The 72089-nt window shown below is 37.3% G+C and overlaps 1 protein-coding gene and 1 long non-coding RNA gene across 2 annotated transcripts; both read right to left on the bottom strand.

The window, feature by feature from the left end:
- Positions 1–42827: 42827 nt before the first annotated feature.
- LOC127074405 (uncharacterized) lies at positions 42828–49133 on the bottom strand. Its single transcript, XR_007785996.1, has 2 exons — positions 43777–49133; positions 42828–43683 (listed from the first exon to the last, which is right to left on the bottom strand). It is a non-coding gene; the product is annotated as an uncharacterized LOC127074405 (long non-coding RNA).
- A 502-nt stretch (positions 49134–49635) lies between these two features.
- LOC127074404 (putative oxidoreductase C1F5.03c) lies at positions 49636–51534 on the bottom strand. The gene is made up of 2 exons (XM_051015720.1): positions 50365–51534; positions 49636–50154 (listed from the first exon to the last, which is right to left on the bottom strand). The coding sequence occupies exons 1-2, from the start codon at positions 51239–51241 to the stop codon at positions 49784–49786; spliced, it is 1248 nt and encodes a 415-aa protein (XP_050871677.1). The 5' UTR covers positions 51242–51534; the 3' UTR covers positions 49636–49783.
- Between the last annotated feature and the right edge of the window lie 20555 nt (positions 51535–72089).

Genomic DNA, 72089 nt, shown 5'->3' with positions numbered 1-72089 from the left:
ATGCCCGAGGCACAATGGCTAATTTGTTAGGGGTTTGTCATTTTCATAAGCATATTCATATTCAATAGATCAATGGACTTTTTGCATTCAAATATTGCGCTCTTTATCTTTCCTGTCATTTTTCAAACAAGCTATGTTTCTTGCACACACTCACGTAACAATTTGCCGATCCATATCCACTCTGGATCCTGTTGGTAATGACTCTGCTACTGTTCATTATGACTTTGAAAATCCGATCTACCAAGCCGAGGATGGAAGCGAGGAAGATTGTGAAGTCCCTGGAGAACTTGCCCGACTACTGCAAGAAGAAAAGACTATACAGCCGCATGAGGAATCAATTGAAATTGTAAATCTGGGTACTGAAATAAACAAGAAAGAAGTCAGAGGTTTCTTGGGGCACTCGAATTACATTGCCCGATTCATTCCACACTTGACTGCTACCTGCAAACCCATCTTCAAATTACTGAGACAAAATCAAGAGATGGTATGGAATGATGAATGCCAAGAAGCTTATGACAAAATCAGGAAATATCGCCAAGAACCTCCAGTTCCGATGCCACCAGTTGAAGGAAGACCTTTAATTACGTATTTGACCGTGTTAGAAAATTCAATGAGGTGTGTTGGGGCAACATGACGAGTCTGGTCGAAAAGAGCATGCCATATACTGCCTTAGCAAAAGGTACCGACTGTGAAACAAGATACTCACAGCCCGAGAAAGCTTGCTGTGCTTTGGCCTGGGCTGCTCGCCGACTAAGACAGTATATGTTGAATCATACCACCTTATTGACTTCTAAGATGGATTCTATCAAATACCTATTTGAGAAACCTGCTGTCTCCTGAAAGAGTTATCACTGACAATGGTACTAATTTGAACAACAAGATGATTACTGAACTCTGCACGCAGTTCAAAATAAAACACCATAACTCTTCTCCGTACCGGCCAAAGATGAACGGCGCCGTGGGGACTGCTAACAATATCAAGAAGGTCATGCAAGAAATGACAGTAACATACAAAGACTGGCATGAGATGTTACCCTTTACTCTTTACGGTTATCGCACTTCAGTGCGCACTACGACAGGGGCAACTCCGTTCTCTTTAGTCTATGGAATGGAAGCCATCTTACTAGTGGAAGTTCAGATTCCCTCTCTAAGAATCATGAAAGAGGCGGGCTTAGATGAAGATGAATGGATTCAGACTCGACTCGATCAGATAAATCTGATTGATGAGAAGAGACTTGCGGCTGTTTGTCATGGGCAGATATATCAGAAATGCATGACCCAGGCATTTAACAAAAGAGTTAAGAGACAGGTGTACCAACTTGGCGACTTGGTGATCAAGCGTATCATTCTACCACAAGGTGATCCCAGAGGCAAATGGACTCCCACATACGAAGGGCCATTTGTGGTTAAGAAGGTATTCTCTGGTGAAGCCATGATACTCGCTACTATGGATGGTGAAGACTTCCCACATCCCGTGAACGCGGACATAGTTAAAAAATACTACGCATAAAAGAGACCCGCTAGATCGACGTATCTAGGCAAAAGTAAGGGCATCCCGGCGAACCAAAAGGGTTCGGGCAAAAATTAGGGATATAAAAAAAATGTACACCCGGCAAGTCGAAAACCTGAAAAGGCGGCTTGGGCAAAAAAGGGTATCCTGGTGGACTGAAAACCTGAAAAGGCGGTCCAGGCAAAAATTAGGGATTAAAGCGTATGACTATGTCCCGTTCTCAGTCAACTTTCATCCAAGTTCGAGGGACTGACCAAGCCAATCACTTCTATCCGACAGCAAGGGATGAGATGCTCGAAGACATAATGACAGTAGTAGGCTTAAAATCAATAGGACTTCTTCCACATAGCTTTCTCTTTGTTTTCGACAATTTCCTCTTACTAGGATTTCTGTCTCCTTGTACACAAATTGCCTGTTTATAGGCCTCCTTTCAAAATCAATACAACCCTCTTTCAAAAAAAAGATGCTTTTGTTTTTACTTTTCTGTTTTGGTTGCGTAAATGTCCATTGATTTAATTTGAATTAATATGTGCATTTGAATATGACTGATGTTTACCAAAAATACATGCATAGAATAGCAATAGCAATTACTACCCGACTTCAGGATCAAGGAAAAGGTCTAATCATGCTTCCAATGAATCCGCTACCAATTCTCTTCCCCAGCAAGCCTTTTTTTTTCCTCAGAAAATGGCAGTATCCCCAGGCACAGCCAGTTACTCCCCAACAGAGGTCGGCGTCACCAGACAGATTGATCATCTCATCCATCCCCAGCCAAGATCTGTGGAATATTTCTACCATCAGACGGAATCAAGAACCCCCTGCCGAGAAAGGGTCATCGACACAAATGTCTCAAATCAGTAGATGGGGATTTATTTTCCCCAGTAGAGTCCCCAAGCAGAACTTCTCATATGCATAACTCATTCATTACATCCTTTCACAGCATACACATGCATACAACATTCACATTTATTTTAGCATAACACGAAACATCTCATGCATCATGACATAGCATGAAGCTAACTTTTTCTTTGCAGGTTAATTATCCTCCTGATATAGTCAAAGTAGAAGGTTCATTCAGACAGACACCTTTATCAATCACATTCAAGATTCAGATACATATTTCAAATACAGTTCATGGGAACATTCATTCTGACAACACTTCGATATCCTCCTAACGATGGCATCTTAAGCCCATCCCAGACATTTATTGCAAGTACAACATATACAGGTTATCAGATACAGCCTAACGTACGGTTCATTCTGATTCAGCCCAACATATGACTTCTTCAGCAACTCCAATGCGGTCTAACGTACGACCCATTTGGACCTTCAAATCCTCAGATGCTGCCTAGCGTACGGTACATTCAGGGGTGTAGTCTAGCGTACGACTACTTTCTTTTTCAGATGCAGCCTAACGGACGGCTCATTCTACAACTCGGATACGATCTAACGTACGATCCATTCTGAACTTCAACAACCCCAACGCGGTCTAACGTACGACCCGTTTGGATCTTACAACCCTCAGATGCTACCTAACGTACGGTACATTTCTGAAGTGTAGTCTGGCGTACGACTACCGCTTTCATCATCAGATGCGGCCTAACAGACGACTCATTCTGCGACGGTCTAACGTACGACCCGTTCGGATGTCCATCCCCTCAGATGCTACCTAACATACGGTACATTTCTGAAGTGTAGTCTAACGTACGACTACCCCTTTCGTCATCAGATTCAGCCTAACGTACGGCTCATTCTGCAACTCAGATACGATCTAGCGTATGGTCCATTCTGATCCTTTATCCCCAACAGCATATGACACACTCCGACTCCCCAGCGAAGTCGGCAGCCTAATGGATGACTCATTATACGGTCTAACGTACGACCCAGTGTGGCACCCATGTCTTCAAATTGGCCTAATATACGGCGCGATCTGAAGCTTTCGTCATCAAACCTCCCGGATGGCATCTTTAAGCCCATCTCCATCAAGACCAACTGTCGATTCTCAAGTGCAAATTTTTGGGGCATTCTAGTGTTCAATAATCTTCCACCTCCAGACCACGAATGGCATACACGCCATCCTAACTCTCTCGGTTCAAGAATATTGAACAGGGGCAGCTGTCATACCCCAAAAATTACCCATCATTTTTCCTAAAAAAAAAAAAAAAAAAAAAAAAAAAAAACGAAAAAAAAAAAAAAAAAACGAAAAAAAAAAAAAAAAAAAAAAAATTAATTAATTAATTAAATAATTAAAATAAATAAATAAATAAAATATAACAAATTATTTTGGACTTGGGTCTCCCTCATTCCAAGCCCATTACCCACGAAATTAGTCTATAAATACTGAAGTTTCAGTAGGGGAGTGACACTTGGAGTGGGACTTGGAGTTTACACTGGGAGATTCACTGGAGAAAGAAGGAGAGAAGCAAAACACTCTGAGGTTTCCTTGGAACAAAACCTTGAGGAAAAAGAAAGAGAGAGAACAGAGAAGGACGGATAGAAACTTTGGCATAGGAACCCTGCCTACCCGGAGAATTCAGAGTAAAGAAACCCTGAAGGCAGCCCATCTGCACCGAAGCCATCGCCGTCCAATTCCCGCTGCCTAACTTATTCCGATACTACAAGTGGTCAATCCCTTCAACCTTGAATTGGCAAACAGGTTTGCGTATCTCTATTGTTTATACTCTCAATTGGCCATATCTACATATATAATGTATCATGATTAAATGTTGATATATAATTTGCTTTCGTATGGGAATCTAAATACGCCTGAATACCCTGAATGTTTGACCATGTTATTCTTGTGATAAAATGCCATAAAATTCAAAGTTCCTAACATGGGGCTGTTTTCAAATTCAAAATCCCTGGCCTTCGCTAGGCGAGGCAGAGGCGAACGAGACAGTAGCTGACTTTTCTATTCTTTTTTTTTTTTTTATGTTTTATCATAGCCATGCATTATTCATCCTATCCTATTTATTGTTGTGATATTTCTCCGGTGTAATCTTCGATTGCACCCTGATTTGGTGTTCTGACATGTTTCTTTTTTTTGAGTTTCGTAAAGGTTCACATATCCCAGGAAAAGGTTATTGGCTAGGTATTCCACTTTATTTGTGGGATACCCTTGTGGAGTTTCACCCTAAATTAATTTTTAATGTATTAATTTCTAATGTATTAATTTTTTAATATATTATTTTTAATAATTTTAATGTGGAGTTTCATCCTAATTATATAATTAATTGTAAAAACTTTGCCTTTGAATAAGTGATCTTGGACCTCTCTTTGTTGCCTTACGATTACGATATTACGGTCATGTCCCGCGAACGTGGGGATACCCTTAGCAAAGACCCTTCGGTTAAATCATCATAAAATAAATTATAGTCCCTCGGATGTTGCCTTCAATATACAACTTTGTCCCTCGATGACCCTCCGATGTTGCCTACGGTTAAAAGATGATAGTCCCTTCGAATGCTAAGGTATCCTCGTAACTGTTGCCTTCAATGACCAATCGATGACCCTACGATGACCCTTTTACATCCAAAGGATAAAACTACTTATTTCTCAATAATAAGGACAGTTTTACCCTCATAAGGATAGGAAATACTCATAAAGACCTTGGGTCGGTATAACTCTTAACTGCTGGCTCACAACCTAAAACATTTTTTCACACCTCACACCTTTCAAAATACCTTCAGAAAATCACCACTTGGTATACATTCATACTAGAATCATTACCGAGTTATATTTTTCTAAACAATTTTCAAAACTAAACGAGATAATCACTTTGTATACATTCATACAAGAATCATTACAAAGTTAAATTCTCTTTTCAAAACAATTTTTCTAAACAATTCACAAACACTTTTTTTTAGACAAAAATAATATAAGTGATCGAGCAATTAAGAGCCCATGGATAACCATGGATACAAAGGGTGCTAACACCTTCCCTTTGTATAATGTACCTCCCGAACCCAAAATCTAAATTAAGGTTTTTCCTGTTCTTTTCCACCTTTCCTTATTGGATAAAAGAAAAGTCGGTGGCGACTCTTGCTAACCGCGACATTGCGATTAAAACCACAAAAAAGTCCAGTTCACCGTATGACAATTCTCATAGCGGGTCAATCCAGTATAAATATTACTCTTAATATTCATACCTATGTTTAAGACTTGATAACTCTTTATCCATGATCCATGAGATGTGATCATCGGTCTATAAACATAATAGTCTTCATGCTTTAATGTTATCCCACTTCACAATAAAGCTTGACTACGGATACTTTAAGAATAATGTCCTTATGTTTAATGTGATCTCATGATTAAGTAATACTTGATACATTAAACTGACTATCTATTCTAGGGACTTTATTAGACAAACATAATAAAGAAAAAGCCTTTTATTATTAATAAATAATTCGATACAAGTACCAAAAGTATTGGCCTCTAGGGCTTACACCAACATAGCCAAGTTAAGAGAGACAAGCCAAATGGAGATCCTAGGAGCTTGAATCCAAATTTTGATTGATTGCTTGATTGTTTTCTAAGTCCAAAGGAAAGAAGCATCTTGAATCATTTCTATGATTCCAAGAAAAGGAACTCCAAGGGTTTATCTTCCCTCTCTTATCTTTTCATTGCTTTAGGACTAGCCCTTCTCTTCTTCTCCTCACTCTAACCAAGCCAAAATCTTTTCTTCAAACTTTGACTTTGTTTCAAACTAGAAACCTAGGCCTTATGCCTTTGACTTTTCAAACTCCTTTCATTAATACTCATTGTGAATAAATCTTAATCCAACTTAGACTTCATTTTGTAAATAAATCTAACTTGTAAATATAACTCGTTTCAAATTGTGTTTGTGGTTCCAATGGCCACCTTTGTTAAAACTTTTTCATAAACATTAGTCATAGGTTTGAGTTATCATAGTGGTTGATGTAAATCTCACCTCATCCTTAGTGATTGGATTATAAGTCTTCCATACTTATTATAGGGTTAACCCCTCACTAGTATGTTGGAGCCTTCCTCACATGGTGGATTGTTGGTATAGGTTGAGTTTTCTCCCTTTGATAACAAAAGACCTTAAGGCTTTTGATTAAAATCAATTCACCAATCTTTGAGATTTTTTACCCCGAACTACGAGGTTTTGATCCTCCTTTGTAATGGTACATAGGCAATGGGTTCATCCATTCAAACATGAAAAATTGTAAATGTAATCTATTCTTTTCTCATCCCTCCAATCTCTTGCACATATTTTCACAAATACCAACCTACAACACATATTTGCAAAAAGGGTTCCCTTAGAGTACTAAGGATGTTTTGGGTGCGTAAAACCTTCCCATTTCATAACCAACCCCTTTACCCGGATCTCTGATATTTTTATTAGTTTTTGATTTGATAAAACTTCTTACTTGGCTTTTGTTCGCTCTTTAGCCTTTCCTTTGGACAAATAAAAGTGCGGTGGCGACTCGAATTGTATGTTCACTTTTGGTTTAGTCAATAAACCTAAAAGTAACGAAAACCCCGCTACAGAAAAGTGGCGACTCTGTTGGGGAAGCTAATAAATTCCTAGTGGGTTTAGCCTACTTTTTGCTTATGTGTGTTGTATGTTTATATTTATTGGTGACATATTTTTGTGCAAATTTGGGATGACTGTATTGATTGTAATGTATGAATTGCTTGATATATCAATTGTTTGTATGCTTGGTGGTCTCTTGTGAGATGAGTTCTATACCCGAACTCGAGTGCACTTATGATAGGAGAATGTCATAGTCTTGTTGACTTGTGTGGAGTTATTCCTTAATAAGTTGACTTGCAAGTTCATTCACTTGGTGGAGGTCTTATTGGGATCAACAATGTCACACGAGTAGTCGTGGTTAGGCATTACTCTTTCCAATATAAACCTTAGAAGCCAGACCTTAGATACCTAGCCCATCTTGGCCTATTTTAGGATGTAGTGCGAAGGTCGTTCAAGTGTAAGATTTGATACGATTGTTACACGATACTACACTCATAAGAGTCTCTCTTGAGAATATTTTTGGAATACGAGTAGTCGTTTTATCCGATAATATCCGAAAGATGGGATGATGACTATGAGGACCTTTTTAGAACATGATTGTCAGGTTTAACCATAGTACACTCCCATTGAGTGGTTATTAACCTAAACTCCATGCTCGTGACTTTCAACAAACCCTTGATTCACGGTTGATCCGTTCTCTTACATCCTCAATATCAATGGAACTTGGGTGTTTATAAGGTGTAAACAATAATCCACCAAAATGGATGATTGATATTGATGATGACGTGAGCCATCCCGTGACCTTTGTATGATGTGACTTGCTTGATCCTTGAGTGTGATTGTTGCATCCATGCATTCATGCATTCATTTGCATCCATGCCATCAACAATAAACAATTTCAAGGAACTTAAGAGGTCTATTTGCAAATTTTCAGACATGGATAAGCCAAGAAGGAATACGAAGAAGTACAGTTTCAGACAACCCGACTTGAAAGAGTTAAGGAGTTTGACATCTTATGTATTAGATCCCTTGGAGTTCAAAGCTCGCCATGGAAAGCTCCTGTCTATTCTTTCTACCAAAGTGGATGAAGGTCTGATGAGTGTGTTGGTGCAGTTCTACGATCCTCTGTATTGGTGCTTCACTTTTCCGGATTTCCAGCTTTTGCCTACACTTGAGGAGTATGCATATCATGTGGGAATACCTATCCTTGATCAGTTGTCGTTCAGTGGTTTGGAGAAGGTTCCGTCTTCTCAAGAGATTGCTGATATGCTTCATGTGGATGTATCTGACATTGTTGCTAATATGACTACCAAAGGTGGAATTCAAGGTCTCCCATCTGATTTTCTCATTGCCAAAGCTACTTTGTTTAGGAAGGCCATGAGTGAGGACGCTTTTGAATCCATATTTGTACTACTCATCTATGGGCTAGTGTTATTTCCCAACATCGACAATTTTGTGGATATGAAAGCTATTAGGATTTTCTCTTCTCTTAATCCCGTTCTGACTCTGTTGGGTGACACTTATTTGTCTTTGCATATGAGGAATGCAAAGGGTGGTGGGTCCATTGTATGTTGTCTGCCTCTGTTGTACAAGTGGTTTATTTCTCACTTGCCTCAGACTCTTTCCTTCAGGGAGAACAAGGGATGTTTACGGTAGTCCACGAGACTTATGTCTCTCACTAATGATGATATCTCTTGGTACAACCATGTTTATGATGGAGTTCAGATTATTGACTCTTGTGGTGAATTCTCCAATGTACCTCTTCTTGGTACGTGTGGTGGAATTAGCTACAACCCTGCTTTGGCTCGCCGTCAGCTTGGGTTCCCCTTAAAGGATAAATCTAACAACATTTTGTTGGAAGGCTTGTTCTTTCAAGAGGGTAAAGATCCCCAGAATTTGAAGGATAGAATGGTCCGCGCCTGGCGCAAAGTTCATAAGAAAGGGAGGAATGAGTTTGGTCCGAAGAATTGCATTGCTTTGGAACCTTACACCGCTTGGGTGAGGAAGAGAGCTCTTGAGTACCGTATGCCATATGACTATCCGAGACCTACCCCTATGGTTATGGTTGGGCCTTCAACCCTCCCTAACCAAGGAGTAGAGGAGTTGAGAGATGAAGACCGGTCGCGTGCTTGGGTTCGTGAGCGTGAGGAACTTCTTCAGCAACTCAAAGATAAGGATGCAGTGATAGAATTTATGGAGCATCAAGTTATTGATGAGCTTGTTGATGTAGTTACTTCTCTTCTTCCTCACTCGTCTAGGTTTTGGAAGAGGAAGTATGATCAGCTCGCCAAGGAGAAGGCCGACATGGAAGCAACTTACGAGAGAGAGGTGAAGAGGCTTCGTGCGACTTATCTTATGATCTCAAGAGCTTTGGACGATTGTTTCTAAGGCTCCATAGGATGTTCATTCTCCTTTTCTCTTGTATTGTATTTGGTTACCAAACCTGTATTACTTCTTTGGTGTAAAAAATTTCCAAATATTATTGCTATGAGTATTCCATATATGTCTTATAAGATCAATATTTTCAAATATTTGCAAATAGATTTCTATAAAGTTCCTCTAATAAAAATAAACCATATGCACAAACATTGCATGCATCATATGCATAAGAAGGTTTTGTTCCAAGCTCTTGATCAGTGGTCTAACTCTTTGCTCTTCATTTATTTTGAAGACAAGCTGACGCACCGGTATAATACTAGAGCCAATCATCCGAAGATAATGGAACATCTAGAGCAAGAGAACATGGACTTGAAGGAAGAGATTGCTAGGCTGACTGCCATGATGGAGTCAGTTATGGTCATACAAAGTCAAGCTTCGCCAACTCCTGCAACTCCTCCCACGAGGACGGTCGTATCTGAGGTAGCTACATCAACCGTGCCTGCTGCAGCGGCCCACTTTGCTCCGACTATACCAGTCGGGTTCCCTTGGGGAATGCCATCCAATTTCATGCCAGAGGGTTTTGCTCTTACTCTCGCCTCCATGCCGGCATCTAGCCCGGTCTTGTTTGTGCCACCTCCCGTTGTACACACCCTTCCTCATGTTGAAGACACCATTTATTATTCTGAGCCGTCTGAGAGTCCGGATGTTTATGAGAAGATGGATGAAATGAAAGATCAATTCCTTGAGCTGCGCAAGGAACTGAAGACTTTGAGGGGCAAGGACCTCTTTGGGAAAAGTGCTGCTGAGTTGTGCCTGGTGCCCAACGTGAAGATCCCTGTTAAATTCAAAGTTCCTGACTTTGAGAAGTATAAGGGAAATACATGCCCACTCAGCCATCTTGTGATGTATGCTCGCAAGATGTCAACACAGACTGACAATGACCAACTGTTGATTCACTACTTTCAGGATAGCCTGACAGGTGTTGCGCTCCAGTGGTATATGGGGCTGGAGAATGCAAGCATCCGCTCTTTCAACGATCTAGGCGAGGCCTTCGTTAAGTAGTATAAATATAATATGGATATGGCTCCGGACAGGGACCAATTGAGGGCGACGTCGCAGAAGGATAAGGAGACCTTCAAGGAGTACGCCCAGAGATGGCGAGAATTGGCAGCTCAGATAGTGCCACCTCTGGAAGAGAAGGAGATGACAAAGATCTTCTTGAAGACTTTGAGCTCTTTCTATTATGAAAGAATGTTTGCTAGTGATCCCTCATACTTCACCGAAATGGTGAATATGGGGATGAGATTAGAAGAAGGGGTCCGTGAAGGACGGTTATCTCGAGATGATGGTTCCTCGGCAAAGAAGTATGAAGGCTTTTCTAGGAAGAAGGAGGGAGAGACTCATGATGTGTCCTCTCATATCAAAAGAAGGCCCTCTGTAAGGAGGAAGGATGTATGTCCGACTTTCAACCAACACCAGGTGGCTCATATAGCACCTGCTTTCAGAGAAGTCCATCATCAACAACAACAACAACATCATCAACAACAACAGGCCTACCAGTCTCATAACAATAATAACACCAGCACCAGCAACTACGAGAGGAAGAGGGTAACTTTTGACCCGATTCTGATGACATATGTTGAGCTTTATCCTTCCTTAATAGATAGGAAGCTGATAACTCCACGATATCCTCCCGCTGTACCAACCAATCCTCAGTGGTGGTATAAGCCCGAGCTTCACTGTGTATATCATTCTGGTGCTCTCGGACATGATGTGGAGAACTGTTACCCATGGAAGACCAAGGTGTAAGACCTTGTGACAAGTGGGATATTGTTTTTTGAGGACGTAGGTCCAAATGTGAAGAAGAACCCATTGCCCGAGCATGGGAAGGCAGCTGTTAATATGGTCCAGGGATGCCCTGGAAAATACAAAGTCCTTTATGTGAATGACATAAGGCAATCCTTGGTCGAGATGCATAAACTGTTATGTGAACACAGCCACTACGAGCATGACCATGATAGGTGCCAGGTTTGCACTATCAATGAGAGAGGATGTCGTCAAGTGAGAAGGGACATCCAAGAGATGATTGATCAAGGGAGGATTGAGATACCCTAGAATCGTAATGAGGACGAAGTTGATGCAATTACTCCTGTGTTTAAAATTCCTGAGCCTTTTGTTGTCAAGTATGATGGCAGCAAGAAGAAAGTGTCACCAACTCTTGTGATTAAGCCAGCGGGTCCTGTCCCGTATGTATTAGACAAAGTTGTTCCCTATCGATACAACGCAGTCATGCTAGAGGATGGAAAGGAGGTGCCGTTATCCTCAACTTCTGTAGTGAGATTTCGGATGTCAGTGGTGTGACCTGTAGTGGTCGTGTTTTCTCGGCTCAGCTGAAATCCCATGAAGATGTCATGAAGAGAACTGCTGTTAATCCTGTCGGTCCTGTGGGGACTTCTTCTTCAAATGATTATGTTCCTGTGGTTAAGGGTGTTGACTCTGTTGCTGTTAAGAATAATAATACTCCTATCCTGGTTAGCCAGTCTGACATCTTGAAAGAGGATGGTGATGAGATGTTGAGGCTCATCAAAAGGAGTGAATATAATGTTGTTGATCAGCTGCTACAAACTCCATCAAATATATATGTCTTATCTTTGTTGATGAATTCTGAGCCACACCGCGAAGCATTGCAGAGGGTGTTGGACGTGGCATACGTGGATCACGATGTCACCATAGAGCAGTTTGATAACATTGTTGCAAATATAACTTCTTGCAAGAATTTGAGCTTTTGTGATGCTGATCTTCCTGAGGAGGGAAAAGATCACAATTTGGCTTTACACATATATATGAACTGTAAGGATGACGCCTTGTCCAATGTGTTGGTGGACACATGGTCATCACTTAATGTATTGCCAAAATCCACTCTTGCTAAACTGACATATCAGGGGCCTCCCATGAGGCAAAGTGGAGTGGTTGTGAAGGCGTTTGATGGATCGCGCAAAACTGTGATCGGCAAATTAGAACTCCCGATCAAGATTGAACCTAGTGATTTCCAGATCATTTTCCAGGTCATGGATATCCATCCGTCTTACAGTTGTTTGCTTGGCATACCATGGATTCACGAGGCAGACGCCGTGACATCCACCCTACACCAAAAGTTGAAGTTCGTGAAGAACAAGAAGTTGGTGGTGATAGGGGGAGAGAAGGCTCTCTTGGTCAGTCATTTGTCTTCCTTCTCCTATATTGATACTAAGGATGAGGTTGGGACTCTGTTCCAATCCTTATCTATTGCTGAGCCTTCGAGGAAAGGACTTTCTTCATTTGTCTCCTATAATGATGCAAAGTTGGCCATTGAGCATGGTGCAACTACTGGTTTGGGGAAAATGATCAAGTTGGAAGATAACAAGTCCTGAGCTGGCATAGGGTATTCTTCTGGTGTTTCCAATGATCGTGGGTTGTTCCAGAGTGGAGGCTTTATCCACACCGTTGAAGATCATGAAGTTACCGCCATTGTTGAAGATGATGAAGAGGAAGACCTTCGCAACTTTGTCATACCCGGAGGAATCTGCAATAATTGGGTCGCTGTTGATGTTCCAACAGTTATCCATAAGTCAATGTAATAGGTTCATTTTGTTTAAAAACCCTTATCCCCTGCCAAAAGGAGAAGTGAAGACATTGTTGGCATGATTTGATTAATAAAATGATATTCATTCAATAATCACATGTTAAATGTTTGTTTTTTCCAAAGTTATTTTCCTCTTTTGCTTTTCGCATGAAATTGGTGATCACCATAAAACCCTAAAAAGAGAATAAAATCAATCTTTCATCTGCATAATGATTTGCCTTGTTTGAATTCTGAAATCTCTTTTATACTCAAAATCATTATGCAGGTTAATCAAACCCATTGAATATAATGATCCAACACCATCTCCCTGAAGGAGAAGAGCGATCCAAAATGCAACGGAAATTAAAATTTTCTCCTTTAGTGATCCTTACAAATGGGCATGATCAGTGATAGAATAATTACCTCTTGTGACGATTGAAACCTTTGATGCAGATCTACAGAGCGATCACGAATGTTAAACGACAACAACGCCTCTACTCAGTCCACACGAACGGATTCCTTCAATCCCAGTGCTAGCTGCTACGAATGAAGGCTTTGAGTGAGTGAGAGAGAGAGAGAGAGAGAGAGAGAGAAAATGAAATTGCAATTGCACTTTATGCTTATGCACAAGGGTTCCATTTATAGAACCCCTTATGTGGGCTTCAAGCTAAAAAGCCCACTTAAGTGTATGTGGCCCATATCTTATGATATGCCAAATTCACTTAAGCGCGTGATACCTTACCATATTTCGTATTCTACTTAAGTACACCGTACCTTAAGATGTTCTACAATTCACTTAAGTTCACCGTACCTTAAGGTGTTCCTTAGTTACTCTATCTCTCATCAATCCGTCCTTTGTGTGTCACCCTGTAGGTTTTCGCGGCATTGGCAATTATATTAAATCACGCATTTAACATAATAAACAGTGAGCGGTATCTAGCAACACATCACTGCTACCCAAGACACGAAAATGTCATGTGATTTGACAAATCCTTCTATGATAATACTTATGTGAATAATTACCCTTTTTCCCTTATGTCTATATTGAACACAAGGCATAGATTGTGTCATCCTTGTCCAGTTCAATATTGGGCCCATAGACATTTATCCTGTTACGCAGGATGGGCAAATTCCATCTAGGTCACTTATGTTCCTTAGCATGCTTCGTGGATTACCCATCAACTGTCTTTATGGTTATCCAGTTATGGACAATGTTTGATCAGCAATAAAGCACTCGACTCTACATCTAGGGTCCATAGTGGTTTCAAGTCGAAGGGTGGTATACACCATTATCACCATGAGAATAACTTATGACACTTTGCATAACATTCTATATAGTATTCTCATAGCGGGTCAATCCAGTATAAATATTACTCTTAATATTCATACCTATGTTTAAGACTTGATAACTCCTTATCCATGATCCATGAGATGTGATCATCAGTCTATATACATAATAGTCTTAATACTTTAATGTTATCCCACTTCACAATAAAGCTCTACTACAGATACTTTAAGAATAGTATCCTTATGTTTAATGTGATCTCATGATTAAGTCATACTTGATACATTAAACGGACTAGCTATTCTAGGGACTTTATTAAACAAACATAATAAAGAAAAAGCCTTTTTATTATTAATAAATAATTCGATATAAGTACCAAAAGTATTGGCCTCTAGGGCTTACACCAACACTCCCAACTTTGAGTTCCCTGTATTTGAGGCAGAAGAAGATGATGTTGAAGATTTCCCTAATGAGATTACCCGTCTGCTTGAGCACGAGGAGAAGATCATTCAACCGCATCTTGAGAATCTGGAAACAGTCAACTTGTGGTCGGAGGACTGCGTTCGTGAAGTAAAGATTGGGTCACTCCTTGAAGATTCTGTTAAGAAGGGGTTGATTGAGTTTCTACGAGAATATGTCGACGTCTTTGCCTGGTCGTATGAAGACATGCCTGGTTTAGATACTGATATCGTGCAACATTTCTTGCCGTTGAAGCCTGAGTGTGTACCTGTGAAGCAGAAGCTCAGAAGAACTCATCCTGATATGGCAGTGAAGATTAAAGAAGAAGTTCAGAAGCAAATTGATGTGGGGTTTCTGGTGACTTCTACATATCCTCAATGGGTGGCCAATATTGTGTTTGTGCCTAAGAAAGATGGAAAAGTCCGAATGTGTGTGGATTACTGCGACTTGAATAAAGCTAGTCCAAAAGATGATTTCCCTCTACCACACATTGATATGTTGGTAGACAATACAGATAAATTCAATGTCTTCTCATTTATGGACGGAATTTCCGGTTATAATCAGATTAAAATGGAACCCGGGGATATGGAGAAGACAACATTCATCACACCTTAGGGAACATTCTGTTATCGAGTGATGTCCTTCGGTTTAAAGAACGCCGGAGCCACGTATCAACGAGCTATGACTATCTTGTTTCATGATATGATGCACAAGGAGATCGAGGTGTATATTGATGATATGATTGCAAAGTCGAAAACAGAAATTGAACATGTAGAACACTTGTTGAAGCTTTTCCAGCGTTTGAGGAAGTAAAAACTCCACTTGAATCCGAACAAGTGTACATTGGAGTCCGTTCCGGCAAGTTATTGGGCTTTATCGTCAGCGAGAGAGGTATTGAAGTTGATCCTGTCAAGGTCAAAGCAATACAAGAGATGCCTGCACCCAAAACTGAGAAGCAAGTCCGAGGTTTTCTTGGCCGCTTGAATTACATTTCGAGATTTATATCCCACATGACTGCCACATGTGCGCCTATATTCAAGCTCCTCTGGAAAGATCAGCGTCATGATTGGACCGAGGATTGCCAAAAGGCTTTTGATATTATCAAAGAGTATCTGTCTGAGCCTCGATTCTGTCTCCGCCTGTTGAAGGGAGACCATTGATTATGTACTTGGCAGTGCTTGATGATTCCATGGGATGTGTATTGGGTCAGCAAGATGAATCAGGGAAGAAAGAGTATGCCATATACTATCTTGAGTAAGAAGTTTATTGATTGTGAGTCTCGGTACTCAATGCTTGAGAAGACATGTTGTGCTTTGGCCTTGGCTGCTAAGTGCCTATGTCAGTATATGTTGAATCACACGACTTGGTTGATATCCAAAATGGATCCAATCAAGTATATTTTTGAGAAGCCTGCTTTAACTGGGAGAATTGCCCGTTGGCAGATGTTGTTATCTGAGTAAGATATTGAGTATCGAGCTCAAAAGGCTATTAAAGGTAGTATCTTGGCTGACCATCTAGCACATCAACCAATCGAAGATTACCAGTCTGTGCAGTACGACTTCCCTGATGAGGAGATTCTGTATTTGAAGATGAAAGATTGTGATGAGCCTATACTCGATGAAGGGCCAGAGCTTGGTTCCCGATGGGGTATGGTGTTCGATGGAGATGTTAATCAATATGGAAATGGTATTGGGGCAGTGATTATTACTCCTCAAGGCACACATTTTCCTTTTACAACAAGGCTAACTTTCAAATGCACGGATAATATGGCAGAGTATGAGGCTTGTATTATGGGTTTGGAAGAGTGTATTGATCTTAGGATCAAACATCTTGATGTTTATGGTGATTCGGCCCTTGTTGTTAATCAGATTAAGGGTGAATGGGAGACGAATCATCCTGGCCTCATCCCATATAAAGATTATACGAGGAGGATTTCAACTTTCTTTACTAAGGTTGATTTCCATCATATTCCTCGAGATGAGAATCAGATGGCAGATGCTCTTGCTACGCTTGCTTCAATGATTATGGTGAAGTATTGGAATGAAGTCCTCAATATCACTATGATGCACTTGGATAGACCAGCTCATGTGTTTACAGTTGAGGAAGTGAAAGATGATAAGCTGTGGTATTATGATATCAAGTGTTTTCTCCAGAGTCAGACTTACCCGCCTAGGGCATCTGTCAAAGATAAGAAAACTTTGAGGAGATTATCTGGCAGTTTCTACCTTAATGGTGATGTGCTTTACAAGAGGAATTTTGACATGGTTCTGCTCAGATTCGTGGATAGACACGAAGCAGACCTATTGATGACTGAGGTCCATGAGGGTTCATTTGGTACTCATTCCAATGGACATTCTATGGCAAAGAAGATGTTGAGAGCAGGCTACTATTGGCTGACAATGGAGTCTAACTGCTGCAAATATGTGAAGAAATGCCACAAGTGTCAGATTTATGCGGATAAGATTCATATTCCCCCGACACTTCTGAATGTTATCTCTTCACCATGGCCTTTCTCCATATGGGGAATTGACATGATTGGCATGATTGAACCTAAGGCGTCAAACAGTCACCGTTTTATTCTCGTAGCCATTGATTACTTCACCAAGTGGGTTGAAGCGGCATCATATGCAAATGTGACCAGGCAAGTGGTTGTGAAGTTTATCAAGAACCAACTCATATGCCGTTATGGTGTGCCAGATAAGATCATTACTGATAATGGATCTAACTTGAACAATAAGATGATGAAAGAGTTGTGTAGCGAGTTCCAGATTGCGCATCATAATTCTTCTCCCTATAGACCCAAGATGAATGGGGCTGTTGAAGCTGCTAACAAGAACATCAAGAAAATTATTTAGAAGATGGTTATTACGTACAAAGATTGGCATGAGATGCTGCCATTTGCCTTGCATGGTTATCGTACATCTGTCCGCACTTCGACAGGGGAAACCCATTTCTCTCTTGTATATGGCATGGAGGTTGTGCTCCCCGTGGAGGTTGAGATCTCATAAATGAGAGTCTTGATGGAAGCCAAGTTGACTGAGGCTGAATGGGTTCAGAGTCGTTATGACTAGTTGAACTTGATAGAAGAGAAGAGATTAACTGCCATGTGCCATGGTCAGTTATATCAACAAAGGATGAAGAAAGCCTTTGAAAAGAAGGTCAAGCCTCGTGTGTTCCGAGAAAGTGACCTCGTGCTCAAGAAAGTCTTGTCTTTCGCGCCCAATTCCAGGGGCAAGTGGACCCCAAACTATGAAGGCCCATATGTTGTTAAGAGAGCCTTTTCAGGCGGTGCTTTGTTGCTTACAACTATGGATGAGGAGGATTTCACTCGTCCTGTGAATTCAGATGCAGTCAAGAAATACTTCGCCTAAAAATAAAAACAGAATAGCTCGCTAAGTTGAAAACCCAAAAGGGCGGCTTAGGCAAAAACTGAGCGTCTCGGTGGATCGAAAACCTGAAAGGGCAATGTAGCGGGGTATTCGTTACCACTAGAGATATCGATTAAATCCAAGGTAAACCATACAAGTCGAGTCGCCACCGCACTTCTATTTATCCAAAGGCATGGTTAGAAAGTGAACAAAAACCTAAAAGTTTTATCGAATCAAAAACTAGTAAAAATGTCAAAGATCGGGGTAAGGGGGTTGGTTATGCAATGGGAAGGTTTTAAGCACCCAAAATATCCTAGGTACTCCTAGGGAGCCCTTTTCACATTTGTTGTAAGGTTGGTATTTTGTGAAAATTTGTTTGTGCAAACATGATTGAAGAGATGAGAAGAGAATATACAAAGTTATTTACATTTTATGTTTGGATGGATAAACCCATTGCCTACGTACCATCTTAAAAAAGATTAGGATCAAAACCTGGTAGTTTAGGGTAAAAATCTCAAAATGAGTTGGTGAATTGATTGGTCCAAAAGCCTTAAGGTTTTTTGTTATCCAAGGGAGAAAACTCAACCTAAAAACCACAAATCCACCATGTGAGGATAGCTCCAACATGCTAGTGAGGGGTTAACCCTATAATAAGCATGGAAGACTCATTGTCCATCACTAAGGATATAGGTGAGTATTACATCTACCTGAAGGATAACTCAATCCTAATAGCTAAAGGTTATGAAAAAGTTTTTGATTAAGAGAGTGGCCATTGAAACCACAAAATCATTTGAATGGGTTATATTTGCCAATGAGAAGTATTTACAAAATATGGTCAATGTTGACTTAAAGGTTCAATTCAAAATAAGTGTTATGAAAAGAAGGTTTTAAAATCAAAAGCATAAGGCTTAGGTTTCTAATGTTTGAAAGCAAATGTTAAATGTCTGCACAAAAGTTTTGGCTTGGGTTAGAGTGGAGGGAAGAAGAAGAATGGCTAAGTCCTAATTATACAAGAAATGAGGGATAAGAAACAAGACCACAAATGGAGTTCCTCTGTCGAGATCATATTGATGATCCAAGTAGCTCCCATTCTTTGGAGTGTTCAAGCAAAATAAGTGTAAGCTCAAGCAATCAAATTAATCAAGCAAGCTCTTAGAAGATCCCAAAGGTCTCTTGTATTTTTCACTTTTGGATGAACATGACAATGGTTCTTCAATTTGAGCTTTCATAGGATTCCCTAGCACAAAAGCACACACATCAAAGAGTTTTATGAAGCAAATCAAGAATGAACAAGAGTGAGTTTAGAGGTTTGGTCCTTCTAATCCATTTTCAGCATTAGGGTCCTTTTACTCCAATTTGCATAGGGAATGTCCTAGAAACTAAGTCCATTTGTCCATTTCTTTGCATTTTGGTCCACAACAATCAAAGCAAAACACAAGCACAATAATATATACACAATTATGTGCTCAAGTGAGCAAAAGGCAAATTGCATTAACATAAATATATGCTCAAATGAGCAAAGGAAAAAGCAAATGAATAATATGTACAAGAATAGTAAATTGCATAAATGTAAAGAGCAAGAATTAAATGTTAATAGTTAATGGTTAGTGTTAGTAGTTAGTGTGCCATAAGGCAAATTTAGCGCTATGTTAAGCAATCGTAATTGGACTTATGTAGAAGTCACAACTATCTGAGGTCGGTCAATAATAATGTAGGCAACAACATAAGTTAGAGGTCTTGATTAGTGAATCAAACTCCAACAACTTGCCATGCCAAAAAGAAGAAGAGAAATGATCTTGTATTGATTTAAGTCCTTTGCATGATTTAGAAAGCAATCTATCATTAATGCAAAGCCATTCACTTGATCCATGATCAAGATGAATTAGATTTGAATCAAGGAAGATTAAACCTCCATGTATCAATGCTAACCACCAATCCTTAACTCATTGATCAAAAAGAAGAAAGAAGAAGAAGAAGAATATTAAAGTACATTAAATGGAAATGGTATGTACTAATCAACAAGTGTTGACCAAAGATAGGGAAGATCAAGGTCAAACAATGGAAAACAGAAGCAAGATGAAGATTAGAAGTCAAGAAACAAATAAAATATTTTTGGCATTTTTAATATTTAAAATAAAAGTTGAATTAAAATAATAAAGAAAGGTCACACTTCAAATTCACTTCAAATCAACTTTGAAAAGTCCAAGTGAATTATCCCAAGTTCAACAAGGTCACACAAAGTTTGACAAAAAATTTCAGCATTTTTAAAAGTCAGAAACTATTTTAAATCAATTAAAAATGCATAAAAATAACCTAATTGAACTAAAATCTCAAATAAATCTCAAATCAATTAATAATTTGATGAGAATATTTTTCATAGATCTATCATCATTCAAAGAGGTTGAGAAAATATTTTTGTATTTTTTGGATATCAAAAACTATTTAAAATGAATTAAAAATAACCAGAAAAGAGAAAATTACTAAAAAATAGCAAATGATAAAATAAAAAATATTAAAAATCATTTTTAGAAACTAGAAATTAATAGAGAAATAATGCAATTGGTCCCATAATTTTTGGACCAATAGTGAGAGAGATATGAATTTTTTGAAGTAAAATGAAATAAAAGGAATAAAGTGGATTAAATCAGAAATTAGAAAAAACCACGTGCGTTGGATGAGATCTCATTAATTGACGTGGAGGGTTTAATGGCGATGAGTTGCCCGCGTACCATAGTCCAAAGTCAATGAGAAACACAACGAATTAAATAAAGTCAAACAAATAGAGAGCTAAGATTAGATCTGGACAAAGCAATGAATGGTCTAGATTTGATCTGGAAACCAGACGGTGGTCAGCGCCACCGTCTTCTCCGGCCAGCTCCAGCGAAGTCCATAAATTACAAAGAAATAAATGTGAACCAAAACGCGCGATCCAGGTATCAAACGAAAGGTGGAGTGATGTACATCACTCCTATACCAACCAAATTCACTCTAGATTCCTATTGAAAGAGAAATCAGAGGTGGAAGTTTTGTGGTGTTCAAATGAACTCAATGATTTTCAAAAATTGAAAGCACAATAATGTTGCCTCTATGCGGAGGACTTCAGATCACACAAAAACAAGGTAAATGGAACCATATACAAGCTGTTTCGAAGCAAAATTCAGTTGAGGAAAACCTTTGAATTGTGAGGAATTGAGTCAAGATCCTTGGGTTCTTTTGCAAACAGAAAGCTCTATGGAACAAGGTGAAGAGGTCTAGGAACTTTTAGATCTAAGAAAACAGTCGAGAAAACTGAATTCTAGATCTGAAATTTTTAGAGAAAACAGAGAGTTCCTTTGGTGTGAGTGTGTGGATTCAATTCAGTAGAGGTTCAGGCGCCTTCAGGTTGAAGAATTATGAAGCTATGGCATGGTATTTATAGATGGAGGGAGCTGCAAGCATGAACAAAAATCGTATGCATGGGAGAAGAGGGCCTCCATGCATGGGCCTGTACAGGCACATGGAGGGCCCAATTCTGATTGGAATTGAATGTTTATATCACAATTAGATGGAATGGACATGAAGAAATGATATCATGAGCTCATGCAATGTGTTTGAAATGATTTTCACAAAATGCACTATAATATTCAAGCCTTCGAAAATACCATGTCCAAACTTGAAATGCTACCTCATGAGTAATGGTTGGAAAGCTTGTTTCATAAGGAACAAATGTCATGTTGATCAAAACTCCATTTGGGCCTTGGAAATTAATGAAAATTGAGCTTGAAGTGTAGGGTGAAAAACATGCATATGTGAAATTTCCAAAATTGGCCAAAGTTCAAGCCCTTCTGTTTCGATGATGCAAGCTCCAAATGACAAAATCTTCAACATAGACGTTGTATATATTTTCAAGGCAATCAATATGGACTTAAATTTTGCATCATTTGGATTTTTAATGAAGACGTTATGGGCACTTGAAGTTGGACTTTTTCACATTTCAATGCATTTGGTCCAAAGTGACCTATAATGTTTTGCATTATCACATGTATTTATTTTGAGATTTTACAATTTTTCTCAACATAACATTTTAAGTAGACACATTAACCTTTACAATTCATTTGATCCCACCTAAAAATCATGAAAAATGAATGAGTTATGTTCTTGGGAAGTTGTCCTAAAATTAGGGTTTCAGTCAAAATGACCTATAATGTTTTGGAATGGATGATGACCTTCCAAGCTTCAAATCAATTTTTAATTAACATTAAAGTTGTTCATATGGTCCTTAAGAACATTTTTTCTCTTAAGATCATCTCCATTTGACCAACACATAAAAAGTTAGGTCTCAGTGCATTTCAAAATAGTCAGATGAATTGACTGATCAACTTCTCAAGTCCAAACCTCATATCTTGATGAATTGATGATTGAGGACACTCAAATAGGTTCAAATATGAATGAAATGATGCATTAAAGAACTTCCCTTGATGGTATTTGACCATGGGCTGAGCTTGCTTCATGAGCAAGGCATAGTTGATGACCAGATGAATTAGGGTTTCCTTGGGAAACAAGCCTCAAGCCCCTTGATTTACTTTGATCAAAAATGATGAATTAAGACACTTGGGAGGCATATTTGATGGATTAGAGCTTCGGGAACCATTTCCATGCTTGCTTTCATCTTCTCTTGACCATATCATTGCACAAAGGATCTCCTAGAAGCTTTGGATCTTGTGACTGCTCAAGCTACAAACAAGAGATGTTAGTGACATATTTTTGTGCTTTTGGTTAGTAAATAAAATGAGAAACACAATGATATACAATTCAAGAATGCTTGGTGATCTCAAACCAACTCACAAGAGATCCCACCCAAAGGTAAGGAGTCAAATGCTTATGATCCTTGAGGCAATGCCAATGCAAATGTTATGATGCCATGAGGGATCTTAGGGTCAAAATTAGGGTCTTACAGGCGATCCAGGCAAAAGTTAGGGACATAAAAAATGAATATACATATCCCGCTAGATTGAGTACCTCACCCTGGGGAAATCTAGGCAAAAATTAGGGATTTGGCAAGTAACTGCATCCTGATAAGACTTGTTTTGTAGCTATCTTCTGTCAAATATTTTCGCTCAGTCATCATCAACTGAAGCTTCAAATACATTGGATTCAGAGTTGGTGGAGAAACGGTCATTATGTTCTATGTATCCCTTTTTCCATGTATATCACCAATTTCAAATTTGTAAAGATCCATGGAGTTTCGCCATTTGCGCACCACCACTCTATCAAATAAATTTAAGCCTTTATCCAATTCTTTGCACTCTTATTTGTTTCTGTTTAACAAGTGTTTTCATGTTTTAATTGATAAATATCATTGTTTTAAACAAATAAAATTTTATAAATTGCTTTGAACAAAATGAACATTCACAATGACTGAAAGGATAGTCGAAACGTCTTTAGTGCTCTCCCAAGGATAGTATGATTTCCAAAAGGTAAGACAGTTGTTCATGTTCTGGCATGCTTATATCCTCTTCATCAACTTTCCGTTGTTTCCTCGGAAAGAAGTTGTCTAGAGAAATTGGCGAAGGGCCTGTTTCCCTTTTCATCCCCAACATGTCACGTGTTGACAAAGGATTCATTTCTGATCCCCTCAGCCAAGGCAGTTTCTTTTGATGGGTGCCTACAGTTTACCCCCTGCATGTTTGCTTGACCCGAGTTTGATAATTTATATCCTCTTCGTGTTTGAAGATTTCTTCTAAGTAGTGAGAGATGCTAAGGAAGATGTGTTTGTTCTTTCCCCAGCGGAGCAAATTGTTCTTTCTCCCCTTAGTAGAGTTGGTTTCTCCAGCAGTTAGAAAGATTTATTTTGATTGATGGGTATCTGTTTGGTGTTGGTTCCCCAGTAGAGTTTTCTTCTATGACAGGTCTTATTGATATTCAGATACCTGTTCCCGAGAACTGATGAGAAATCCCCGGCAGTCGGAAGTTGTAACTTTGCATGTCCCCAGTTGTGATCAGTGTCTTCCCGTGTTTGATGCATCCTCACCAGAGCTGATTTCTCCTGTGGGTCTCGCCTTTCTTTTTGAGGATGTTGCGCCAGATGTCCGTTCGTGGATTTTGAGCCTATTTGTGTTAGATATGTCTGTCTGTCAGCATTAATCATACACAAATCATGCATATACCTGGATAATCATAGCATTCAAATATTCATGATGCATTCTTTTCCATATATCTTTGCTTGTTATTTTCTGTTGTTGGTGAAATGTTCTTCCCCAAGCAGATGCTCGTGTATGATCTCTTCATATAGAGTTAGCCCCATAGGAAGAAAGTGTCTATCTTTCCTTCTTTATTCCCCACTGAGTTATATCCTCGTGGATGATTATTGTTTCAGTTTCCACCCCAATTATGCATCGGGACGGAATTGCTCCCCTGAGTTATGTCCTCATCGGGTGGAGTCTTGTTTGATTGTGTCTCTCTAGTTTGTTCCTGGATTGACTTTCCTTTCTTGTTATACCCTACAGTTCCCTGTAGTTCCCTGCAGTTCCCTGCGGTTCAGTTGTTCAATTGCTCAGTAACCAGTAATTGTTCATTTTCTCCCCAGCAGATTTCTGTGGTTTTCGACCCAGTAACCGGTAGATGTAATCCCCTCTTTGTTGGTTATCTTTACCCAGTAGCCGGTATTGATATTCCTTCGTTTTGAGTATACCACCCAGTAACCGGTGATATATCTCTTGGATGATTGCTTTGTCAGGAAATCTATCCCTTGCGAGTCATCTTTCATTTACTCTTGTTTGGTAATGATTGTTTCTTCTTCTGATTGGTCATCATTTTATACCCAACAACTGGTACCCTGATGTCCTTTCTTTTCGGTTGATTTATCCTTTATTAACCCAGTAACCGGTTGTGGATAATCTTCCATGCGAGTACGTTATCTATGTTATGACGGTAATAGATAATATATCTCATGCTCTCTTCAGTCGAAGTCTTCTTCTTCCCCAGTTAAGTTAGATTCGTATTTCCTTGTGGAATCGAATGCCCATCCTGTAAGTCAAGTTTGTTCTTTCAGCCCTCCTTTCGGATGATGAGTGTCTTAGATATGTTCCCAATTCACGCCTGGTTGGCCCCTATTATATGCCCAGTAATCGGTATCCCTGGTGTTCCTTCCTTCTGCTCCCTATTATGACTTTTGTCCCATGTGGAGTCAGATTTTCCTGAGTTGAGATGTGCTCTTGGGTCTTCCTCAGATGTTTCGGATGATTGATATCTCTCACCCTTATACCGGTCTTAGATATTCTTTCTCCTTGAGCATGTTGTTCTCTCACCCAATAACCGATGTTTTGATAACATATCTCTCTTTGAGTTTATTACCCAGTAACCGGTAATATCTCGTTGTTTCTTCCTCAGCTGAGTCCTTTGGGGACATCCCTGTCGGAGTCTGGATTTTTATCTGATGTGTCCTTTGCAGATAGTCTTGCTGTATTGGCATATTCCTCAATACATGTATCTTTGAGTCAGCTCGAGTCTTTCCATCGATTTATTTTCATGGAACCCCTTCGTGTCTTCCAACAATTTTTCCAAGTCGTGACCTGCTCACGCATTTTTTTCTTGTATTCCCCAGAGTCTCTGTGTCCCTAGTGAGTATGTTACTCCTATGGATTTTTCAGTCTCTTATGATTTCTTTTCCTTTGTGGCAATCATTCACCATGAAGATTTTATTTTGCATGCATACATTTGCATCATGAGGTCTCTTAGGGACCAAAATTCGTCCCTTTGTTATTATTTAAGCCCATTCTACCGCGTCGAGACGAAGCTTTTAACCTTCATATCTCCGGCTAGAATGACCTTAAATAGGGACATCTGTAAGACCCTAATTTTGACCCTAAGATCCCTCATGTCATCATATTATTGCTCAGTGCATTGCCTCAAGGATCATAACATGTTTGGTTCCTTGACCCTAGGGTTGGGATTTGTGTGAGTGTTTTGAAACCACCAACCATGCTTGTATTGTATATTATTGCTTTTCTTATTTTAATTACTAACCAAAAGCACAAAATATGTCACTAACTCTTTTTGTTTTGAAGCTCAAGTGATCATGTACTCCCATGCTCCTAGGAGGCTCCTAAGCTCAATGAAGTAGCTAGATGAAGATGAGAAAAAGCATGACAATGGTCCACAAATATCCTAATCATCATACATGTCTCCCAAGTATCTCAATTTTCCAATTTGATCAAGATAACCCAAAGGGCTTGAGGTTTGTTTCCCAAGGAAACCCTAATTCAACTGTGCTTTGATTGTGCCTTGCTCATGAAACAACCTCAACCTATGATCAAATTTAATCAAGGGAAGTTACTTAATTCATTATTTTATGCATATATGAGCCTATTTGAGGATCCTCAATAATTCATTCATCAAGATTGGAAGTTTGGCCTTGAAAAATTGACCAGTCAAGTCATTTGACTAAACTGAGGATCACTGAGATACAACTTGTGATGTGTTTTTCAAATGAAGATGACCCCAAGGGAAAAATTTGTTCTTAATAACCATATGAACAACTTTTATTTTCTTCAAAAATCCATTTGAAACTTGGAAGGTCATCATTCATTTCAAAACATTATAGGTCATTTTGACTAAAACCCTAATTTTAGGTCAACTTCCCAAGGACATAACTTCCTTAATCTTTATGATTTTGAGGTGAGACCAAATGCATTGGAAATCTTAAGATGTTTAATTCAAATGTTATGTTGGACAAAATTTCATAATCCTAAAGTAAATACATGTGATAATACAAAACATTATAGGTCACTTTGGACCTAAGTCATTGAATTTGAAAAAAGTGCCCAACTTAAAGTACCCATAACTTTCTCATAAAAAATCCAAATGATGCAAAATTTGAGTCTAGATTTAGCATATTGAAAAGATATACAACTTTGAGGTTGGAGGTTTATTCATTTGAAGCTTGCATCATAGAAACAGAGGGCCTTGAAGATGCTTGCATTTGGTGAAAATTTTCAAAGAGGAACTTAAACATGTTTTGTGCCCAAACTTTCACAACCAGTTTTCACTAATTTCCAAATGCCAAATGAATTTTTGCCCAACATGACTTTTGTTCATTATTTCAAGGGCTTTCCAACCATTACTCATATTACTTTTTTGGACTTTCCATGTGTGACTTTCGAAGAGCTTTCTTTTTATGTCCATTTTGGCATTTCATGATATAACTTGATGTGCAAGCTTGTGTAGTTCATTATGCACGTCCAATTCATTTCCAGTTGGTATCAGCAAGGATTTGCAACCATCATTGGGTCTTACATGCACTTGTACAGGCCCATGCAAGGAGAATTCAAATCCCATTCACACGAGGGAACCATGACTTGCAACCCTCTTCAGCTATAAATAAGTGTTCATTCTCATTCTATTGGCAACCAAGTGGAGATCTGAATTGCTGCTAAATTGAAATCCCAACCCTCACTAAAGGAATTTTCAGTTTTCTTTCTCTTTTTCAAGCTTGAAATTCAACATCATTAGTTGATTTTCAAAGCTCAATTCCTTAACATATCATCTCCATCACCTTCCAGAGCAAAAGCAGATCAAGATCTTGGAGAATTTGTGGTATTTGAAGCTTCATTTCAGAGGTAGAACCTCAAAGTTTTTTGATCTAGATCTTGCAATTCAATATGATTTTCTTTGGTTCGTGTGGTTTTCTGAAGTCCTCTCACTTGAGGCGGGCCAGTGGTGGTCTCAATTGTTCAAATCGTGTCATTCCAGTTGACACACCATGATTTTCAACCTCACATTTCTATCTAAATATGAATGGTGAGGATGATCCATGGTTACAGTGGTGATGTACATCACCTAAGCTTCATTTTGATGTCCTTACATTTCATTTTCATTACAATTTATTTTCCTGTGCGTGGTGGCCGGAGATTGTTGGATCGCCGGAGAAGAAGGTGTTTTCCACCGCCTGCACCACGTGTGCGTATTCAGAACCATTGGATCATGCTTCCACGTTATAATCCGGGTCATTCCTTGTGTTTACTTATTTTAAATCATTGTGCTGCGCGCTTGACTCCAGCATACCATGCATCCGCGCCTCTGAGCCATTTGATCATGCCACGTTAATTAATGAATTGATCATGTGACGCTGAATTTTTCTATTATTCCTATTTTCTATTAATTTCATTTAATTCCTTTTATTTTCAAGAATTCATAAATATTTTATTTGAAGTCACAAAAATATGAGACCATGGCCAAAAAAATTCTTGAAAAATCTAGTTTCATATTATGATTTTTAATTATTTTTGCAACTTCATTTAATATTTTTTGTGAATTATTTGGTTTTTAATAGTTTTAATTCATTTTTAATTACTTTCTGATATTTGAAAAATCCAAAAAATATTTTAATAACACCTATGGATCATGATAAGTCAATGAAAAATAGTCTCATCAATTTCTTATTTTTTTTAGATTTATTTGAGATTTTAATTCATATTGTATTATTTTTTATTGTTTTTAATTGTTTTTAAATAGTTTCTGATTTCAAATATTAGTGAGAAAATTTGTCAAAGTTTGTTTGACCATGTTACACCTATGAGAATTTAATTAGACTTGTTGAAGTTGATTTGAATTAAATTTGAGGTTTGACCATATTTTGTTTATTTTATTTTGCATTTCTTTTTAATTCAAAAATTACCAAAAAAATTATGGTTGACTTGTAATCTTCATTTATTTTCTGTTTGGAATTGATTGATGATGACTTGATTCACATTTGATCAATTGAGTTTGATGCTTGAATTCTCTTTTCATCCATTTCATTTTCATCCCTTTCTTTTTATCATTTTTGGCCAATGAGTTAATGTCTTATGGTTGATCTTGACAAGTGAGAGGTTTAACCTTCTTTGATCCAAACCAAACTTAACTTGATCCAAGATCAAGTGAGTTGTTTTGTGTCCAAGATAGGTTGCTTCTTGGTCAAGCAAAAAACCTAAAGTCCATACAAGGCCCTTCCCCTTTTGTTTTGGCATGGCAAGTTTATGGAGTTTGGTTTACTAGTCATGACTTCTAACTTGTGTTTATTTGCCTATAGTTTTATTGACCGACCTCCGATAGGTGTGACTACTACATTAGTCCACTTACGATTGCTTAACATAGCGCTACATTGTCTTATGACAAACTAACATAACCATACTAATTACTAACTTTAATTTGAGCATTTAATTTCTTGCCCTTTACTTTAATGTCATTAATTTATTGCTCATTTATTCATATTGCTTTTCACTTTGCTCACTTAAGCACATATTTTATGTTTATGTCATTTTTCTTTTGCTCATTTGAGCTCATTATCGTATATAAATATATTGTTGTCTTCCGATTGCTTTGTCTTTGTTTTGTGTGAACCTAATGCAAAGAGGAGAAAGGACTTAGAATTAGGACATACCCATGCTTAAAGGAGTTCAAGAGAAACTAGGCCTCATGCCTTTAGAATGCTAAACTTGTTGAAGAGCAACTAGGCCTCATGCCTTTAGAATGCTAAATTTCAAAGTTGACTTTAAAGGATTCCTCATCCAAACCTATTCTTTGTCCATTCCTCTTATTATGTTGTTAACTTTTTGATGTTTGCTCTTGTATGATAGGGATTCCATCTTGAGATAGTAAAGAGGACCATTGTCATGAGTAGCCAAGTTAAGAGAAACAAGCCAAATGGAGATCCTAGGAGCTTGAATCCAAATTTTGATTGATTGCTTGATTGTTTGATTGTTTGCCAAGTCCAAAGGAAAGGAGCATCTTGAATCATTTCTATGATTCCAAGAAAAGGAATTCCAAGGGTTTATCTTCCCTCTCTTATCTTTGCATTGCTTTAGGACTAGCCCTTCTCTTCTTCTCCTCACTCTAACCAAGCCAAAATCTTTTCTTCAAACTTTGACTTTGTTTCAAACTAGAAACCTAGGCCTTATGCCTTTGACTTTTCAAACTCCTTTCATTAATACTCATTGTGAATAAATCTTAATCCAACTTTAACTTAATTTTGTAAATAAATCTAACTTGTAAATATAACTCATTTAAAGTTGTATTTTTGGTTCCAATGGCCACATTTGTTAAAACTTTTTCATAAATATTAGTCATAGGTTTGAGTTATCATAGTGGTTGATGTAAATTTCACCTCATCCTTAGTGATTGGATTATAGTCTTCCATACTTATTATAGGGTTAACCCCTCACTAGTATGTTGAAGCCTTCCTCACATGGTGGATTGTTGGTATAGGTTGATTTTTCTCCCTTTGATAACAAAAGACCTTAAGGCTTTTGATTAAAATCAATTCACCAATCTTTGAGATTTTTTACCCCGAACTACGAGGTTTTGATCCTCCTTTGTGATGGTACGTAGGCAATGAGTTCATCCATTCAAACAACAAAATTTGTAAATGTAATCTATTATTTTCTCATCCCTCCAATCTCTTGAACATACTTTCACAAATACCAACCTACAACACATATTTTCAAAAAGGGTTCCCTTAGAGTACTAAGGATGTTTTGGGTGCGTAAAACCTTCCCATTTCATAACCAACCCCCTTACCCGGATCTCTGACATTTTTATTAGTTTTTGATTTGATAAAACTTCTTACTTGGCTTTTGTTCGCTTTTTAGCATTTCCTTTGGACATATAAAAGTGTGGTGGCGACTCGAATTGTATGTTCACTTTTGGTTTAGTCAATAAACCTAAAGGTAACGAAAACCCCGCTACATTGACTAATGAATGATATGAGATTTCTTCTTTTTTTAGCCAAAGGATAATATAATAAACATAGATTTTTTAGGGGGGTTGGGGGGTTCGTTCCAATCTATTAATGAACTATATCATTTTTAAATCATTAATTTAAAATTAGACTATACCATAGGCACATTCTAAATACACACTTCAACATGGAATGTGATCAAATTAAAGTTGAGTAATAGGGGAAAAAATTTAACAACCCCCCCCCCCCCCCAACATTTATCCCTCTACACCAACAATAAATGAATTTTGACCAAAATGTCCATGTATAAATAGTTTAATTTTCCAAAAAAATTATTTTTCCTCATTCTAATCTTAAGTTCTCTGAGCAATTGAGAGAGTGAGAAAATGTTTTTTTCGTACCACAAGCCTTTGAACCTAGTTATTCTATCCACAAAAACTTAACTGGAAGTCTTTGTACCATGATATCAGATCCACAAAAAGCCACTGAAAGTCTTACTTCTATGTTATCCGATACATACATTGTCACTCGGAAAATTTACATCCAAGTTTTCTGATCCTCAAAGTTATCACTAAAAGTGTTGCAAGTAAGTCACCCCGTGTTGTTTTTAAGAATAACCCATCGGAGAACATTGAGACAAGATATTCAGTGAAGGGAACAAGACTACCAAATGTATTTTCTCATGTTATTCGAGGTGAACTATTTTTTAGCCACCAAATTTCTTTGGTGATAAACATCCGGTTATTGTTTTTTTCAAAAATTTTTTTTTTTTTGCTAGTGGCATTAATCCGAGAACGTGATGGTTGGATTCCTTCCCGTCAAGGTGTCAGATGGGGAGATCGATAGGCGATGGATGTAAAGGATGACCATGTAGGTGCACATGAACCTACTCCATAGCCTCCAAAGTTTCTAGGAGGATCGTACGATATGCCTCTTCTTGTAAAGTATGAACATCATGTTGCTCGTCATTTATGGTACAGTAAGGTAAGTAAATCTCAAATATTTTATTTTAAATATTTTTATTTTTATAATATAGACTTTTAATATTTTTTCAAGATAAAGGTTTTAAGAAAGAAATCGAGGTTGTTGCACATGGGAGCTAGTTGATAAGATAGGTTCCACATAATCTGCTACCTGCGATATAGAGGTGATTGTGTGACTATGTTCTATATTCACTCCAGAGAATCAGTTTGTCGAGGATAGACCAAACCTTAGTATCAATATTTGCATAGAGGCGACATCCATACACATTGTCATTTCATATGTCATTTGATAAGATAACCATTACATTAGACGATGTTTCTTTTCTGTTTCACCTCCAGATTAGGGGTGAGTTCTAAGACCCTCTATCGGGTATCACTGAAGAAGCAGTTGTTCTTGTTGTTGATTTTTTAGAGTCCCATTTGAGGAGGCAACACTAGAGGTTCGTGCTTGTAGGGGTTCTTATTATGAGTTCGAATGGATGCACACCTTATTTACATGTCATCGAGTTACTTCTAGATTCAACCGTGTTGTCAGAGCCTGCATGATGATGCTGATATGTTGCACCATTTTTGTCGATAAGACTTTTACTCTTGTCGAGGCAATCTCTTTTTTACTATTTAAGGAATTGGTTGGATGTAATAGATATATTTAGGGGAAGTTGTGTTGGTCACACTCTATAAATATTTAGGAGATATTTCCATCTTTACTTGCAAGCAGCTCAATCGATAAATCACCTTGCTATAGGTATTTGTTTTTATTTAGTTTAAGTTGGTCCTTTTGGGATTGGTTGTATTATACAAAACAACATGGATTTTTTTCAAGCCGTTTCTGGTGCAAAAGGGACACATGTGAAACACGACGTTCCAACATGTGTGCTGCAACATCTGGTCTCTGGCAATAGACAAATGATATTGCTATTTTTGTTTAGAATTATTCTATTCAAGATTCACTCTACAAAGAAGATCTACAATTCATGGAGAAGAGTTAATTTAGATGTACTGGTACAACATGTGGAACGCGATGTTTCAACATGTGTGCAGTGCAACATCTGGATCTGGTCAGCAGGCCAAGATGGATGTTGCTTGGTATAAAATTTCTGATTGAGATTCAATCATATTTATTGTAGATTATTTAGCAATGTTTATTTGATTTGTTTGAGTGTTGTTCAAGATCAAATCAGATTTAAATTTGAATTTGAAATATAACAAATCATATCTTTTGTTGGAGAGATTTATGGAGCAAATCAAATCCAACTTTTTCATTTATTATTCTGGACGAATTTAATTCAGCTAATACACTTGTTAGAGGAATATGTGTTAAGATTCTCTCCAAAGGTCATCAATACATATCTGGGCAAAAGCAAGTTTGCACCTTCAGATGATATTCATTCTTTGGATCATATTTCCATGGAGATTACTGGTGGGAAAATGAAGGAATGGCCCAAGAAAAGTGGTATTCCTATAGGGTACCTACCAATCACAAATCCAAAAACACACAAATTACATCACATTACACCATTACATCACAAGAAAATTACATTACTTCAATTCATTTGTTGCAACTAATGCAAAGATAATTAACAATACAAACACCAATGACAAACCCAAAAAATAACCCATAACATTAATCTTCATCTTCAGCAAATCTTCATTTTTCTTTATCTCCCTGGTTAAACTCATAAGCTCGTCATTCTTGTATTTCAAAGATCTAATCACATCCTTTACAGGGTTGCTCATGTCTTCATAAAACCATTCAAAATAGTTACACCATTTTTCCTCAACGCCTTAAAATTACCACAACCATAAAGCTTTCTTTCGAGATTCTCATAAGTCATTGATGTCATTAATGGTGACTAAAGCTCACACTAACATATATTCCCTCTTCTTCTTAGATCGAACTGATTTGTTGAGGAAACTGAGAACCTTGATGAACTCATGGATGAAAAAGAGTAGAAATAAGAAGAAAAGTGAAGAAGACAAAAGAAGAAGACGTGATGTGATGATTATTGGGCGTAAGAAAAAAGAAGATGAATATTGAAGGCGCTTCTTTACAACAATGATAAACACGATGAATATGGATGGGTTAGGGTTAAAGATCCTTTTATATTTTTTTTAATAATAATGTCATATATTATTTTTAAAAAACTTTAAAATAAAATTAACCTAAATATAAAATAACATGAACAAATTGGAATATATTTAATACAGACTTGACAATGACACGTCACCATTAGCACTGTGTTGTCATTAGAAAATGCTCTCGGATTTAAAGAATGACTAAAATCCTTAAAAAACATAATAGGAGATTACGTAAATCGATTTTTAAAATGGGAGGACTAAAATCAGAAGAAAAAAAATGAATAATAGGAAGATCAAAGTTGTAATTAAATCTATAAAAAATTATAAAAAAACATATTGAATTACTTAATAATAAGTATTCTGATACACAAAATAAAAATCATTGGATAACATTCGACAAAGTTATCTGAAACAGATTAAAAATTAAAGAAAATACCAACAAGTTCTCTTGAAACAAAAAAAAAATAGACACCGAAAAATATAAGTTCTTTCATTAACAATATACTATCTCCGATCTTATTTATATAAAAAAAATTAGATTCATTCAATAACTAATGTATTTGATCTATAATTTCAGATACATTATGAAATGAATCTAAAAAATACACTTTTTTTTTTTTTATAAATAGGACTAGAAAGAATACATGATAAGTTAATATTTTAGAAAAACATACATACATTTTTTTCAAAGTTATAAAAGTACTCCGATAAACAAACGTAGGAGTGCAAAAAAATTTAAAAAAATTAAATTCAAAAAACTTGAGTGAAATACTAAAGAAAACCGTTAACTATAATCATCTACTTATACTCGATTAACTCTTGGGTCATCGTTTCCCCTAGAAGTTGCTTCAAATAAACCATGGAACCAATAGGTTCCTTCCATGTCCCAAGGATCCATCAAATTTCACCTTTTTGTTTTTGCTCATATCGAGAACATACATTATGGATTCCTGTTGGTCCTAGGTAAAAGCCTAGATCTCATGAGTAAGTGAATATCCACCCTGTAGAAGAAATAGGATCCTCTTCTGCCCTTTTTGTGTTGTTAGCTCTTCTTTTCTAATTCAATGGTTGATTGATCCATAAAGGCAAGACAAAAATACGTAAGAGATAAAAAAGAGACATTGAATTGAATTGAATGAAAACAAAAGTGAATGAAAATAATAAATAATAATAATAATAATAATAATCAAATCTCTTAATTTAATATAATATTCTGCTTTAGTCTCTCAACCAAAAAATATTACAAATTAGTCATTTAATTTCACTCATGTTATCTTATTTGATCTCTTCCGTTAATTTTTGACAAAAACACGTTAAGTTCTAATTACGTGGCACGATAATAAGACCATTGATATAAATTAGATTCAGTATATGTAGTTAAAGACTGATACACTATTTAAATTGCGAAAACAAAATGTATAACTATAAATAAAGAAAATACATGATTTTGGACGGACCTATTTGTTGAAGTGTAATTCAAAACCATTTTAAATTGTATTTAAATTTAATTTAAGTCTCATTTAGTTGTTCTTGTGGTAAAAATATTGAACTCAAGTTTCAGTTTGTAACAGAATTCGTCTTGTAACCGTTTTCAGTTGAGAGTAAAAGCTAGTTAAAATTCTCTCTCTTTCATCATCATCATTCTTATGCCCCAACAATTTGTATTTAGAGATATGATTCTGATTCAGGAACGGGAAACACGAGTGTACGTAAGGCGTGTGTGATTGATTATGTTCATTCAATTCACAGTGGATTAAAGATCATCTTCGAAACAGAATCACATTTCTTGATTTTGTGGGATTGGGGAACACGAGTGTTGGTGAGATTTTAGTGAATTTGCACAAGAACAAAGATGCACAGTGAAAATGGTAGCTTGAACACAAAGCTTCAGTTATTTGATCGAAAAAATTGAAATCGGTGGATGATTCAGATGTGTATGTTGCTTGGCGCTTAAGATGTTCTTGATCTCGTCAATGACGGTTACACGACGGTTGCATCAGATACAACGAAAGTGTAGGGGAAATGTGCATAGAGAAACAAGGAAGAAGGATCAGAAGGAGTTGTTATATATCCATCAGTGTTAATACTAATGTGTTTGAGAAAATTGTTGATTCAACGACGTCGAATGCTGCATGGGACACACTGCGGTGCTACAATGATGATGCATCAGTGAAGAAGGTGGAGCTTTGAAGGTGAGAAAAATATACACAAGAATGGGGGGTTGGACTTCTTTTTCTTAAACTTGTTCAGAATCTGAGATGTCAAGCTCAGATTCTGATCCTAGTAAGAGTCTGAATCAGATCAGAGTCCGACTTCAGAGTTTGTTGCACAACAGAATATAAATGCATAATTAAATAAAGAGACAAATAATATATCATGGTTCCTCTAAATCCGAGAGTAGACCAGTCCCCTTGTAGCACAAAAGATTTTCATTATAATCAACATATTACAATTTGCTCAATCAAACTAGAAAGAGACTTATGCTTAAGCCCTCAAGCAAGAGACTACTTCATTGCCTGAACAACCTGTTCAGGGCTTCCTGCTCAATCCCATAGAAAGAGACTTCTGCTCAATCAAACTCTGAAAGAGACTTCTTACTCTGCCCTCAAGCATGAGACTTCAATGCTCAATCTATCTAGAAAGAGACTTTTTGCTCTGCTCTGAAGTATGAGACTTCAATGCTTAAACCCTAGGTTCAAGACTTCTTTGCTCAAGCACTCAGCAGGAGACTTCTTTGCTCAAGCACTCAGAGAGACTTCTTACATATCTTAAACAACAGTTTCGGATAGTAATTACATATGCACTTGGTACTCTTATTAATGGTGCATATTTACAACACAGATTTTGATGTCTCCAAGATTTCTAAGATTAACAATGATAAGAAATATTAAGACCCTATTGTATAAGTTAACTGATATATAAGAGTGTTTTTGCTTGTATCAGATCCCCTTTGTATTGTGGGGTTTTTGTTGACAGCTTATTCAAAGACTTCCATAGTATTTGAATCTTTATCATATTCAGAGTTTTCAACCAAAGTCAACGAACCCATATTGATCAACTTGACCAATCATCTTCAGCACCTTCTTTATATCCTTTAACTTCCTTTTATAGGACTAGGAAAATAGTCGTTGGAGGATTTGAACATAACAAGCAAACTTGTTGAAGAAGTATGTCAAGAGAGACGTTGGATATTAATATCTGGTATGAAGCATTATTTGAATAATAGAAACTCCCTCAGTACCTTTCAAGGTACTACATATATACCAACAGGTAGAGCAGACTGAAGATGTCATATCTTTGTTTCTTGAGCCTTGAAAACCAAAACCCTAGTAGACTCTGTGTGGAAATCTGAGCCTTTGATAAGACAAGACTGCTTTGGTTTAGTATATGGATCAAATGCTTTTCAGCCTCTTAGAATATGAGCTATCATCAGAAGCTAGGTCGAGACCAGAGTCTGATGCCTTTAGATGCTTATGAACAACTACAAATTCTAATCAATCTGAATTTGAATCACTTCTTTGTGGAACTGAGTCTTTTGATAGGTTTGAAACCTTGATATAATTTAACTTCAGAACCTGCACACTTCAACAACCGTTAGTAAATCCTATTGTTCTTTAAATACTTTATTATCATAAAAACCTTTTAAGGGAATGAACAAATCTTGTTCCAACAAGCTTCAGTCTCTACATAAGCAGTATGATAATCCCAACATGAAGAACAATGCGAAGGTACCTGATTACATCTCCAGAGTGACATTGATTACAAATGAGATCAAATCTTTTGGAGAAAATATCTCTGAACAAGTAATAATTAAAAATATACTGAGATCACTTACTCTTCAATTTGATTACATTGTTGTAGCAATTTAATACTCTAAGGACCTCAACACCATGAGAATTGAAGATCTGCAGAGTAGTCTACGGGCATAAGAGTTACGTCTGATTGAGAGAAACTCTTAAAGAGAGGTGGAGCAGGCTCTGAAAGTATCTTCTGGTGAGAAGAATTAGAACTAGTCTTGGTCAGAGGCCGAGAGGAGACACGGTAATGTTTATCATAAATCAGAAGCCTCCAACTCTAATGAGAAGAAATATCATAAGGGAAATGAGGAGTTTGACAAGAAGAAGGTTCAATGTTAATATTGTAAGAAGTTTGGTCACTTTGTTACTGGTTGTTGGTCAAACAAGGAAAGGAAACCAGAAGAAGCAAACATAGCCGAAGAGATTACGATGATGAACCCGTGCTATTGATTGCTTCTGAATCTGATGGTGGATATGTGGGAGAATGGTGGTATATGGACATTGGCTTCTCAAATCACCTAACTGGAAACAAACAATGGCTGATTGGTTTTGACTCTAGAAAGAGGATAAAGATCAGATGTGCTGATGATAAGTACCTTAATGCTGAAGGAATGGGAAATGTTAAAGTCAGAGTGAAGAATTGCAAAACTGTTTTGATCAAGGATGTTTGGCATGTTCCTGGCATGAAGAGAAATCCGATGAGTGTAGGTCATCTAATTGAGAAAGGTTTCTCATTTACTATGAAGGACAAACTCTTGAAGTTGTATGATTTTGGTCAAAAGATGATTATGCAATATGAACATGGAAGCAACACAACATTTAAAGTGAATGTGGAAACAACTGAAACTAAATGCCTTAGTGTGGAAGGTGTTGAAGGTGAAAGTGAGTTGTGGCATAAGAGATTGGGGCATATGAACTTCATAAGCTTATGGCATCTGAGTTCTAAGAAGATAGTACATGGAATTCCTAAGATTGTGAAGCTTGAGAAGTCATGTGAGATATGCATGAAATGCAAGCAACCTAGATTGCCATTTGCATTGGAAGTGGATCCAAGAGAAAAACATGCATTGGGAGTAGTGCATTCTAATGTATGTGGACCATTTGAAGTACCTTCACTTGGAGGAAATAGGCAATTTGTGTAATTTGTGGATGAGTTCACAAGAATGACATGGGTAGCACTCATCGAGTTTAAGCATGAGGTGCTTGTTGAGTTTCAGAAGTTTGAGGTGAAGTCTAAAAAAAGAGTGGTCAGAAGCTGAAAGTTCTCAGAACTGATGATGGGGTGAGTACAACTCATCATAGTTTAGAAGGTTATGTGAAGAGAATAGAGTTGAACACGAGGTGACTTGTCCATATACTCTACAACACAATGGTCTTGCTGAAAGTAAAAACATGACTTTGCTTGATATGACAAGGAGCATGTTGAAGGAGAAGAAGCTTCCTCACACCTTGTGGGAAAAAGTTGGTGCCACTATAACATATGTGCTCAACAGGTGTCCAACCAAGAAGCTGAAGGAAATTGTTCCTTTTGAGAAGTGGACTGGAGATAAGCAAAGTGTGAGTTATTTCAGAGTATTTGGTTTTGTTTGTTACAAACATGTTCCAGGTGCTACTGAAAAGAAGTTGGATGATAGAAGCAAAGTAATGTTATTGATATGGTACCATAGTACTAGTGCTTATAAGATATATTATCCAGTCACTAACAAGGTGAAAGTCAGCAAATATGTCATTGTGAAGGAAATAGAATCATGAGATTGGAGCAAGTCTCAATCCAACTCTGGTGCAGTGTTAACACCTGAGTTAATTTCTGAAGATATTTCAGACTCTGGAGGAGAATCTGCCTCTGAATATGTGTTTGAAAAAGACTATAAAGATGAGTCTAAAGAAGACTTTGAAGGTGAATCTGATTCTGACCTAAATTTTGATGATGATCCATATTGTAGTGATAATTATGCCTCTGAAGGTGGTCCAGCCTCTAAAGTTAGTGCAACATCTAATACAATTCCAACATTTAAAGAAGATTTTGAACAAGTTCAGAGGCCACAAAGAATCATACAAGTACCAAGAAGATTTGTAGAGTTGGACATGTTGCAAGATACTGAGATATGTTATGAAGGAGAAGTCATTCAGTGTACCATGTTGGTAGAATCTGAACCAGTTAGTACTAAAGAAGCTCTCAAGAAGAAAGTGTGGCTGGAGGCCATGAAAGAAGAACTTGAGGCTATAGAAAGAAATAAGACTTAATAGTTGACTGAGCTTCCAAAGAACAAGAAAGTCATCAGCGTGATATGGGTTTACAAGTTGAAATCGAAACCAGATGGATCAATTGGAAAACACAAAGCAAGGTTAGTAGCTAGAGTATTTCTTCAGAAATCTGGATTAGATTACTTTGAGGTGTTTGCACCTATAGCTAGGCATAAAACAACCAGATTGGTGATTGCTATAGCTGTTAATAGAAATTGACCTCTAATGCATTTAGATGTGAAGTTTGCATTTCTGAATGGTCCTTTACAAGAGGAAGCTTATGTGTCACAACCTCTTCGATTTGTGAAAAAAGAATCAGGAAGGGATGATTTACAAGTTGCATAAAGTCTTGTATGGACTGAAACAAGCTCGTAGAGCTTAGAATCTGAAAATTGATTTATTTTTCAAGATTCAAAGATTCATAAACTATGAGATGGAGTATGGTGTTTATGTTCAGCATACATATGATAACAATATGATTCTGGCGTGTCTCTATGTTGATGGAATACTGCTAACAGGGAATTGTTCATATGAGATAGCCAAGTTCAAGAAGGTGTTGATGAATGAGTTTGAGATGACTGATCTAGGAAATATGATATATTTTCTAGGGATGGAGATTATGTACTCTAATAAGGGTATAATTTTGCATCAGCTGACGTATGAACTTGAGCTTTTGAATATATTTGAGCTAATAAATTGCAAGTCTGCAATCACACCTGCTGAAATAAATCACAAGTTGGATTCTGATGTTGAGGATAATGATGTAGATGCTACAACTTTTAAACAGTTGGTCGACTCATTGAGATATCTCTGTAACACCAGACCTCACATCTATTATGCATTTGGAATGGTGAGTAGTTTTATGAACAAACCAAAATGGTCACATTACCAAGCTATTATCAGGATATTGATGTATATTAAGGGGACTCCAAGGTATAGAGTTTTGTTCCTTTCTAGTGATAAATCTGATTAAGAGTTGATATTCTATTCAGACCCTGATTGGTGTGGAGACATAGTTGACAGAAGAAATACTTCTGAATATTTCTTCAAGTTTCTTGGAGGTCCCATTTATTGGTGCTCCAAGAAGCAACCAATGGTTGCATTGTAAATCTATGAAGATGGGTACATTGCAGGTGTTTTGTCTGCGTGTCAAGCCGTTTGGATTATGAACTTATTGCAGGATATGAAGATCAAGGTTATCAAACCCGTGAGATTGATGATTGACAATAAATCCGCTATAAGCCTTGTCAAGAATCCAGTGATGCATGGAATGAGCAAGCATATTGATACAAAGTTTCATTTTCTGAGTAATCATGTTCAAAATGGAGTGTTTGAAGTTGTTCACTGTAGCACTTAGAAGCAACTTGCAGATGTGCTGATTAAAGCTATCAAGATTGAACACTATATACACTTTAGGGATGAAATTAGTGTTGTTGATTTTAGTCTTGAATGTGGATTAAGGGGTGATGTTTAAGTGTAATTCAAATTCATTTTAAGTTGCATTTAGATTTAATTTGAATTTCATTTATTTGTTCTTGTGGTATAAATAGTGAACTCAAATTTCAGTTTGTAACAGAATTCATCTTGTAGTAGTCGTTTTCGGTTGAGAGTAAAAGTTACTTAGAATTCTCTCTCTTCCATCATTTTCATCTTCATCATTCTTATGCATCCAACACTATTTTCTTTCCAAAATTACCCCTTAACCTTTGATATATGTACATGGAAGCCAAGTACAATAACAGACTAAAGGTTACAAGGCCACATGAAATGGATATCATGTAAACTCAACAATAATTATTGCATAATAAAAAAAAATGGGCATTTTTATGGTTGAATTGTTTTCTTACCTGCAACCGCAAACACTAACAACTAGCAACAGAAACCTTCTTTTTTCTTGGCTATGGTAATGAACATCTCTTTCAAACATTCTTCCAAGTTCATATTTACATATTCATTGATTTTATTTTATATAGATCGTCATTCTTTATGTGTTCTATTTAACTTAATTTTTAGAAATATGTTGGAAAATGATGATTGATGTTTAATTTTTAGAATAAAAGATAATGTGAATTCTACCAACAGTAAGATAAATAACTAATTCATAGAAGTTTTTATTCTATAACCAAGTAAGTACATGGGAGTTTCTACCAATAAAGTTAGTGTTCGTGCAATAGATCATACTCATAAACATGCTTCTAAAACACATAGAAAATACATGTTCTCGGCCATTTTCTCCTTTTATTATGTACTTTCTTAAACTATTATCTTTATTAACTTTTCTTGATTTCTATCAACTATTATATATCCTAATATTATAATTTCATCTTCTTATAATTTTGATACAGCAAGCAAGAAGTACTTATTAACCAAGGAACGCGGGTGTGGGGAAACATTCATAGTTTTTTTTATTCTACTCTTTAAGTTTCATCATTTTTCATTAGCAGAAAACACAAAAGAGGAAGAATGCAATCTATATCTATAATAATATATTTATGATTGACACTCTTTATAGTTTTTTTCTCTATCAGGCATTTCTAACTTCTTTTAATCTAAATATTTCACCTGTCAAGCGGTTAATAAAAGTAAAAGGAGAAAATTTCTTAATGCATTCTATATGTTACTTAACCACCACTCAGAAATACTTAAATATTCTCAATTTCAGAGATATATCTCCGGACGCACCAATTTCTAATTAAACATTAAGATATTTTAGAGATATATCTACGGAATAATGTTGGAGATGCATCTCTGTAACATATCAGACCAACATGTTTCATGTTATGTTTTATTTTCACATATTCAGATGAAGATTTATAAGTGTGACGTATCATACTATGTGATGAGATTTAAATCATACAATATACAAACAATGAAGTACATAAATTCAAATAGTCCAAAAATGTCATATATAAATAAAAGATCAATAAATGGCAAAAAAAAAGTCGAGAACAATGATAAAGTAGCATGATGTCAAAATAGAATACAATCCATAGTACTACTACTATATACTAATGCACTATATGTCGGACTACATCGCTTCTGCCTCCTCGACCATCAATTCTCTGTCCTCCGACGCTGTCTCCGGTACATCAATGTCCCTCGTGCCTCTGTCATGATGGCATGTAGGACCTACCTCACACCATACCCGTAAGGGAAGATACATATGTCAATGTCTGTCTGCGCAATCTCCAGAATGCGATGGTATTTAGGCAAGAAATCCTCATCATGATATAATTATGCATGCTCCTCCTCTAGTATCTCATGATGAGCTGACCTAGGTGGATCTCTTGGAGTAGCATGCACCATATACGGATGTGACACCCTGAAGAAACACCTGATGTACCTGTCCACGTAACTTTAATCGCTCGGGGCTATGGTACTCCGTGCCTCCTTCGATACCAGATGACTCTCATAATCATCAAACATGTCATACATCTGTCTACGTGTCAAAGCAGGAGGAGCAGATACAACAAGGTGTCTTAGAATCTTCTGAGTGTAGTCGAATTTTCGCGCGCTCGAACAAGTGAGGAGCAATGAGACATGATCTGCAGACCAACCATCCAGAGTATAGCACTATTTCGTCAAATGGTCGCATCTCACGAGAATCGACATAACTGTTGAAGTGCATGTCCTCGGAAACCAAGCGATCAAGATACACTCTGAACGACTCAATCGCATGGTCTCCTCTCAGTGGGACAAATGCAGTAGCATACGACACATCCTTAGAGTAACTCAGTACACTCGCTCAGCCGAAGATGCATGGGAAGTGCAGGAGGATCCAAGCCTGAGAAGTTTGGAACACACAAAACATAAGTAATGGCATTGTAAAGAAGAAATGAAAACGACACATAAAGATTAAAAGACCAATAAATATTACCGCCAATAGTGTGATGTTGTCTGTGACCTCCTTCATCTTTCACCTACAGTCCTCTGATAACTTCGAGTACAAGTAGACCAAACAAACGACCCCTAAATTGTACTCATTGATCCATTCAAAATTATGAAAGTATCGTAGATATACAACATAATTCATTGAATTGCTGATGTGCGGGGGGTGTAGAGACTGGTGTGTTGGTAGGTGAAACTCGTCTCCTACAGGAAGAAAAAGATGGAGAAGTATGAGGAGAAACACTAGCCCTAGAACTAAATGGTTCTGCATGGTCAGAGGGACCATGAGCATCAAAAACCTGTTGACTCTTCTTCCACTGCTCTGATGCGTGTTGTGCAACCCTCACGTGCCTTAGTTTATCATGTCTATCAATAATTATGTGTATAAGTTAAAGTAAATCAGACAATTAGTGCAAGCATACAACATAACAAACAAGAAAAACAAACAAAAAAATAACAGAGAAAATTCTGGAGATGCATCTTTGATTGCTAGAAAAATAAAACGTTGAAAAATTCTGGAGATACAGATGTGGAAACCAAAAAAAATATTGTATTGATCATCATGTTCAATCAACTATCATGTTTTACACTATGTCTAAACTATCAATCATCCAATTTCTACCGATTTCCTAACGTATACATCAATTTCTACTCATTTATACAAAAATTCAAAAACTATTCAAAACATTAAAAAACTTACAATTCTTCACTTTACTTTAGTGTTTGATGATATTTATGATGTTGATTGAAGTTCCTTTGACATTGGTTGCTTGATTTTGGACTTGTTGATGAGAATGAATTTGAGAGAATTTGAAGTGTTTTTTGTGAAATGAGAAATCAGGATGATGAAAGATCCTGACGCGATATAAGCTCCAAATCGTTTTAGAGATATATTTTCAATATTTTTCTATAGATGCATCTTCAAAATATTTTAACGTTAATTTAAACTTTGATGTATACAGAGATACATCTCCGAAATCTGAAAGCACTTAAATATTTTCTTGTGGTGATTAAAAAATATATATATAGGGTATTAGGAAATACGTTCATAATTGTTTTTTTTAGTGTGTGTGAAAAAGAGAAACTTAAAATAGAAAGATATAAACAAAATTCATGTATATTACTTGTGTTGTTTCTTTTTTCTAACTATTATTCTGACATTCCTTTTCTTTTCACTGTATTTTGTATTTATAATTTCATTTATTTTACATTTATAACATTTATTAATAATTCATTATTAAATATTGCATTTTATGGATTTATTGATGATTCATAATTAACTATTACTATTTTTTTTAATTTCTGAGACATATAATATATTTATTCATAATTGATAATAAATTATTATTATTTTTATTTTATTATGACAATTACTTTAAGAGACACCAAATATAAAAGGCAGGCATGAAAACATGACAGTGTATATTACAAACACAAATAATTTAAATTTAAATTAAATAAAATATATATATTCATTTATATTTGATGCGCACTTAATAATAAAATAAATTATTACGTTAAATTAGAGAAAACATGGTTGATTATTACTGGTGTGTGTTAGAGGGTGTTAAACAGCAACAATGATCATTTCATAACCTTCAACAAATATACAAAGGGAGAAGCAAGAAATCTCAAAATGAAATTTACTAAAGCACTGAGCTAAATACTTAATTGCACCATGCTTCAGCAATAACAACCTAGTTGTAATTACAGTTCAACTTCAAAATAAAATCAAACAAACTTTCCAAAATCAAATTCAAAATAATCTCAGCTCCAATCTCTAAGAGAAAGAAAGGTAATTTGACTACCATGGACTTATAATTTAGCTTATTTGGTGGTTTAATTAATCTGTTTTCTTAGACCCCTTTCTCACAAGGGATTATTCTGAGAAGTTATACCATTGCATATCTAACAGACATGATAATTATATGCAAAACCAGAACTATCTGAATAAACAATCTTAAAATCACATTTTACTTCACAGATTCCATTTCATCTCCATACATTATTGGAAAAAACTGCATCAACTACATAGAAGTTTAGAGTACAACTTCATGAAACAGCAACAACAGATTATTTTGAAGTTTGTACAATAAGCTAATAGAAGTTGCAACATTACAAGACTCACCCAATACATAACCAATGCATGGTAATGTGTTTCCACTTTCATAGCAACAGAGTATTATAATAGAGTGAAAATTCAAAATGGAAGATAGATGAGAATCCATTGTTCCATTAATAACAACCCTTATATACTTAACCAATCAATTGTTTGCAGCAAACATCATAGAGAAAGAAGGGTAATTTAAATATCAGAACTCACAAATTTCTTTTCATTTTCACAAATATTTAAACTAGTTGGTTCTCTAGTGAAAACCTGAATTTTCTTAGCATCATACCTAATTGAACAGAGGAATGCGAAATAGTCATTAGTATTCAAATCATAAAATAAGCAAGGATTAAGTGCTTTATTAAGATCAGCATGTTCAGTCAGTGGGACCCACTTTTTCAGTCCAACCAGCTAAAATACTTATAACATATGGCTGAAGGAAGCACCTTTAGGAGCAGCAGAAGGTGAACTCCCAATTAGCCCAATTAGAGTTCCTCTAAACTCATCTAATGACTAAGTAACAATATATATTCTCAGGAAGATTGAAATCAGGTAAATAATCACCATAGAACAAAGAAACCCCACCAAAACTCTACCATCACTGGTATATGCCCAAAACCATAGCTTGAAGACTTATTATTACACACACTTGAAGATTCATAATAAATACATTAAACACACTTGAAGATTCATAATTCATAAACACATGAAGCACACACACTGCAATCTTCTTGTAGGGAAAAGCAAAAAGAAGTCAAAGGGAAATATACAATACTACATTAGTTGAAAGCAACAAAAGCAAGAAACACAAGCAACACACGCATGATCATTCTTAATAATTGTGGATTTGGTCTAACTCAACCCTATAAAATCGGTTTGAAAAGTAAGGATTGCCCCTACTTATAAATAATTGTTCAGGTCATATAATGTTCGATGTGAGACTCTTTAACACACACCCCCACACTAAAGACTGCACATCTGGAGCATGGATATAAATAGTGGGTGGCGCAATAGCAGAAACATGATGGCAGGTGGCCCAACAGATCTTAAACTGCGCTCCGATACTATCTTAAAATTGTGGTTGGGTCTAACTCAACCTTACATAACCGACTTGCAAAGTGAGGATTTTTTATATTCAAAATTCAATCGATGTATTCAAGTAAATACTTGAAAAGAAACTTTTAATTAGTCGAAACCAATTGAAACTAAGCTTTCAACATAATTCATGGCACAAAACCAATGTATTTGATTCCTAATTTCTAGTTTCTCCTCCTCCATTATCTCTCAAATTATAGATACTGGCCGAATCATTTCCTTCCCGTGCCAATACAAGTGTATTGCCATTCACAGAAAGACAATGGAACAAAGTGGTTTGGAAACTAATATGGAACAATTCTTTCATAATAATTAGGTACAAGACTAAGGTGACTAAGGTTAAAAAACTGTGTCCAAGACTCTTCAACTACAAATTCTTTCATCTGCCATATGACTAAATGAATCCCATAAAAATCATGAGAAAAACAAAGGGAATCCATCAACATAGTCAAAGTGGGTTCAACAAACACCACTTCATCAAAACCACAAGGGGTAGAAACTAAATGTAGGTCTCTATACTCAGATGAAGGGAAATCATCACAAATTGATTATATATGAACTCATTTCGAATGGCCAACCACTTAACAATGTCACTCACATACACACCAATATTAATACTCTGAATGGCCAACCAGTTAACGGTGCCACTCATAGGAAAATTCTGAATATTTCTCCAAACATCATCACCCATGTTAAAAACTTTCACCTCGTTAATCTCTTGATAAAATGCCACAATCTTATAAGTGTATGTAGAATTATGATAACCAAACCAAAAAATCCAACTTGCATTTAGTGACCATTTGCTTATCTGATGAATACCACCCTTACAAAGGTGAGACTCCTCGTGAAGAAACACTATTTTGTTAGATACTGTCTTTGTTGCCAGGTTCCATAAATAAAGAAAAAATTCTTCAAAACCCTTACGTCCCTGGTTCGGAACCATGGTTTGATACCACTTGTTGGGAATTCAAGGGAGGCAGGAGCAACAATGAGATCAATGCTATATGATCACAAGAAAGGATTATCCCCACTTATAAACAATTGTTCAGATCATATATGTCCGATGTGGGACTCTTTAACATTCACAATTATCCAAATAAATGAAAGATGAATAAGCTAGCTAGCTAGCAAAGTAAACTAAGTTGTATAGCAACTAGCTAGTGGCCACAATTGAAAGTTACCTATCAAAACTTCCAAACTACTCTTCAGTCTTCATCAATAGTGATATGGGTTGAATTAGAGCCACTAGATAAGTTTTGGGAAAACAATTCTAGTTTAAAAAAGACATCTTATTACTCATCAAGTCATAGTATAGTAAGTAAATACTGTTTGATAGTATATCATTTAGCCTTACTTTGCTCAATTTCCTCAAGCTTTTCAATAATCTCTTGTGAAGGCAATGATGAAGGTGATCCACCAAGCTAAATAGTTAGATGGCTACGTACCTGATTCAAATAAATGAAGTAATAGAAACACAGATTACTCTAAGTTGCAACCAAAAGCATCTACCAAAACAAGATTCCATCAAATAAGGAAGCAATTTCTGCATTCTGAAGAAGCAGTTGTTACCAAAAGTTAAAAGCCACCAAAAGACCTTTTAAAAAAGCTTCAAAAAGACCCTATCTCAAGTTACTGATTTAGGTAAGAGTAACTTTCCTTCTATCAATCATTATGGCATGTTATTATTTAGCAAATTATAAGAGTGAGAAAATTTTAAAAAATAAAACAAATTGACACACCTCAGTGTGTTTTATAACCTGTTGAGTAAAGCGGTGGATTATATGCTTTGATTCAGGAAATAATACTTTTTTCTAGAACATTGCAAGGGATAGTACTCTCATTGATGAGCACATATTCTTCTGAGTTGATTATTTGAGATTGATATGCCAGAAAAACAAAGTAATAAGTGAATCAAAGTAAGTCATCAAACCTACAAAGTACAAACTAATAAGTGATTTAGTAGGTCATTATCAAGCAATTCATCAAACATACCAACTAATTAGTGAAACAAAGTAACAAACTCATCAAACACAGATTTAGCCACAATCCACATGCATGTAAATAAATCAAAACAGAACAAAAAATGTTCAAATATATACCCAACAAACATGCATAAGTCATAAATATAATGTGAAATCTTAAAGATGAATACCTGAACTGTGTCTTGTAAAGGTGCGAATCATGAACACTACAGAAACCACAAATTTGAAGCATGAAGGAGGGAATCTCGAACAAACTCAGTCACAAAGTGTGAGGTTGTGAATCGCGAGCAAGAAATCGGCCGCAAAGATTGAAGAGTGTGAAATTAATTAAAATAAAACCATGAACAAGAATCACAAACAAGATTGCAAAGCGAGAATGGTGAATCAAGAATCAAAATGTAGGCTTTTGATTATCCTAAATCATAAATCAGTCCGGGAGTAGGGTTAGTGATTGCAGAGGATGAAAAGCAGATCAGTCAAAGAACAAACTTGGGTTTGGATCATTTTGGTTATGGTCATCCATCCAAATGTAGGAAATGGGCCGGCTGATATACAAACATAAAAATATCCGTTTTTTATAACCGGATTTGGATATGATTCTAGATAAACCACTTATCCGGCTAAAATGAACAACCCTAAAAGAGAATGCAAGATTGGAAAGTAGAAGAAAAGTTATTTGATTGGTAGTGAAGTTGCAAAAGAGTATATATATCCCCATGTACATGGCCTTAAAACACACTGTATCATCCGTGGTGGTTACTATAGTATATTAATGATAATCAATTACAAGTGTTTGTGTTAAAGTTATTCTAGGCTTTGGTGCGCCCAGCAAATCTGGCAGGACTAAACTTTTTAAGATCAACGATGGTAGAATAACCATCAAGAACAAGCTCAGCAACAGCAGCTCCAGTGGCAGGACCATTTAGAATACCCCAACAACTATGTCCGGTTGCTACATAACACCCCTTCACCCCAGTAATCTCTCCTATGATCGGCACTCCATCATCAGTACACGGCAAAAAGCATGCTTGCTCCACCTTCACTCCATCTTCCCCAAGATGGCTTGACACAGTCTTAGCCACCCTCTTCAGCATTTCAATGGATTCTTTGTCACCCCTTATCTCCTCTGGATTATCCGGTACTTCTTCCTCCTTTGCCATCCCACACACATACACCTCCCCTGGAAAAATAGATTATTTTTGTCTAAAATATTCTTCTTTTCATTGACTATATAAGTCTTCCATAATTCATCTTCTTTTGTTATTATCATCATCAATATAAATCATTTCTATTTTACATTTCTCTACTATTTTATACTATTTCTCTATCAAAAATAGGAATGGTAACGAGTAAAGCACTTGCATTTGATTGGGATATGCTATATTCATACCTGTGGGGCGAGGGTATACTTCAGGGTCAAGAGGTGTTCTTCTATTGGAGGCATTGTAGGTGAGAAAAAGAGCATGGGGTGTTATGGCGTTGGGTTCTCTAGGCTCCAAAACAATACTATGAGCCTTAAGCCCCGAAACTCTAAACCTCGAAGACAACAACTCAAGCTTACTGGACCAAGGACCCAATGCCAAAACCACAGCATCCGCATCCACAACCAACCCTCCTTCTAGAACCACCGATTCAACTCTTCCTCCATCCACCTCCAACCGCTCCAATTTCCCAATCAAAATTTCCACACCGTGTTTCTCCACCGCGTTCTCAATTAGCGTCCGAGTAAACAGTTGCGGGTGCACCTGCGCCGTCGTTTCGTGAGTCCCAATCGTCTTAGGCCCGCGTGCCGGGCCATCAACCCAAGACGGCAACGCGTCAGAACTAGAACTAGAACTCGAAGTGCGCTTTGGTTCTTCGGTTACGGTGAGGCTGAGAGCCTCGAGCGATCTGTAACCGTATGATTGTGAGCCGTTAAGCTCTTGAGAGAGTGAACGGTGGAGATTGAAGCTTGCGCGAGCAAGTTGTTCGATTGGACCTCCGTCGCACCAATCTAAGGCGAGGAATCCGCCGGCTTTGCCAGAAGCAGCGCATGCGATGTTGGATTTCTCGATGAGTGTGACGGCGGCGCCTTTCTTGGCGAGAAAGTAAGCGGTGCAGACACCTATGACTCCGCCGCCGCAAACAACCACTTTCTTCGGAGGATCCATGGGGGATGGATTAGATTGAAGTGATTTAATAGCGGAAATGCGTGTTCTGTTTTGGGGAAATAGATTGAGCGTCGTTGAGTGAGGAATCCCCACTGATAGATTCATAGAGGTTTGCATTTTTTTAATATGACACGTGTCTCTAGAATGTCCTGGAAAAAAAAAACCTTTGCAATTAATCAACTATCTATCTAATTAATACTATTAAGCGCGATACCATTGGCTTGGAACTAAATGGATGATGTGATTCATGTTGGTATTGTCTGCGTAATTCAAATAATGCTTGGTGTCATATTTGGTGGACTGCTAGGCATCATGGATTCTATCCAGCAGAGTGCGACTGATAGCAAATTAGGTGTCCTGATTCGTCTTTTGAAGTAGGTTGTCATCGGGTGTTCAGTTGCGTCAAGTTTCCCGTACTTAGTCAACTTGTTCTGGATTTATCAAGCGAGTTTTAGTGAAGGTTTAGGTGGCATTGGGTGTGCGCATATCTTAGGTCAATATTTTTTTAGTTTAATAAAGTTTTTTTTTTCTTTTTCAAAAATAAAAAACTATCACCAAAATTTAAATATATTATTTTTAAGAATTTTTTAATGTATTATACTTTTTAGTCATCACGCAAAATTATTTAAATATTTTTAACTTTTGAAGATATATACCCGGACGCATTTATTTTTTAATAAACATTGAAATATTTCGGAGATGTATCTCCAGAACAATTTCAAACATCAAATACAATCAACTCATAAGTCATTTACATTTGAATTGTATCGAAGATGCATATCAGTGCATATTCTGGAGATATATCTCTGGAATAAAAGAAAATTGTTTATATGTGTTCAATGCTATAAGTTGTTTATCTGTGTTCAGATGAAGTATAATGTACGATCGGAAAAAAATTGACGTACATAATAATAAGAGACTACTATTCTGTGTGTCAAAAATAAAATAGCAATGCATGTCAAAAATATCGTACAATCGAGATTCAAAATGTAGTAAGACCGTCAAAATAAAGTACAGATTATAGTACTACAACAAAATAATAAGAGACTACTATTGTGTGTCTCTGACAACCTTTCCTTTGCCCGCTTTACCTCCTCGGCTATCAATCCCTCATGTCCTCTGGCGATATCTCCAGTACAACAATGCGACATGTGCCTCCGCCATGATGGCATCTGTGACTCGCCTGACACTAGACCCATCAGAGAAGATACCCTCATCAATGTCTGTCCGCGCAATCTCCACTATGCGAAGATACCTAGGCAAGACATCATCAGTATGATCTAGCTGAGCCTGCTTCTCCTTTAGTATCTCATGATGAGTTGGTCTCAGCGGATCTCCTGGAGGAGTGTGCATCATGTATGAATGTCACACCCTAAAGAACCATCTGATGTACCATTCGACGTAGCTTCAGTTGCTCTCAGCTATGGTAGCATATGTCACCTCCGGTACCATATGTCTCATAATCATCAAATATCTCCTTTATATAACTACGTGTCGTATGACGCGCTCCGGAAAATGAGGAGCAGTGAGACGCGATCCGCAAGCCAAACATCTAAAGTATATCACTATCTCCTCAAATGACTGCGTGTGACGGTGATCAACGTAGTTGAAGTGCATGTCATCAACAACCAAACGGTCAAGCTAGAATCTGAAAGGCTCGACCGCTTGGCTCCCTCTGAGCGGGATAAAAGAAGTAGCACATGGCATAACCTCAGTGTACTCAGGCACACTCACATAGTCAGTGATGCACGGGTAGTGCTGGAGGATCCAATCCTGAAAAAAAAGTTTGGAACACATAAATCATCGGTAATGGTTTTGCAAATATGAAATGAAAATGACAAAAAAATATTCAAAGATCAAGAATTATTACCACCAATGGTGTCACGCTGCCTGTGACCTGCTTCGTCTTCCACAGACAACCATCTTTCAACTTTGAATACTGAAATTCTGGCGTAGTCAGAGTTCAGATGTTCTACTCCAAGTAATGACATCTAATCCAACATTGTTACTAATACAGCAAGACAATTATACAAATTAAAACCCAGTACTGATATGCACACATTCACAAATGTCACAACATCTGCCACTATATCACCATGGAATGGAAGAACACCCAGTTATGTCCATCTGGTACAACGACACAACAGAGATCAAACATAGCACTTACTTCTGTTAAGCCTGCACAGTTAACAGCATGATGTCTCACCATTGATTTGAACATCACCTGTTACAGCATTACAGGTTGACCTTATTTTATGACAGACAGAATTATAACGTGCAGAAGGTAAATCACAAGTAATTGTTAACCCAGTTCGGTGCAACATCACCTACTCTGGGGGCATACCAAGCCAGGAAGAAGATTCACTATCAGCAGTATTAATTCAGATTTAAATCCCCCGTTTACAACTCTTCACTTAATCCCTACCCAATGCAATCTATACCTAGGAACTCCTAGATAGAAACCTCCAGTTTCCATTCCTATCACTACAAATACAATGTAATGCTAAACAACTTGAACTTGCTTCACAACTTCGTTCAAGACCATAACAAACTCTTACCTATAGGCTTTGAGTTACAAATAATCTCATACCTTCGAGCACTGAGAAACACATGGTAACCTTCCCACGGGTTGGGAGGTTTACCTCACACACACCCCTAATTTTACATTATTTGAGGCTTACAAAAACTAGGTTACAATATGCTATTTATAACCTAATCACCCAACTGGATTTGGGCCTTCAGAAATCGCAGCAAACTTCTTCTTTGCTGTTACAAAGCCAGCAGAAAATTTTTGCTACAATCAAGGACTTCAATCTTTTAGTTCCTAAAATATCTCCATATTTAGTTCCTAAAATATCTCCATATTTAGAAATTGTTTATTCTGATTGAGTCTTCAAGACCTCCACAAATAACGCCACACATAACAGAATTAAGTAATTCAGTTTTATACACAGGCGCTCCTAAAATTAAGGTTAAGTAAGTTAACCTAATTTCCACATATTAGGGTGCTAACAAATAGGCTATTTGTTAGGTTCCTTAATTGTAGCTCAGTTGTTAGTTTCCTGGATTTTAGATCAGCTGTTGGATTCCTGAAGAATAGCCTGAGAAAAATCCTGAAACAGAAAAACTAACCATCCTACAATTTAGCATATGCTGTCAGGAATGAATGTCACAACATTCAGTTTGACGTCCACATCATAGACCATATGCTAAGTCTGTTTTTCCTGAAAACAGACTGTACAAAATGTTGTATTGTACAGGACCACTCAGTCCATACTTCAGTATCAGCTTACATTAATAAATGTCACAATATCCAATTTGACATTTACACAAAGAGCCTTATGCCATGGTCTGTTGTTCTCCTGAAGAACAAACTGAGATACATACTGAAATGTAGCAGAAAACCAATATGCCTATTGTTCAGTATATGCTGTCAATGATGAATGTCATAACATCCAGTTTGACATTCAGACAGTAGGCCTTATGCCAGGTCTGTTATTTCCTTGATAAACATATTGAAAATACATACTGAGTTATAACAGAACACCAATTGTTCTATTCCTCAGTATCTACTGTCAGGGATGAATGTCATAACATCTAGTTTTACATTCAGTAAGTCCTGTATTAGCTAAACCTGCAGCATACTACTCAAGTATGTCATGACATCAGTCAAGACATCAGAGTACAATTAGATGATCTAACACACAATGCAGTCAAACAAACATCTCCACAGCATGTCATGACATCAGTCAAGACATTAGAATCCAGCTAGTATTTTACCATAAAATGCAGCCAATTAACCATCTACAAACTCCCCCTTTGGCAAAATTTTGGCTAAAACACTTTGGCCTCACAACAGAGTCCACAGCAGCGGAAAACACACATCTAGCAGGAAATTAACCTAGCTAATACACTCAGAGTAGCAGCATACTCACACAGATGGAAGTTAAATAAAAACTTCACATATCAGCACACATACAGAAGTTAAATAAAAACTTCTAATTGCAACACACATACACACACTGACACTCATAGAAGTGGAACATCAGCTGTAGCACAACCTCTGGATTAGAGGATCTTGAATATCTGTTTAGCAAAACAATCTGTTGTCTTAGGGCATCACAGGTGTTACTCCCTCTTTTTGTCAAAAATGTTGCCAAAGCAACACTTTAAATTACAGACCAACATAAACAGAATTACACACAAATGACAGAAACACAATCTTAATTTTACTTCATAGTTTCAATCAAGAATACCCCCTTTTGATCTTGCTTTACAGCTTTGATCAAGACACCACCCACTTGATCTTGCTTCACAACTTTGATCAAGTAGTCACACACTCTTGCTTTACAGCAGGTACACCCATATCAGATGCCATGACATTGAGTCTGACATCTTGACATACTCCTGCATGAACACTTTCTTGAAGTCCAGCAGGCACATAGGCTGTCTCATGTTAGGATATCCCCTTAACATCTCGTTACCACACTTGCAGTAAGTAACATACAGGCTGTATCATGAGGTAAACTATCAGCAGTTAAACAACATATCAGTAGTTTAAACAGCAGTAGAAGCAACACAATTACTAGCTTTATAGTTACTAGTAATACACACATGCACAAGGGTACTTCTCCTCCCCCTAAATCTGTGCAACTACAACAAACTTACTAGTTAAGGATGCAACTAGTAAGACACACACACACACAGGCTCATTCTAATGAGACACACCACATCCATATTTCCTTATGACTGTAAGTTTCAGAAGGAAATAACAATATTGTCCAAGGCAATGTCATGACATCCGGTCAGACATTCTTCTGCTCACTCAACCTTGGCACACACCACATCATCTCAATAACTAACAAGGTGCCATACCTTGTTATCTGAGAACACATAGACCACAAGCTTGATGATTACTTGCAGCACAAAGACAGAACTCCCCCTGTCATGAACAACCAACTCTCCTCTTGAAGCTTGGAGATCACACATGAACATATCCAACACCCCAAAGTTGGACCTTCACATACTTCCTGATTCAAAGAGAACTCAGACCACTTGATGAATGGAAAACATAAGACGCATCTTCATGTCTTCAAGAGCACACCCTCTGTTCAACCCTCTTGGCTGAACACATCCACACTCTGTGTCAATCTCTCTTCTAACTAACCAGAACAGAAAACCACTTCACAAAATGTTCTAACATAAGTTAGGACATCCTTCGCAACATAACAAAGAACACCATCTGATAATCTTCAGATATCACTGAGTCACCAGCTTGATCCAAAAAAACCAGACACAAATTGGGACATATACATTCTCATCCCATTACAAGAGATAATCTTCCATAGATAGCTCAGAACTCCTACCACAAGCTCCAAGAGATGAATAGAAAACACCTCCTTTTGTCTTCAACTTACTACTTTTCTGCTCAAAAGTAATTTGTCTCAGACTTTCCTCAAGAATAATCAGCTACCATATGTTGATTATCTTGATTCTTCGAACTCACTTCTGAGATAGACCAAATGCAACTGGTTGATTACCTCCTTCATGAATCCTCATATGAAAAAGTCAAATGCCACTTTTTGACCTCTCCACGTTTATCAGACTTCTCCCAAAGATACTCTGACCGTCCAAGTGAGACTTGAACTTCAAGCTACAAGTTAAACAAAACTTAGATTCTCTAAGACATGAACATGTAACATCCTCTCCATCCAGCAACTCCAAAGAACTGCAATGAGAACGATCTTTTTGAAGTACCCAATCTACAACTCTGTAGACCCTTCTATCTTAAGTTGATGTGCCACTTCACCAACTAAGATTCTGATGTTGAACCAAATGTCACAACATTGTGTTTTAACATCTAGTTGTTGAATTCAGCTCCTTCTTCTGCCACTTGAAAGAACTTCCTCCCTACACAGAACAAGAGTTCAACGCTCTCATAGACTTGATTGTGGAACCAAGTTTGAGTAAACAACCTCCATCCTGCAGGTTTGCAGTTAAGTCATCCAAGCTCACACCTTGATGAATCCCTGCTTCTTCTCCAAAGACATTAGACACTCTGATGCATGAGTCTTCAAAAGGACCAGTTAGAAACTAACCCTTCAGCTATACCAAGGATTCCACTTCCTAAAGCAAGGCTGTTTCCATGATGTCAAGAATGCTGCCACTTGTTCTTAACTCCACAGTGTGCATTAGCCAATGCACTTCCTTACCTAGATCATAAATAAACTGATCCAAGTAACCACCATCAAGACTATGATGTCTTCTTCTTCTTGTACACACCAAGGCTGAACATGTTTCTTGCCAGGAAACCTTTTCAGAGATCATATGCTTTTGCTGCCACCAAAGAGATAGACCATAAACCAATGTACTATCTTTCCTGTGATTCTGCACAGGGTCTTGAAGAAGAGATGTTCCAACATCTTTAAGAACATCAATTATCTTGAGCTCCAAGGATAATCAATTAAATACTCGTACTTGCCACAAGTAGACATTGATCTTAACTCCTTTCCCAATTATTCTTTCAGATACTTCCACCATAAGAATACTTTGAAAATACTCTTCTTGTGTCAACATCTTCTACTTGCAAGCACCTCAACAGTTTTGAGAATCTTTCCAGATTAGAATCACCCTTAGGAATGAGAGAGATGAATCCTTCCTTGCAAATGTGTCACACAACAGCCAGAACCCATGTGACACAGGTCAACAGCCAACCAGACCCTAGGCTGACCAAACGTGAGGAGGTTAACCAAAACTCCCCCTCAAATTAACAATCATGGAAACTCCACACCAATATCCATGCATTGTACACAAATGTCTCAACATGACATACACCATCCCTACCAGTGGCAACTAACTCTATGAGTTATACCTATACATACTCCAATCACACCAATCAGACTCCAGCTGACCATAAGTACTAGTGAAGAAAAACAACACCAGTCAATAGTAGATATGCATTTCCAGAGCATACTACCTCAACCAACCTCTGAATCTTCATATTCTCACTCCTTGAAAGAACTGCCACTTCTGAGTGTGGTGTTTGAATAACAAGATTCATGGTCCCAATCCTCTTAAATGAAATAGCAATCAGATTACCCCATTATTGACTTCTAACATCCAGGGGACTTGTCTTCCAACACAACATAGTACTTCAGGGAACAACTATCCAACCCTGATCAATCTACAGGAATGGGACAAACAGCAGGAAATTGCACAATGTCACATCTCAACCAGCTCCACTTCTAGAGATCAGACTTCTAAAAGTGACCTTCTTGAGCATACACACAGTTGACCCTACCCTTGTCAACTTAGCACACACAGATGTCTCCTCTTCCAGGTCAGGAGTAGGTTCCAAACAAAAGTATCCCTTTGTTTGACACCTAAAAACATCTGCTCTTCAACCAGTAGCTGCATACTTGTTGAACAACATGTTCTAACATCACATAGAACACTAGTTCCACCTCCTTGGAACAAACCCTCCTTGAAAGTCTTCAAGGTCTTCATATACACTACCCAAGAGAGTAAAAGAATCAGTGATCAGGTGATTCTTACCATCCTGAAGTGAGAACGTCATGATGAGTGGACTTGAGGAGACTCAAGTATCTTTGACATCTTCAGTAGATTATGATGAAATCTTGAATACAGCAGCCTTTCATCCACATGAGGGGAAACTACATCAGAGTTTGAGTTTTACCAGGTATTATGCAGCGGAAATCATAATACAACTCAACCTATGAACACATGCTTCACCAGATCAGCCTCCAAGATCATACCAAGTTTGAATATGATTCAATACTAGCAGAGCTGTCCCACACAAAGGCCAATTGCCAACCTCCAGAGACAGGTACACACAGTTCCTGTCATGAATAGTCCATCCACCTACTTCAAGGGACCATTCAGGGAAATCACAGAACCTTCCACAGGTTCCAGCATCAGTACTAACATAACTCCTTGCAAGAGACCAGAAAGTATCACCCATGGATCTCATCTAGAAACAGAACAGGATGCCTGCTCTGATACCAATTGGAATTCTGGCGTAGTCAGAGTTCAGATGTTCTACTCCAACTAATGACATCTAATCCAACATTGTTACTAATACAGAAAGACAGTTATACAAATTAAAACCCAGTACTGATATGCACACATTCACAGATGTCACAACATCTGCTACTATATCACCATGGAATGGAAGAACACCCAGTTCTGTCCATCTGGTACAACGACACAACAGAGATCAAACATAACACTTACTTCTATTGAGCCTGCATAGTTAACAGCATGATGTCTCACCATTGATTTGAACATCACCTGTTACAGCATTACAGGTTGACCTTATTTTATGACAGACAGAATTATAACGTGCAGAAGGTAAATCACAAATAATTGTTAACCCAGTTCGGTGCAACATCACCTACTCTGGGGGCATACCAAGCCAGGAAGAAGATCCACTATCAGCAGTATTAATTCAGAGTTAAACTCCCCATTTTATAACTTTTCACTTAATCCCTACCCAATGCAATCTATACCTAGGAACTCCTAGATAGAAACCTCCAATTTCCATTCCTATTACTACAAATACAATGTAATGCTAAACAACTTGAACTTGCTTCACAACTTTGTTCAAGACCATAACAAACTCTTACCTATAGGCTTTGAGTTACAAATAATCTCATGCCTTCGAGCACTGAGAAACACATGGTAACCTTCCCACAGGTTGGGAGGTTTACCTCACACACACCTCTAATTTTACATTATTTGAGGCTTACAAAAACTAGGTTACAATATGCTATTTATAACCTAATCACCCAACTGGATTTGGGCCTTCAAAAATCGCAGCAAACTTCTTCTTTGCTGTTACAAAGCCTGCAGAAAATTTCTGCTACAATCAAGGTCTTCAATCTTTTAGTTCCTAAAATATCTCCATATTTAGTTCCTAAAATATCTCCATATTTAGTTCCTAAAATATCTCCATATTTAGAAATTGTTTATTCTGATTGAGTCTTCAAGACCTCCACAAATAACGCCACACATAATAGAATTAAGTAATTCAGTTTTATACACAGGCGCTCCTAAAATTAAGGTTAAGTAAGTTAACCTAATTTCCACATATTAGGGTGCTAACAAATAGGCTATTTGTTAGGTTCCTTAATTGTAGCTCAGTTGTTAGTTTCCTGGATTTTAGATCAGCTGTTGGATTCCTGAAGAATAGCCTGAGAAAAATCCTGAAACAGAAAAACTAACCATCCTACAATTTAGCATATGCTGTCAGGAATGAATGTCACAACATTCAGTTTGACGTCCACATCATAGACCATATGCTAAGTCTGTTTTTCCTGAAAACAGACTGTACAAAATGTTGTATTGTACAGGACCACTCAGTCCATACTTCAGTATCAGCTTACATTAATAAATGTCACAATATCCAATTTGACATTTACACAAAGAGCCTTATGCCATGGTCTGTTGTTCTCCTGAAGAACAAACTGAGATACATACTGAAATGTAGCAGAAAACCAATCTGCCTATTGTTCAGTATATGCTGTCAATGATGAATGTCATAACATCCAGTTTGACATTCAGACAGTAGGCCTTATGCCAGGTCTGTTATTTCCTTGATAAACATATTGAAAATACATATTGAGTTATAACAGAACACCAACTGTTCTATTCCTCAGTATCTGCTGTCAGGGATGAATGTCATAACATCTAGTTTGACATTCAGTAAATCCTGTATTAGCTAAACCTGCAGCATACTACTCAAGTATGTCATGACATCAGTCAAGACATCAGAGTACAGTTAGATGATCTAACATACAATGCAGTCAAACAAACATCTCCACAGCATGTCATGACATCAGTCAAGACATTAGAATCCAGCTAGTGTTTTACCATAAAATGCAACCAATTAACCATCTACAAATACAGGTAGACCAAGCAAGCTGCCCCCAATTGTACTCATGGATCCACTAGAGATCCACGAAGTATCGTAGATAGACGACATCGGTATAAGTGGCACTCTTGTCCATAAAAATCGAAGTGCCAACCAAACACAACAGGTATGCTCTCAATGCATGTGATATATGGACCGCCACCTATTCAAGATCACCATCAGCCCTCTCTTATCTCTGGATCTCAGTCGCATAGATGTTCCTTAGGAACTCAAAACTCGCATGAGCACCCATGGTCCTATCCACCTCCTTTATCGCCTTCTCTGGATCAACCCCCAGATACTCTACCATTATCTCGATTGCCTCATCTTTGGTAATCCTCCCATGATCGAGGAATCTCCTCCTGATTGGAAGATGCAACAAACACGAGACATCGTCTAATGTGATAGACATCTCACCATGCGAGAGATTAAACGAAGAGGTCTCAGAGTGCCATCTCTCCACGAATGCATTAAGCATCATGTGGTTGACCAGAGTGTAACCGGTCATGCATAGGTCCTTCATGCCAGATAAGGACAACACCGATTGAAATCAATCCTCATTTGGTTGAGGCAATGCAAAAATCTTCCTCCCATGGTTAGCAAACTTCTGATGATCACGCTCCTGAAATTTGTCATAAATAATCAATGTCAGGAATAAAAATCAATATCATAAATTATCAGTGTCAGCAATTAAAATTCAGGTAAAGAAAATAAAGAATTGAACTAATGCTACCTTTTCGTCCCAAATATGTCTGACAGTATGGTCTGGATACGAAGGAAGTAAGGACAAATCAATTTGACCTCATCCAAAAGCCTCCGGAAGCACCAGTTAACTAAAACGTTAAAATATTTCGGAGATGCATCTCCGGAAGCACCAAGGAACTAATACATTTAAATATTTCGGAGATGCATCTCCGAAATTTCCTGTAGTATATGAAATGCTGAACAATTACAGAGATGTATCTCCGGAATGTTTTGCAACTCAGAAGTTGCGACAATGGCGAATGTACCTCATGGAAGTTGAAAAAAATATGTTCTTATCACAATTTTCAGCCAACAAACAACTTATACACTATGTCTAAACTATGTTTCATGTGATTTCTACACATTTCTAACCCTAATCATTGATTTCTTCTCATTTACACTATAACTCAATCATTTATCGAAAACTCTAAAAACTTACTTGAAATTTATGGTTTTAATGAAGTTTAATGATGTTACAGGTGAAGCTTGATGTTCTCCTGAGCTTCCTTGAGCCTTGTTTGATGAAATTTTATTTGGTGTATAATAGTGTATTGTGAGAGTTTGAAGTTGTGGTTGAAGAAATGTGAAATGAGAAAGGAGAAGAGTCTAGCGCGACTCTTATGCTCCAAAATGTTCCAGATATGCATCTTCAGAATATTTTAATGTTATCTTACATTTTGATGCATCCAGAGATATATCTCCGAAAATATGAGGCATTTGTGGAAATTTATATTGTGCGGTAGAAATATTTAGGGTGCCATAAGAAACTCTCTTGTTTCTTTTTCTTCTTTTTTTTAAATTGTACAAACCAAAGCCCATATTTATAATTAACAAATAGTACATAAATTGAAATCATCTTCATTCACAACCTCATTCATTTCTCATTTTTTACCTTCAATATTTTCACTTTTCTTTTTCTTCTCTTAATCAAATTTCTCATGCTTTTTTTTCTCACACTTTCTCAAATTTATTTTAATTTTTTCTCTCTCTATTTTTTTAAAGTATAAATAGTAAAATTTGAATATTTTTTAATTTAATAAAAAATAGAAAAATTTGAATTTTCAAAATACAAAATTTAGTCTCAAAAGAAAAATATAATTATTACAAAATATTTCATAGTTATTGAAAAATCACTTAGAGTTATTAAAAAATAATCCAGTTATAAAATTAACAAATTATTTATCAAATTGTTCTGACAACTAACGCGTTATTAATTCCTATTTTATTTTTAATCAATAATTTTCTTTATTTAATAGAGAATTTTTATTTTCAAATGTCAATTTTTTTTCTTTTTCATCTTATACGTTCTTTTTTTTGTTTGGTTATTTAATATAGTTGAATCTATATGATCATTGTTTTTTTTATAATTAAATAACTAATTTGAAATTGATATGTGTATCTAAATATATTTTAGACAGTATCCAATTAGATAATACTCAATAACGGTGCACACAACTAACTTTTTATTTCACGGGTCACTATTAAGACAATATCTATTTTATTTTAATAAACAATAGCCTTTATTTGAGAGACAAATTCTTTATTTTCAAATGTGAAAATTTTCTCTTTTTTTTCTTTTTCCACCACACGAGTCTCTTTTTTTTTTGTATGGTTATTTAATACAATTGAAGTTATATGATCATTGTTTATTTTACAATTAAGTAATACATTTTAAATTGACATGTGTATCTAAATATATTTTATATTGTATTAAATTGGATAACACTTAATAATAATGCACATCACTAACTTTCCGTCTCACGGATCACTATTAGGATAATATTGATTTTATTTAATCAAAAATTATCTTTTTCTAAGAGATAAATTCTTTATTTTAAAATGTGAAAATTTTATTTTTTTCTTACTCCAAGTTATTTTTTCACACCGTATTAAATAAATGAGATTAATTGTTATGCACTGCCAGTGTAAAAAAATTTAGATTGTCAATACATCACAATCATCCGTTTGTGTTACTTTACATGTGATTATAGAAAAAGTAAAACTTCTCTAAAAAATCAATGGTTGTGATTAACTGACAGTGTAAAATATCTTTACACTGTCAGTGCATTTCAATTAAACTCTAAATAAATTTACTCGTGCAGACGCACATGTATGTTACTAGATACTAGAAACAATTAGAAATCGGTTAATCCAATTTCCTTTTGTAGCGAGGCAGATTCTGGATGGCATTTCGGTGTCAAATGAAATAGTAGATGAGGTTCTAAAGAAGAAAATGGAAACCATCCCTTTCAAAGTTGATTTCAAAAAGGCTTATGATTTAGTTGATTGAGGGTATTTGAACTTCTTGATCAAGAAAATGGGCTTCCACGAAAAATGGAGAGGATGGATAAACATGTGCTTACAATCTACAAGTGATTTGGTTGTTGTTAATGGTAGCCCTACTAAAGATTTCAAGATGTCTAGAGGTCTTAGACAGGGAAACCCACTCTCACCATTCTTATTCCTAATAGCATCAGAGGGATTCAACATCATTATGCAAAAAGTGGTTGAAGTGGGAAAATTCAAAGCTTTTAAATTCGAAGGAAGTAACTGTTAGATACCCAAAAGTGCTTATTTGAGCTATCAAATATGGGTATCTTTCACCCCATTTCCTTGCTAAATTGTCAAAACCACATTTGTTTTAGATGAAATGCAATACATTGATAAACAATCTTGGTACCTTTGATTTGTGTGTTATTGTGCAGGAAGAAGGCATGAAATAATTGAAAATGAAGACACAAGAAAGTTGGCAAAGGAACCAAAGAGAAGATGCATTCATCAGCTTGCTCGCTAGGCGAGAGCTATAGCGAAGGACTCGCTAGGCGAGCTTCCAGCGAACGTTGCAGCGAACGCGTCCAGACTTGGTGAAAAGCGCAGCCAGCACTCACTCGCTAGGCGAGCCATCAGCGAGATCCCATCGAGGATTCTAGTAGCCAAACCTCTCAACCTCGCTGAAGCGAGGGTTGAAGCATGCCCTTCGCTAGGCGAAGGTTTTGTTCGCTAGGCGAACATGACAGTCTGAGATAGGCTGTTTCTCTGGGCGCAGGTGCCTCATGTGCCTCAATTAGACCCTCGCTAGGCGAGCCATTCTGCTCGCCTAGCGAGCATGACAGCCCAGTACAGCTCTATAAGTAGCAAGTGCCACTTTTTGGAGCCATACATCATCTTTCCATACTTTTGTACTTTTTCTAGATATTTTCCAGCTTTTGCTCTAGAGATCTTTTTGACCTAGATTTCATTTCTCTTCATCTTTTAACCATCTTTTACAAAAAGAAGGTGGATTCCCATCCAATCTTAATTATTCGACTTGGATGTTGATCAACCTTCTTCCGAAACTTGCCGACCAAGCTACCATGAAAATGAGTAGCTAAGTCCTCCATTTGTCAAGGTTAGATGTAGATGATCATTAGCTTTGTGTGTAAATGTAAGGATCTTCATGTGTAAACTCTTTAATGGTGAATATATGATGAAAACTTTGTTCTTATTCAAAACTCTTTGTGTTGGTTTATGATCGAGAGATGTTTACCAACTCTTAACCTAGGTTTTCATCCAATCTTGTTTGTTAGCTAGAGATAGTAATGAATGATTTTGTTCACCATAAGGTTGAACCAAAAAGTTGTCATTTTGATAGGTTGTGTTAGAGATAAACAATCGATCAAAATGGGAAAACTCACAATGTGTGTTCGAGAGAAACACATTGGGAGGACTTTGTGAAATAATTTATCATCTAAAGGAGTTTATAAGATTGTTGACTGAACAAATACATGCAAAGTGATCGTTGAACCCTAACTTTGGCAATATTTCTCAAATATTCAAACCATAACTTTTACCGCATTTTATTACATTTTTATGCAAGATAACGTGACAACAACCAAAACCCTATTGTTACCTAAAGCTAGAACTAATACAACCATCGAACGGCGGTGATATCTTACAATTCCTGTGGATACGATAACAAAAACCCGACACTAAAGATTACAACTAACAAAATGGCGCCGTTGCCGGGGATTGTAAATTGATATTGCGAGCATCGCAATGGTTGCTTAATTTTTAGCTTTTGAATTTTTGACTTGTGCTTGTAATTTGTTTGGTTTAGTGTGCAGCTTACGTTTTATGCGAGGGCAAATCCCTGTGGACGAACTTCTTTTTGATCCCGAGATCGAGAGAACCGCTAGGAGGCTCAATAGCAAAACGAGACGTAGGAGGCAACAGGCTAGACAACTTCAAGAGAAAGGAGAAAGTTCTTCTACCACAAATCCACCACCATTCATACCTAACATGGAGCCACCACCACCACCACCACCTATTTCTACTCCATGCATAAACAGTCCAAGAAACACCGCTCAGTTTGCCAACCACACGGGAAGGCAAGCTGAGATGAAAACGGGAACTCTCAATTTATTATATGGAAGTCCATTCACCGGAATGAACCATGAAGATCCCTTTGCTTTCCTCACAAAATTTTATGAGATAGCATTGGCGGCCGGAGTGGATCAGGCTCAGGAGCTCCCGTTATTCAGAAGATTATTTCCCCACGCTTTGCTCGGCAAAGCAAAAGATTGGTACTTAGACCAAACACCAGCCGTCATGACAGACTGGAACGTGTTAGAAGAAAAGTTTATCGAAAGATTCTTCTCCCATAACCGGTTCATGGAATCAAAGACGGCCATCTCGGTGTTTGCACAAGGAATCAATGAATCCTTAAATGAAGCGTGGGAAAGATTCAAGTCCATGCTTCGGAAATGTAAAGGGCATGGATTTGATGAATTGACTCAAATCCATATCTTCAAAAATGGACTTCAACCAAATTGCAAGACGTTGTTGGATGCTACCTCGGGTGGCTCTTTATTGTCAAAAAGTGCCGAAGAAGCTACAAACATTATAAATTGAATGGCTCTAAATGATCTTCAGAGTCAAAGTCGAGGCAACTCTTTGAAGAAGCCGGGAGTGCTTGAGCTAGGGACGAACGATGCCATCCTTGCCCAAAACAAGCTCATCTCGCAACAAGTGGAACTCTTAACGCAACAAATTAAAGAGTTGAGAGAACCGTCTAAAGCTAAACAAATAGCTTGTTGTGAGCTTTGCAAAGGTGAGCATGACACCAGATTCTGTCCACCTCCGTGATTCGAAGATGTAAACTACATGGCAAACCAAAGGGACTACCAACCGAGACAACAACAACAACAACCTTATCAACCGCACCCTCAAAATCAACAACAACATTACCAAGGGAACCAAGGGTTCCAACCTAGGAATAACTATTACCATAACCAAGGTTATGGAGGTGGTTCTTCTAGCCGTCAAAACCCTTCCCAAAATCCTTATATACCTCAACAACCGCCGGTCGTAACTTCTAAGTTGGAAGAGACATTGACGCAATTCATGCAAATGTCAATGGCAAATCAAAAAAGCAATAACGCGGCCATAAAAAATCTCGAGACTCAAGTTGGGCATCTTGCTAAGCAACTCGCGGAACAACAAACCGGTCCTTCCTTTTCGGCAAACACGCAAACAAATCCTAAGGAGCATTGTAAGGCGATCACAACGAGAAGTGGGAAGGAGTTGATGAGTGAGAATAACAAAAGAGTTAAGAGTGAACAAAGAGAGAAAAAGAAAGAAAATAAGGAGGAAATAGTGGAGGAAAATGTTGATGGTGAAGTGGGGGAGTGGAATGAGGAGGAAAAAGTTGAAAATAACGAAAAGAATGGTGAAGTTGAAAAGAAAAAAAGTGTGGAGATTGAGAAAAATACGATTGATGAAGTAAGGGGGGAGGAAGTGAAAAAGCCTAGATGGAGGAGTTCTAGAGTTGCAAAGGGAAAGGAGGTAGTGAGCGCTACTCCAATCCAAAACCTTCCTTATCCTCATGCCCCGTCCAAAAGGGAGAATGAACGGCATTACGCCCGGTTCATGGATATTTTTAAACAATTGAAAATCAACATTCCGTTTGCCGAAGCCTTAGAGCAAATGCCCAAGTATGCAAAATTCATGAAGGACATACTTACCAAAAAACGGAGGCACACGGAACCTGAGACAATCTTGCTTGATGCACGATGTAGTGCCATCATTCAGAAAACTCTCCCAAGGAAGGAATCCGATCCGGGACGAGTTGTTTTACCGATAACCATCGGAGACACCTACATGGGTAATGGCTTGATTGACTTGGGATCTAGCATCAATTTAATTCCCCTGTCCATTGTCAAAAGATTGGGAAATGTTGATATCAAACCTACTAAGATGACTTTACAACTTGCTGATAAGTCTACCCATGCACCATATGGAGTGGCTCAAGACATGTTAGTCAAAGTTGATAAATTCTTCTTCCCGATTGATTTTATTATTATTGATATGGAAGAGGATGATGATGCTCCGCTCATCCTGGGACGACCATTCATGAAAACCGCGCGCATGATGATAGACGTTGACAACGGTTTGATGAAAGTAAGGGTCTAAGATGAAGAGGTAGCCTTCCATCTTTTTGAAGCCAAAAAGCATTCTAATGAGAAGCATGATTCTTTTCGAATCGATGCCACCAAGGAGAAGCTAGTGGAGGTCGCAAACCAGGTTCATGTTTCTAATCCTTCCGAAAGATCTCTTATCGGAGTCTACAAAAGTTCGACCAAAAATAAAGGAAAAGAGATGGAAGCATTGTTGCATGAGTTAGAGGCTTGTGGAGAACTGGTCTACCATGAAGAAACAAGGGAAGACTTGGATATGACAAAGAAAGTGGAGGAGCCAAAACTAGAGCCAAATTTGAAGTATGTGTTCCTAGGTGATAACTGTACCAAACCAGTAATCATTAGCAGCACTTTGTCAACAAAGGAGGAGAATCAATTGATGCAGGTGCTGAGAAAGAAGGATGTTGTCAAATTAGTAGAGGCTGGGATGAATTGTTCTATCGCAGATGGTGAATGGGTGAGCGTTGTACAAATAATTCCGAAAAAGGGTGGTATCAGATTTTATCGAAGGTTCATCAAGAACCTCTTGAAGACAACAAAGCCCTTGAGGAAGTTGCTCAACAAAATGGATCCCGGAAACTCAAACAACAAAGTGGATAGCGGAAGCTGCACAATTCCTTTGGATGCTCCTCTGTGAGCATCGCACCGTCGAGCTTAGCCGACGTTAAACAAGCGCTTGTTGGGAGGCACCCCAACATTGTAAGTATTTACTGTTTTCTTGTTCTGTTGTATTGGGTTTCCACTTGTTAAAACCATGCTGAATGTACCTAGACTGCTGCCTTTGAAAAGGCAATTGCTGTCATGCTCGCTTGCTGCTCGCTAGGCGAGGCAGTAGCGAGCTGATTCGCTAGCTGCTCGCTAGGCGAAGCAGCAGCGAGCGCTGCATGACAACACTTATTAAAAATCTCAGCAGGGCACTCATTTTGGCCCAAACACAACTTTTCTGTTTTTCAACTCTGCTGAGGCATTTTAACCGAGCACTCACCTCACTCTCTCATTTTCATCTCTCTCACAACACAACTCACTCAAACCCAGCGTGCCATGGTAGATATGCACGATTCTATGCAGCGGTTACAACTGCAGGGAAGTGGTGCTCATGCATTGATGACGCGTGAGCAGTTTCTGCTTAACGCCAACTGGCCTATGGACAGGCCTGTGTATGGTGAGGGGGCGGGCGCTGGTGCGTCTTCGGGTGCTGCAGCTGATGATGATGATGATGATGAGGCTACCGGTTCTGAGGCCGGTAGCGAGGAGGATTTTGAGCCCTTGGAGGGTTAAGTTATTGTATTTTTCAGTTTTTATGTTTATTTCTATTGTATTTTCGGATTCTGTATTTTGACTTTGGTTTTGTACTTTTGGGGTGTTTTGTCCCCCACGAACAAATTTAAATTTTGAAGTTTATATTATTATTTATGTTTTAAATTTTGTTGTTTTAATAAATTTTTGGTTGATTGAGTGGCAAACCTTCTAGATTGGTTGCTCCTCAAAGAAGTACCCAATGAAGGTGCATCCGAGCTTGGATGGCAATGATAAGAATAAACAAGTGAATAAGGCTAAGGTACATGGTTACCTCCGGCTAGAATTTTAGAATGCATTAAGAACTTTACTCTTTTTGGTAAATTGAATATTGTCTTTTTGCAACATAATTGAATGAATGTTTCATCTAGAACTTAAAACCACGAATTGTGAGGAAACCTCCATTGTACACTTAAATGCTGGATTCTAATAAGTTTTGTTGATTCATTTGATTCATGCTTTGTCTTTTATTATTGTGAATATGTGGAAGCAATTAGAAATGATCAAGGCACTTGTTTTCTATCGAGCACAACTACATCCAAAAACAACTTACCTGTGAGCAGAGAGAGTATTCGTTAACCCCTTTGAGCTTAAACAGTTGAATCTCAGCTTGAAATAAAGCGAGATTTCAAAAATCTTTTTTTTACAACCCGGAAAATCTTGATTATTGTTCTTTTGCCGTAAAAAGTTAAGAGCATTCACTTAGGGTGAGTAAGAAATAAGTTGGGGAGAATCGGTAAGTACCACAACTCTTGAAAAAAAAAATGAAAAACCGAGCAAGCATTGAAAATAAAAATATAGAAAAGAAACATCTGTTTTGTAAATATGATGTGAAAGAAAAGAACAAAAATAGAAAGAATGAAAATGAATGCTTGCTTGGAAGAAAAAATAGTGAAAAAGAAAAATTGAGTTGTGAAGGTTTCAAATAAGAAATAAATGGAACGAAGTCGAGATGTGTGAATATGTGTACAGTGAATGTCTCTTTTGCATCGGCAATTTCGTTTTCAATGGCCTTAGAAATGACCCTTGTTTGTTAACCTGACCAAGCTTCAACCGAAAAGCCCTTAGTGATCTTCGTCCTTCCACATTACCATTTATAATTGTTAGACATTGTATGAATCAAATTGATTTCTTCATTATTTGTTAGAGAATGAGATTATTCCCGCGGTTGCAAACGCGTAAATTCTTCATTCCTTATTCGAAGAGGAGAGATAGGGTGATTCATTCAGAATAATATTGTTGTAGATAGATAAATATTTCGCATAGCTATTAAGTTTTAGTTCTTGTGTATTATTTTATTCGAACCGTTGGAAACTTGTATATGCTGATTCGCTTGTGTTTGAGCTGTTTTATCCAACTTCGGAGAAACCATTTTCTTAAAGCAAATCCTCTTGTCCTTCAAGAGGCATACTTTGCTTGAGGACAAGCAAGAATCTAGTTGGGGAGAGTTGTTAGATACCCAAAAGTGCTTATTTGAGCTATCAAATATGGGTATCTTTCACTCCATTTCCTTGCTAAATTGTCAAAACCACCTTTGTTTTAGATGAAATGCAATACATTGATAAACGATCTTGGTACCTTTGATTTGTGTGTTATTGTGCAGGAAGAAGGCATGAAATAATTGAAAATGAAGACACAAGAAAGTTGGCAAAGGAACCAAAGAGAAGATGCATTCATCAGCTTGCTCGCTAGGCGAGAGTTGTAGCGAAGGACTCGCTAGGCGAGCTTCCAGCGAACGTTGCAGCGAACGCGTCCAGACTTGGTGAAAAGCGCAGCCAGCACTCACTCGCTAGGCGAGCCATCAGCGAGATCCCAACGAGGATTCCAGTAGCCAAACCTCTCAACCTCGCTGGAGCGAGGGTTGAAGCGTGCCCTTCGCTAGGCGAAGGTTTTGTTCGCTAGGCGAACATGACAGTCTGAGATAGGCTGTTTCTCTGGGCGCAGGTGCCTCATGTGCCTCAATTAGACCCTCGCTAGGCGAGCCATTCTGCTCGCCTAGCGAGCATGACAGCCCAGTACAGCTCTATAAGTAGCAAGTGCCACTTTTTGGAGCCATACATCATCTTTCCATACTTTTGTACTTTTTATAGATATTTTCCAGCTTTTGCTCTAGAGATCTTTTTGACCTAGATTTCATTTCTCTTCATCTTTTAACCATCTTTTACAAAAAGAAGGTGGATTCTCATCCAATCTTGATTATTCGACTTGGATGTTGATCAACCTTCTTCCGAAACTTGCCGACCAAGCTACCATGAAAATGAGTAGCTAAGTCCTCCATTTGTCAAGGTTAGATGTAGATGATCATTAGCTTTGTGTGTAAATGTAAGGATCTTCATGTGTAAACTCTTTAATGGTGAATATATGATGAAAACTTTGTTCTTATTCAAAACTCTTTGTGTTGGTTTATGATCGAGAGATGTTTACCAACTCTTAACCTAGGTTTTCATCCAATCTTGTTTGTTAGCTAGAGATAGTAATGAATGATTTTGTTCACCATAAGGTTGAACCAAAAAGTTATCATTTTGATAGGTTGTGTTAG

Source organism: Lathyrus oleraceus, chromosome 4, assembly GCF_024323335.1.
Source record: "Lathyrus oleraceus cultivar Zhongwan6 chromosome 4, CAAS_Psat_ZW6_1.0, whole genome shotgun sequence".
NCBI lineage: Eukaryota > Viridiplantae > Streptophyta > Magnoliopsida > Fabales > Fabaceae > Lathyrus > Lathyrus oleraceus.
Note: the sequence above shows the minus strand (reverse complement) of the source record. Positions and strands in the feature narration are given on the sequence as shown.

Bases quoted from the DNA above. Each gene is read 5' to 3' on its own strand.
- LOC127074404 (XM_051015720.1), bottom strand. From the start codon at position 51,241: ATGCAAACCTCTATGAATCTATCAGTGGGGATTCCTCACTCAACGACG. The intron at 50,155-50,364 runs GTATGAATATAG...CTATTTTTCCAG, and splicing joins AGTATACCCTCGCCCCACAG to GGGAGGTGTATGTGTGTGGG.